The 72,089-nt window shown below is 45.2% G+C and overlaps 2 protein-coding genes, 1 non-coding gene and 1 pseudogene across 3 annotated transcripts; 2 read left to right on the forward strand and 2 right to left on the reverse strand.

Moving 5' to 3' along the window:
- The first annotated feature begins 2,778 nt into the window (after window positions 1-2,778).
- Window positions 2,779-3,965, forward strand: LOC109738184 (NDR1/HIN1-like protein 13; annotated as a pseudogene).
- Window positions 3,966-17,907: 13,942 nt separating this feature from the next.
- On the reverse strand, window positions 17,908-19,286 carry LOC109738180 (uncharacterized). Its single transcript, XM_020297279.4, has one exon. It carries the CDS (start codon window positions 19,175-19,177, stop codon window positions 18,143-18,145), a length of 1,035 nt encoding a protein of 344 aa, XP_020152868.1. The 5' UTR covers window positions 19,178-19,286; the 3' UTR covers window positions 17,908-18,142.
- Window positions 19,287-45,870: 26,584 nt separating this feature from the next.
- On the forward strand, window positions 45,871-48,435 carry LOC109738181 (NAC domain-containing protein 21/22). Its single transcript, XM_020297280.4, has 3 exons — window positions 45,871-46,148; window positions 46,448-46,764; window positions 47,830-48,435. The coding sequence occupies exons 1-3, from the start codon at window positions 45,959-45,961 to the stop codon at window positions 48,199-48,201; spliced, it is 879 nt and encodes a 292-aa protein (XP_020152869.1). The 5' UTR covers window positions 45,871-45,958; the 3' UTR covers window positions 48,202-48,435.
- On the reverse strand, window positions 46,241-46,314 carry TRNAV-AAC (transfer RNA valine (anticodon AAC)). The gene has a single exon. It is a non-coding gene; the product is annotated as a tRNA-Val (tRNA).
- Window positions 48,436-72,089: the final 23,654 nt, after the last annotated feature.

Raw genomic sequence — 72,089 nt, forward strand, 5'->3', positions numbered from 1 at the left:
GATTTCGTGAAAGGCACGGGCGTGCCTCTTTTGAAAAGGGAAAAAGCCCGTGCTCCCAGTTCGGTTTTTCGTCCGGTTTTTTCATCCGGTTTTTTTCGTGAAAAAAAGTTCGTCATAACCTATCAACATAGGATCTAGTTTTGAAGATCTCGACGCGAGGAATCCAACGATGAAAGCGGTTCGAGATTTGGACGCACGGTTTGAGAGATAAAACATTTTGAATAAACGGATCTACGAAAAAAGACAAAACTCCCAGGTTGCGACAAGTGACGCGTTGCATGTGCGCCACTTGTCGCAACCAGGGGAATTGAAGTGATCTTTGCAACAAGTACTCTTCAATTAGTGATTTCGGCTGAAGAGGAGGACTCCAGATAAGTGATCCACTTTAGTAAGCGATAGGTTGCTTGGGGACAGTTGGGCCAGCCCAAAAAAGGGATGTTCTTTTCGCTTTCATTGTTGTTGTTTTCAATTTTAATTCCTTTGTTTTCTGAATTTAAAATATATTTTATATTCCATGTGTACTTTACTTTAGAAAATTATTTTCATTTCTATATTTTCTCAGAATTTCTTTCTTTCTTTTCTATCACCTTGGTTCTTTTATTTACTTATTGGCATGTTTAGTTTTTTAATTAAGTTTTCATTATTCTTTTCATTGCAATAGACATGAAGATTTTTCAGGCAGGTGAGATTTTTTTAGGCCATCAATACTACTCCCTTCGTCTCCTAATGTACTTTTTTGACACTACACTAGTGTCAAAAACGTCTTTCATTATGGGACGGAGGGAGTATTATATTTCATATATGTGAACATTTTGTTCTGAAAATACTCTTTTGTAGTATATGTAAACATTTTTTAAAACCTACGATCATTGTGCTTTGAAATGCATGAAAGAACTCAAACTAGAACGAAAAGGGTTTTACGTATAATATGGAAACAAATTACCTGTTTTTTGTGATCCTACGAAATGTTTTTCACTAGCCACATGAACAATTTGTTAATTTGGTTACGTACTCAAATCTCACAAATTGTACAAACTAAATGAAAATTCAGATGAATTTCATTATAGTGGCCTATTAAATTTGCTATTAATATATAAGATTTATGAAAGAGACAACTGTACTCTTTTTTTGTGAAGATGCATCGAATGTTTTGTAGAAAATAGGAAAAAAAAACTCATGTGCTGCTGGGCCTCACGAACGCTGGCCAGTTTTGTCATTTGTTTCCAGCCAAGCATGCATACACCCGCCGCCCCGTGCGTCCCAGTCCCAAATAGGCTAACAACCCAGTAAGAACATGTACAACGATTGATAAGACACTTCTTATTTTAAGTTGCCTAAAAAACTTCTTATCTTAAGTCCCCCATGTAATTTACAGAAGGCAATGAAAATTATGTGCAATGGTTCATTTCTTGGTCTTATATCTAATAACTAGATACCCTAAATATATGATGAGATAATTACTGCTAAGAAACATTATTTTAATGAAGAGAAAACAAGCATTTCCTTATGTTTCTCTCTTCTCCTTATCAATATTTATTTACATGGCACTTTTAAGATAGCACGAGTGTCAGAGTGGGCACCTTACAAACATACCTGGACTACTAATAAAATGTGAAGCGAAAGACCGCACTTGCATCATCCGCAAAAACTGGCGAGTGGGCGCAGAGGGGTACACGACACGAGCACCCGTTGTTTTGTGCTTGACACGGACGGGACGGTTCTCTTCTGAGGTAATAGCACCCCAGGTACCCTAACTTGCACAGAATGTGATGATTTAGTCTCAAACTCGTAAAACTTTACTTCATCATACCCCAGCTTGCATCTCATGTGATGATTTAGTCCCAGGCCAATCACAGCTCGACAATTGGCAGCCAGGTGGCTGGACCGGTCAGCGCATGCACTTTTGCAAAAAACCCCTACCGTTTTCTTTAATCAACCCGCACTCACCTCCCATGATTTTGTTCCCAGGTGTTCCCTATCATGATCTGAGCTCAGCAAACAACTCAACCGGTCCCATGTTCGATCGTTATAGTAGCGGCCCGGGTGGTTTGTTCACACAGAACAAGATGAGGAGGTGTAACCCTGTGGCTTTCGGCATGACACCGGTTGTCAAGGTCTAGAATGTTTGTCTGAATGCCTGCGCTCCACAGGTGCGTGCCTATCAGGCTATGAGAAAAAAAATTGTAACTGGGATGTGCAGATCCTTGAATAGTAATTTGGTTCGGAAACTAACGACAATTTAAATGAACAAAATTTCAGCCAACCCACTGCACCAGATGCTGATGGTCGTTGAGTTTGGATCTTCACCGTTCGATGTTGGCATGGGACATGAGGAGAGCGACGACGAGTTGTCATTAGTCTTCTATGAAGCTGTGCAGCAGTGCGGAGACAAGAAGGAACTCGGCGGGTACGTGCTGAGTGACGTGCTCCGTTTTAGTACATTTGTACATTCGTTTACTTTGCTTAATGATTGCTGATTTGCTTGCTTTGCTGTTGACTGTTTCAGACAATGGTTCCGCCACACTATTCCTTTCCTCGTGGAGGTGACAGGGCACACCGGTTTAGAGTTTGGTTCGACTACACGGTTGACTTCAGCTTCATGTGCATGGAAGGCGCCGTTCGATGCTTCAACGAGAAGGACCGTGTCATGAGTTGGAACCAGCCAGTGTGGAGGCTGCTGGTCACTCTTCAAGTTTGGGTACGTGCACTGGTGAACAGGAGCCGTAGTGCGTGCTGTCCCATGGTACAAAAACAAGAGATCATCTATTGACTGCAAAGCAATAGGACGTCCACGATAAGCATACTAGCACTGAACGCCGTGCTAAAAAAGTACTATTCGGTTGGGAAGTACCAATGCGCGCAAAACATTCTGGCACGGACGGTTTTGATATCGCAGATTGATTCGCACGCGCGACGTGAGGAGCAGGAGCGGCCTATGATGAACGACGGCCGCGTCCACCAGCTCCGACTTCTCCGGCGAGTACGCTTACTCCTCCTCCGACCCCTCCCCCAGCCCGCTCTGCAGTCCACTTCGAGAAGCCCGTCCCGCCGCCGCCCCAACACCAGCAGAAGCCGCCGGCGCCGCAGCCCGGCACGTACGTGGTGCAGGTGCCCAAAGACAAGGTCTTCCGCGTGCCGCCGCCGGAGAACGCGCGCCTCTTCCAGCACTACACCCGCCGCGCCGACTGCTCCTGCCTCCGCGCCTGCCTCTACCTCGCTGTCGCGGTCCTCTCCCTCGCCGTCCTCCTCGCCGCCGCCGTCGGGGTCGTCTACCTCGCCTTCAAGCCCAGGCAGCCGGCGTACTCGGTCGTGTCCCTCGCAGTGTCGGGCCTCGCCGGCGTCAGCAACGCCTCGGCCCCCGGCCCGCTCTCGCCGGGGTTCGCCGCGACCGTCCGCGCCGACAACAGCGCCAACGGCAAGGTCGGCGTGCACTACGACGGCGCCGGGAGCCGCGTCGCCGTGTCGTACGAGGGCGTGAGCCTGGCGGACGGCGCGTGGCCGGCCTTCTACCAGGCGCCGTGCAACATCACGGTGTTCGTGGCGAAGGCGAAGGGCACCGGGATACGGTTCTCGGAGCGCGAGCGCGGGCAGATGGCCGCGGCAGAGCGGCTCCGATCGGTGCCGTTCGACGTGGACATCACGGTGCCCGTGCGGCTGCAGCTCGGCGGCGTGAGGACGTGGGCCGTGCAGGTGACGGTTCGGTGCGCCATGACGGTGGACAGGCTCGCCGCCAGCGCCAAGGTGGTGTCCAGGCCGTGCGACGTCAATGTGCCGTTCTTGTTCCGTTCTGAGGAACTGACGCCGCCGATGCAAGAAAAAATGGCTAATGGCTGATTAGGAGAGCACTTTTTGCAGGTAGCGGCCAAGGATTCATGCTGCTTCCGTGATTCTTTTTTCTCCCCATTAATTTGTATGTTGGTTTGATCGAGCAATGTTAATTCTCTTTCTCCGTTGAGAACTTGAAATCATGTTCTGCCGCGAAACTATGCTGCAGTAAAGATGTTCATGAGGTGCAACCTCTCTTCTCTTGAAAGACCGAAAGAAAATGATGTTGTGCACTGATACCTGTTCTGTTACAGTCTGAACGGTTTTATCATGTGGTTTTCAGTAGAAACTACACATTTTATTTTGGAACAGTAGCAACTACATGTCGTTCTGAATATGAAATACATGAACATTCATAGTTTCAAGCAAACTTGAAATCTTGGATGTACTCCACTTTACACTAGGTTATTTATGCTTTTGCAGTCTGGGAGGTGAGTGCGGGTTGATTAAAAAAACGGTAGGGGGTTTTCTGTAAAAGTGCGTGTGCTGCCCGGTCAGCCACCTGGCTGCCAATTGTCAAGCTGTGATTGGCCTGTGACTAAATCATCACATGAGGTGCAAGTTGGGGTATGGTGAAGTAAAGTTTTGCAAGTTTGGGACTAAATCATCACATTCTGTGCAAGTTAGGGTACCTGGGTGCTATTACCTCTTCTCTTCTCTCCGGCGGCTGCTCTAGCTCGCGCATAGAGCCGGGACCTGACGTGGAGGATTCCGCGACGGGAGGAAAGGTGCGGACCGGGGTCCATGCCGATGCCGGTGCCCACAGCCGCGTCGCTACGGCTGGCCGGACTTGACAACGCCAACGTCACGCCACGCAGCCGCCGTGTCTGGACGCGGCCACGGCCGGCCATGCTGCCGCCGCATCCTGCAGGGCAGGGCAGGCAGCAAGAAGGACGAAGTACGTGACGGATCGATGTGCCTTCTCGATGAACCGAAGGCAGAAGGCAGGACAAGACCGTGCCGTACGAAGATTGGATATAATAAGAGATGAGGTGGTACACGCATGGATTGGCTCACGTCGCTGTGAATGCGGTAGCAGTTGACTGACGAGTTGTTGTTGATGTCGTGGTGTTGCATCTCCTTTGCCTCGGTTGCCTGTTGCTGTTGCGGTGGTGACGACGTCCATTGCCTCGGTCTCGTGTTCTCGTGACCACATCACCTCTCGCGTCATGGCGTAAGCTCAACTACTTTGCTCTATCTAGACCGCTCCGTCCCAACAGCCGCCAATTCCAACGCCGTCGACGTGAAAGTGCCGGTGGCAGCGGCCAGACAGAGACGCCGGCCAGCGTGAACTTTGTCGAAAATGAAGAGCAGCCCTACCGCCGTGCGTTAAAATGAACACATCAAATGACCGTGGAAATGTGTCCACGAACAGAGAATACAGGAGTCATCCAATGCATTGCACCAAATTAAAAAAACGGGCATGTGGTTTTTTCATTAATACGGAGTAGTTGCTTCTTTCTTACATAGCAAAATGATTCAACCCTAGTATACCCTTCATCGGAGTTTGCCTAGCCTTACACGTCGCCAATGGAGATGAGGTCGATCATGGAGCCGGTGGAGGTGAGATTGATGACCGAGCCGGACAGTCCGGCCCCATGTCGTTACGGCCCGGCGCGAACGACGCGGTGGTGCCAACGCTGACATTAGTCGCGTTCGCCAACGAGTGTCTCTTTCACCTCCGTCTCCCTCACGATCTCGTCGAAGAGGTGGTTGCACTCCGCCTCAAGTTTTCGACCAAAGGAATTTTTTTGATTGCTTTTGGCGGATTGCTTACTTTTAGGTTGGATCGGATGTTAACCTACCACCGCTCATTGCGAATGATGTGGGCGCTGTGCACGGACTCGAGCATCGTCCCTTGCTCATCCACGAAGCCTGCCCAGATCCTCCGCGGCTATGGTCGAGACAGCCCGACAGACACCTGCTCGTCCTCGATCTGGCCCTCCGCCAACCAGTTCTCCAACAGGAGTTGCAGGTTGTATTGTTGCTCCTCCATCAGCATCTGAAACACGGACACATGCAGCGCCTGGTCCGCCATGATGCGGTGTAGTGCGTCTCCGCCTGTTGCATGGTGAAAACAACCATCACCGTGGGCGCCTCCTCCTCCTCCATTGTCACGTTCGCCTTCTTCTCCGCCACCTCCATTGTCGCATCCTCCTCCTAGCCCTCATAGGAGGCGAACCCACAATGGGTCCCGGCCATTACTCGGGGCGGTCGAATAGGAAGGGAGGGAATGGGTGGTGCGTCGACGGCTCGGACAGAACAAGATGGGGCTCAAAAGTGGTAGGTTTTGTGTTGTGGTCGACATTCTTTAAATAGTAGCGTGTGCCCGAACAGGTGGAGCGGAGACTTTAATGCGTTCGGACGAAGATGGCTTCTCGCTCGTCGCGATGGCGTGAATGTCGGGCAGGCGGATGGAGGGTCATCCCACTTGATTGTGTTAGGAAGTCATCCCATCATCCCGTTCCGGTCACGCCAGCTCTGAACCGACATTAACATGGCACAAAGCAGGTTGCTCGGTTGTCGCACCGATGTGAATGCGGTAGAAAGCCGTCCCGTCCAGTCACGCCCACTCTAAATCAACATTAACATGGTGCAGAGCAGGTTGCTCGACCGCCGCGACGATGTGAATGCAGTGCCGTTCGGCTGGACTGCCCTGTCACGTCCACTCTGGACCGGCATCAATATGGCGCTGAGAGCGGAGTGTCGGTTGGAGCAGAGCGAGAGATAAGGTTTCGTGTGGAAAATATTTGTGGAGGCCTACGTGGCGCAAATCCAAAGGCCGACAAATCTCCCTCATCTTAGCTTCTGGCTTGTGGGATTTCAAACGCATTAGGCCAACTCCAACGCACGGGAGCAAATAGACACCTGTTTGCCCAGATTGTATCTGTCAGCAAAACAGACATGTGGTTGTCCAGTCGCCGGTGCACCCAACTTGCCGCTGGATCTCAAAAAAATTGTCTGCTTTTGACTTTTAAATTTCGACCCAAATAGACATTGCAAATATTTAAAAACGATATATATTACATAAACGTCCACAATGTTGGGGAACGTAGCAGAAATTCAAAATTTTCTACGCATCACCAAGATCAATCTATGGAGTTTACTAGCAACGAGAGGGAAGGAGTGCATCTACATACCCTTGTAGATCGCGAGCGGAAGCGTTCAAGAGAACGGGGTTGATGGAGTCGTACTCGTCGTGATCCAAATCACCGATGATCCTAGCGCCGAACGGACGGCACCTCCGCGTTCAACACACGTACGGTTGGGAGAGACGTCTCCTCCTTCTTGATCCAGCAAGGGGGAAGGAGCGGTTGATGGAGATCCAGCAGCACGACGGCGTGGTGGTGGAAGCAGCGGGATCTCGGCAGGGCTTCGCCAAGCTCAGCGAGAGGGAGAGGTGTCACGGGAGGGAGAGGGAGGCGCTAGGGGCTTGGGTGCGCAGCCCTCTCTCCCCCCTTCTTTATATAGGGGCCCTGTGGGGGGGGGGGGCGCCGGCCCTAGAGATCCAATCTCAAGGGGGGCGGTGGCCAAGGGGGGAAACTTGCCCCCCAAGTCAGGTGGGGCGCCCCCCACCCCCAGGGTTTCCAACCCTAGGCACAGGGGGAGGCCCATGGGGGGCGCACCAGCCCACCATGGGCTGGTTCCCTTCCCACTTCAGCCCATGGGGCCCTCCGGGATAGGTGGCCCCATCCGGTGGACCCCCGGGACCCTTCCGGTGGTCCCGGTACAATACCGGTGACCCCCGAAACTTTTCCGGTGGCCGAAACTGGACTTCCTATATACAAATCTTTACCTCCGGACCATTCCGGAACTCCTCGTAATGTCCGGAATCTCATCCGGGACTCCGAACAACTTTCGGGTTACCGCATACTAATATCTCTACAACCCTAGCGTCACCGAACCTTAAGTGTGTAGACCCTACGGGTTCGGGAGACACGCAGACATGACCGAGACGACTCTCCGGTCAATAACCAACAGCGGGATCTGGATACCCATGTTGGCTCCCACATGCTCCTCAATGATCTCATCGGATGAACCACGATGTCGAGGATTCAATCAATCCCGTATACAATTCCCTTTGTCTATCGGTATGTTACTTGCCCGAGATTCGATCGTCGGTATCCCAATACCTCGTTCAATCTCGTTACCGACAAGTCACTTTACTCGTACTGTAATGCATGATCCCGTGACCAACCACTTGGTCACATTGAGCTCATTATGATGATGCATTACCGAGTGGGCCCAGAGATACCTCTCCGTCATACGGAGTGACAAATCCCAATCTCGATTCGTGCCAACCCAACAGACACTTTCGGAGATACCTGTAGTGTACCTTTATAGCCACCCAGTTATGTTGTGACGTTTGGTACACCCAAAGCATTCCTACGGTATCCGGGAGTTGCACAATCTCATGGTCTAAGGAAATGATACTTGACATTAGAAAAGCTCTTAGCAAACGAACTACACGATCTTGTGCTATGCTTAGGATTGGGTCTTGTCCATCACATCATTCTCCTAATGATGTGATCCCGTTATCAATGACATCCAATGTCCATGGTCAGGAAACCATAACCATCTATTGATCAACGAGCTAGTAAATTAGAGGCTTACTAGGGACATGTTGTGGTCTATGTATTCACACATGTATTACAGTTTCCAGTTAATACAATTATAGCATGAACAATAGACAATTATCATGAACAAGGAAATATAATAATAACCATTTTATTATTGCCTCTAGGGCATATTTCCAACAGTCTCCCACTTGCACTAGAGTCAATAATCTAGTTCACATCACTATGTGATTGTAATGAATCCAACACCCATGGGGTTGGTTCATATCTCGCTTGTGAGAGAGGTTATTAGTCGACGGGTCTGCAACATTCAGATCCGTGTGTGCTTTACAAATCTCTATGTCATCTTGTAGATGTAGCTACCACGCGCTACTTGGAGCTATTCCAAATAACTGCTCTACTATACGAATCCGGTTTACTACTCAGAGTCATCCGGATTAGTGCAAAGTTTGCATCGACGTAACCTTTACGACGAACTCCTTTTCCACCTCCATGATCAAGAAAATTCCTTAGTCCACTAGTTACTAAGGATAAGTTCGACCGCTGTCATGTGATCTATTCCTGGATCACTCTTGTACCCCTTGACTAATTCATGGCAAGGCACACTTCAGGTGCGGTACACAGCATAGCATACTGTAGAGCCTACGTCTAAAGCATAGGGGACGACCTTTGTCCTTTCTCTCTCTTCTGCCGTGGTCAGGTCTTGAGTCTCCTTCTTTGCTGATCTATTTTGAATTCCTTCAAAATCTTGTCACGGTATGTATTCATTTGAAAGTATTATTAACCGTTTTTGATCTATCCTTATAGATCTTGATGCTCAATGTTCAAGTAGCTTAATCCAGGTTTTCCATTGAAAAACACTTTTCAAATAACCCTGTATGCTTTCCAGAAATTCTACATCATTTCTGATCAACAATATGTTAACAACATATACTCATCAAAAATTCTATAGTGCTCCCACTCACTTCTTTGGAAATACAAGTTTCTCATAAACTTTGTATAAACCCAAAATCTTTGATCATCTCATCAAAGCGTACATTCCAACTCCGAGATGCTTACTCCAATCCTTAGAAGGATTGCTAGAGCTTTGCATACTTGTTAGCATCTTTCAGGATTGACAAAACCTTCTGGTTGTATCACATACAACCTTTCCTCAAGAAAATCGTCGAGGAAACAATGTTTTGACATCCTATCTGCATTCATAAATAATGCAGTAACTGCTAATATAATTCCAACAGACTCTTAGCATCGCTACGAGTGAGAAAGTCTCATCGCAGTCAACTCCTTGAACTTGCCGGAAAACTTCTTAACGACAAGTCGAGCTTTCTTAATGGTGACACTTACCAGTATTGTATGTCTTCCTTTTAAAATCCATCTGCACCCAACAGCCTTACGACCATCAAGTAGTTCTTCCAAAGTCTATACTTTGTTTTATACATGGATCTTCTCTCGGATTTTATGGCCTCGAGCCATTCGTCGGAATCTGGGCCCACCATCGCTTCTCAATAGCTCGTAGGTTCATTAATGTCTAGCAACATGAATTCCAAGACATGATTATGTACCACTCTGAAGTAGTACGCATCCTTGTCGTCCTACGAGGTTTGGTAGTGACTTGATCCGAAGTTTCATGATCACTATCATAAGCTTCCACTTCAATTGGTGTAGGTGCCACAAGAACAACTTCCTGTGCCCTGCTACACACTAGTTGAAGTCATGGTTCAATAACCTCATCAAGTCTCCACCATCCTCCCACTCAATTCTTTCGAGAGAAACTTTTCCTCGAGAAAGGACCCGTTTCTAGAAACAATCACTTTTGCTTCTGGATCTGAAATAGGAGGTGTACCCAACTGTTTTGGGTATTCTATGAAGATGCATTTATCCGCTTTGGGTTCGAGCTTATCAGCCTGAAACTTTTTCACATAAGCGTCGCAGCTCCAAACTCTTAAGAAACGACAACTTAGGTTTCTCTAAACCATAGTTCATACGGTGTCGTCTCAACGGAATTGCGTGGTGCCCTATTTAAAGTGAATGCGGTTGTCTCTAATGCCTAGCCCATAAACGATAGTGGTAATTCGATAAGAGACATCATGGTATGCACCATATCCAATAGGGTGCAGTTATGATGTTCGGACACACCATCACACTATGGTGTTCCAGGCGGTATTAGTTGTGAAACAATTTCCACAATGTCTTAATTGTGTGCCAAACTCGTAACTCAGATATTCATCTCTATGATCATATCATAGACATTTTATCCTCTTGTCATGACGATCTTCAACTTCACTCTGGAATTACTTGAACCTTTCAATAATTCAGACTTGTGTTTCATCAAGTAAATATTCTCAGCATCTACTCAAATCATCTGTGAAGTAAGAACATAACGATATCCACTGCATGCCTCAGCACTCATTGGACTGCACACATCAAAATGTATTACCTCCAACAAGTTGCTTTCTTGTTCCATCTTACTGAAAACGAGGCCTTTCAGTCATCTTGTCCATGTGGTATGACTTGCATGTCTCAAGTGATTCAAAATCAAGTGAGTCCAAACGATCCATCTATATGGAGTTTCTTCATGCATATATACTAATAGACATGGTTCTCATGTCTCAATCTTTTCAAAAACGAGTGAGTCCAAAGATCCATCAACATGGAGCTTCTTCATGCGTTTTATACCAATATGACTCAAGTGACAGTGCCACAAGTATGCGGTACTATCATTACTATCTTATGAACATGTGTATCACTACGATCGAGATTCAATGAACCATTCATTTTAGGTGCAAGACCATTGAAGGTATTATTCAAATAGACAGAGTAACCATTATTCTCCTTAAATGAATAACCGTATTGCGATAAACATAATCCAATCATGTCTATGCTCAACGCAAACACCAAATAACAATTATTTAGGTTTAACACCAATCTCGATGGTAGAGGGAGCATGCGATGCTTGATCACATCAACCTTGGAAACACTTCCAACACATATCGTCATCTCACCTTTAGCTAGTCTCCGTTTATTCCGTAGCTTTTTATTTCGAGTTACCAACACTTAGCAACCGAACCGGTATCTAATACCCTGGTGCTACTAGGAGTACTAGTAAAGTACACATTAATATAATGTATATCCAATATACTTTTGACAACCTTACCAGCCTTCTCATGTACCAAGTATCTAGGGTAGTTCTGCTTCAGTGACCGTTCCCCTCATTATAGAAGCACTTAGTCTTGGGTTTGGGTTCAACCTTGTGTTTCTTCACTAGATCAGCAACTGATTTGCCGTTTCATGAAGTATCCCTTCTTTCCCTTGCCCTTCTTGAGACCAGTGGTTTTACTAACCATCAACAATTGATGCTCCTACTTGATTTCTACTTTCGCGGTGTCAAACATCGCGAATAGCTCAAGGATCATCATATCTATCCCTGATTTGTTATAGTTCATCACGAAGCTCTAGTAGCTTGGTGGCAGTGACTTTGGAGAACCATCACTATCTCATCTGGAAGATTAACTCCCACTCGATTCAAGCGATTGTAGTACTCAGACAATCTGAGCACATGCTCAACGGTTGAGCTTTTCTCCCTTAGTTTGTAGGCTTAAGAAACTTGTCAGAGGTCTCATACCTCTTGACGTGGGCACGAGCCTAAAATCCCAATTTCAGCTCTTGGAACATCTCATATGTTCCGCGACGTTTCAAAATGTCTTCGGTGCCTCAATTCTAAACCGTTCAACATTACGCATTGAACTATCACGTAGTCATCAAAACGTGTATGTCAGATGTTCGCAACATCCACAGACGACGCTCGAGGTTCAGCACACCGAGCGATGCATTAAGGACATAAGCCTTCTGCGCAGCAATGAGGATAATCCTCAGTTTACGGACCCAGTCCACATAATTGCTACTATCAACTTTCAACTAAATTTTCTCTAGGAAAATATCTTAAACAGTAGAACTAAAGCGTAAGCTATGATATAATTTGCAAAGACCTTTTGACTATGTTCATGATAATTAAGTTCATCTAATTATTTAATGAACTCCCACTCAGATATACATCCCTCTAGTCATCTAAGTGATACATGATCCGAATCGACTAGACCGTGTCCGATCATCACGTGAGACGGACTAGTCATCAACGGTGAACATCTCCATGTTGATCGTATCTGCTATACGACTCATGTTCGACCTTTCGGTCTTCTGTGTTCCGAGGCCATGTCTGTACATGCTAGGCTCGTCAAGTCAACCTAAGTGTTTCGCATGTGTAAATCTGGCTTACACCCGTTGTATGCGAACGTTAGAATCTATCACACTCGATCATCACGTGGTGCTTCGAAACAACGAACCTTCGCAACGGTGCACAGTTAGGGGGAACACATCTCTTGAAATTTTAGTGAGGGATCTATTTATGCTACCGTCGTTCTAAGCAAATAAGATGTAAACATGACAAACATCACATGCAAATCATAAAGTGACATGATATGGCCAATATCATCTTGCGCCTTTTGATCTCCATCTTCGAGGCACGGCATGATCACCTTCGTCACCGGCATGACACCATGATCTCCATCATCGTGTCTTCATGAAGTTGTCTCGCCAACTATTACTTCTACTACTATGGCTAACGGTTAGAAATAAAGTAAAGTAATTACATGGCGATTTTCATTGACACGCAGGTCATACAATAAATTAAGACAACTCCTATGGCTCCTGCCGGTTTTCATACTCATCGACATGCAAGTCGTGATTCCTATTACAAGAACATGATCAATCTCATACATCACATATATAATTCATCACATCCTTTTGGCCATATCACATCACATAGCATACCCTGCAAAAACAAGTTAGACGTCCTCTAATTGTTGTTGCATGTTTTATGTGGCTGCTATGGGTTTCTAGCATGAACGTTTCTTACCTACGCAAAAGCCACAACGGTGATATGCCAATTGCTATTTACCCTTCATAAGGACCCTCTTCATCGAATCCGATCCGACTAAAGTGGGAGAGACAGACACCCGCTAGCCACCTTATGCATCAAGTGCATGTCAGTCGGTGGAACCTGTCTCACGTAAGAGTACGTGTAAGGTCGGTCCGGGCCGCTTCATCCCACAATGCCGCCGAATCAAGATAAGACTAGTAACGGCAAGCAAATTGAACAAATCATCGCCCACAACTACTTTGTGTTCTACTCGTGCATAGAATCTACGCATAGACCTAGCTCATGATGCCACGGTTGGGGAACGTAGCAGAAATTCAAAATTTTCTACGCATCACCAAGATCAATCTATGGAGTTTACTAGCAACGAGAGGGAAGGAGTGCATCTACATACCCTTGTAGATCGCGAGCGGAAGCGTTCAAGAGAACGGGGTTGATGGAGTCGTACTCGTCGTGATCCAAATCACCGATGATCCTAGCGCCGAACGGACGGCACCTCCGCGTTCAACACACGTACGGTTGGGAGAGACGTCTCCTCCTTCTTGATCCAGCAAGGGGGAAGGAGAGGTTGATGGAGATCCTGCAGCACGACGGCGTGGTGGTGGAAGCAGCGGGGATCTCGGCAGGGCTTCGCCAAGCTCAGCGAGAGGGAGAGGTGTCACGGGAGGGAGAGGGAGGCGCCAGGGGCTTGGGTGCGCAGCCGTCCCTCCCCCTTCTTTATATAGGGGCCCTGTGGGGGGGCGCCGGCCCTAGAGATCCAATCTCAAGGGGGGCGGCGGCCAAGGGGGGAAACTTACCCCCCAAGTCAGGTGGGGCGCCCCCCACCCCCAGGGTTTCCAACCCTAGGCGCAGGGGGAGGCCCATGGGGGTGCACCAGCCCACCAGGGGCTGGTTCCCTTCCCACTTCAGCCCATGGGGCCCTCCAGGATAGGTGGCCCCACCCGGTGGACCCCCGGGACCCTTCCGGTGGTCCCGGTACAATACCGGTGACCCCCGAAACTTTCTCGGTGGCCGAAACTGGACTTCCTATATACAAATCTTTACCTCCGGACCATTCTGGAACTCCTCGTGATGTCCGGGATCTCATCCGGGACTCCGAACAACTTTCGGGTTACCGCATACTAATATCTCTACAACCCTAGCGTCACCGAACCTTAAGTGTGTAGACCCTACGGGTTCGGGAGACACGCAGACATGACCGAGACGACTCTCCGGTCAATAACCAACAGCGGGATCTGGATACCCATGTTGGCTCCCACATGCTCCTCGATCATCTCATCGGATGAACCACGATGTCGAGGATTCAATCAATCCCGTATACAATTCCCTTTGTCTATCGTATGTTACTTGCCCGAGATTCGATCGTCGGTATCCCAATACCTCGTTCAATCTCGTTACCGACAAGTCACTTTACTCGTACCGTAATGCATGATCCCGTGACCAACCACTTGGTCACATTGAGCTCATTATGATGATGCATTACCGAGTGGGCCCAGAGATACCTCTCCGTCATACGGAGTGACAAATCCCAATCTCGATTCGTGCCAACCCAACAGACACTTTCGGAGATACCTGTAGTGTACCTTTATAGCCACCCAGTTACGTTGTGACGTTTGGTACACCCAAAGCATTCCTACGGTATCCGGGAGTTGCACAATCTCATGGTCTAAGGAAATGATACTTGACATTAGAAAAGCTCTTAGCAAACGAACTACACGATCTTGAGCTATGCTTAGGATTGGGTCTTGTCCATCACATCATTCTCCTAATGATGTGATCCCGTTATCAATGACATCCAATGTCCATGGTCAGGAAACCATAACCATCTATTGATCAACGAGCTAGTCAATTAGAGGCTTACTAGGGACATGTTGTGGTCTATGTATTCACACATGTATTACAGTTTCCAGTTAATACAATTATAGCATGAACAATAGACAATTATCATGAACAAGGAAATATAATAATAACCATTTTATTATTGCCTCTAGGGCATATTTCCAACACACAAAGTCTTTAGGCTGCATGTTCAAACTAAATATAAAATTAAAAAACATAAAACCTAGATTTAGGATCGTCGCTGTCTTTAGTCCTCGTCGTCCTTCATGAGGTTGATGTAGGGCGATGGTTGCCATAGGTGGGCTGGCGGCCCCTGCGGTGGCTACCAGGCGGGAGGCGCCTGCATCACTACTGTCCATGGCGGGGATGGTGACCATGTGTCGGCGCCAACCCGGGAGGACACATAGACACATACTCCGGCATGCAGGGCACCATCTCCGTCCACGTTCCCGGATTGCCCACCAAGGCTGCGGTGGGTGGCTCCTCGAACACGTCGTCGTGCACCTCCTTCATGGGCTCCTCCTTGACCTGCAGCTCCGGGATGGCGACGTCCCCAGCGGCCGACAGAGCCATCATCTCGCCGAGGCCCTCCCATTGGGCGCGGTCATGCTCCCGAACGGAGTCCTTGAGCATCCTCCTCACCAGCTCTTCTTCCTCCTCAGCGGACATGGTGGGAGGTGGTGGTGGCGGGGACGACAAGGGGGAGGGCATCGGTGTTAGCCCGCGCCCTCGTGCACGACCGGGCGACCTGTGCGAGCTGGGAGCGCGCGAGGCTGGTAGAGCGCGCCCGTGGCGAGGATTGCCGCTGCAGGCCGCGATCTTCCCGAAACCACGTGTCCTAGAGCGGGGAATCGATGGCGTACTTGGCATTGTTGACGAGGTCCAGCGGCAGGTAAGCGCGGCCGCTCACCGGGACCGGCGGCACGGGCATCCCATCTGCCGACAGGTGCCAATAGTTGGGGAGATGGATGTCATTCCACAGATTCGGCGTGCCCGTCTCCCGATAGCTCTGGCAAGTCTCGACCTTCATGTACGACCACATGCAAGGCGGGGCCGCTGACAGGAAGATGCTGAATGTGGGCGGCGAGGAGGTGCTGGAGCTGCGACGACCGCCGAACGACGAACCAGCCTCGTGGTCGTGCTTCCCCTACCGGGGACCTACTTCCACACCATGGTAGGAGGCGGTGGGCTGGCACGGCTAATAATTGTGCCATGGCGGGCCGTGCCGTGCCAGGCCCGATTAGGGTGGGCCGTGCCGGACCGGCCCGTTTAGCCAGCTCTGCCTATATCCATTTTGATCCAAACGGACGCGGTCAGACGAAATGGGATTGTGCCTTGGGTTGGCCTTAGACTGTGCCATGGACGATTTGAAGGACGGTATTGGACACAACCTGAACTCCTGTGCAAGGAAATTCGGTTTAAGCGAAGCGTAGACTTGTAGGAACTGCGCGTGCTCAGCCATTGGGGATAGGAAGATGAGAAGCATTGGAGGCCTAAGAGCATCTCCAGCCGCGTCCCCAACTGGCCCCCTAGGCCATTTTTCAGCGCAAGCGCCAAAAAATCGGCCCAGTCGCGCCCCCAGGACCTTGTTTATCGCCGGTTTGGGCCGAAATAACAGCCGGCGAACCCGAGCCCCCCGGGGGCCGTCTGGGGGCGGCGGCTGAAGCAAAAAGGCGTGTGGGTCCGCTCTGTCGGTGAGAGACGACACTTTTTCCTGCGGATCCCCTGATTTTCCCCTCCATTTTCCCTCCACCACTCCCCCCGTCTGCTCGCTTGAACCAGATGTCGTCGACGGCCGCGCCAACTCCCACGATGACCCCAATGCACGCCGCCAACAAGCCCGAGTGATGATGCCTCCACGACGCCCAACACAGAAGCTGCGTCGACGACGACCAGCCCGGGCATGCCGTCGTTTGATACATTGCCTACGCGTCCTTCCTTTTGAACGCCGAACTTTCGAGTATGATTGATCGTCGAATTGTGGTATGGTGATCGCCGAACTTGTGGCGTCTTTTTTTGTAGCGGAAATATCATGTTTGAATTTATACGCGTCTTGGGGCCGAACCTGGAGGCGTGACTGAAAACTAGATCGCCCTCGGGGCCAAAAACGCGCCGGCCGAAGGGCCAAACCACAATTGCCGGGTGCGCCTGAGGGCCGAACGAGTGGAGATGGACGCAGCTTCGGTGCCTTAAAGGCACCTGCCTTTGTGTCACTGACATGTGGGCCAGCCACCTGTTGAGCCAACATGTCATAGACACAATGGTAGGTGCCTCTAAACCATCACGTCCCCGGAGATCCCCATGTGTGATATGAGTAAAATAAGTCAAAATGGTTTCAAATCAAATCAGCACTATGCCATATTGCCATCCATATATTTCTTTAAAACTCCAAAATGCAGGCTTGTCAGTTCCACACATGTGTACTCTACGAGTAGTGTACACATACAACAAATTTAAGAGGCTTTTGAATTGTAGCACCACAGGCGGGAGGGTGGGGGCAGCAGAGCACAGATCACGGACCCAGTTCTCCTTTCCTGCCACCAGCGGCAGGGCAGTCACTGCACCCTATTCTATTGTACTGTCGGGGACAGCCAGATAAATTTCAAAACTTTGATGTCCCGTTGCTCCAACTGTTGCTATTTGACGCCACATCCTTATTTCCAAATTTAAAAAGTACGCTGCATCCTCATCCGGTTTCACAGTGATCTTCAGCTTGAAGCAAAGCTAGCTGGGTTTTGGAACCAAAGTGTTCTTCTGTTCATGAGAAATTTTATACATCGACACTCTGAAGACAAGTTCAGAGTAGGTTCAGATTCGCATGAGGTCTCTGAAATTTGAGAGATCTAGTTCTAAACAACAGGAGCAGCAGCAGTATATATTACAAAAAACTGAAAAAACAAGATGAGAAATACAGAGAAGAATCCGCGACAGGAAGAATCTCATGCGTTATTTCCAGCATGGCCACCACCTAATCCTGCGGATCTCTCAGCATCATCGCCAGCTTCTCCGGCCTGTTCCTCCGGCCGCCGCCCGCGGCGTCGGCCTTCTTCTCCTTGGACGGCGAAGCTGGGAAGAACAGGTGCCCGAAGCCGAACACGTTGATCACCGGATCCACGCGCACATTGGTCGAGTACGAGCGCTCCATGCCCCTCGGCCGCGGCCGCCGCAGGCCGCCGACGCCCCCCGCGGCGGGCGTGCTCGAGCACCGCTCCAGGCCCCGGAACACCACGCGCCCGGACGCGCTGACGCGCGGGCTCTCGGCGGCTATCGCGGGGCGCCATGGCCGCGCGGGGCCGCGCGGATGCCACGGCGGACGGGAGTTCCTGCCGGAGTCCGAGGAGGAGGCCGAGGACGACGAGGAGGCCCGGGTCAGGAGCGGGTGCGCGCACGCCTGCTGCTGCTGGCGCTGTTTCGGGGCCGCGGCCGCGGCGGCGCCGTTCCTGCAGCCGCCGGCGTTCTTCTTGGACATGAGGTGGAGGAGGCTCGCCACCGGCGCGGAGCGCGTCCGCAGGGGTGGGCGCGACGGCGGCGGCGGGCGGCGCGCGTTCCTGCCGGAGTCGGACGAGGAGGCCGACGAGGACGAGGAGGAGTCGCGCGAGAGGAGCGGCCGCGAATGCGCCTCCCGACGCCCCACGGACGCTTCCGTGCGACCCTTGGTCTCGCCGGCTTTGGGCTTCTTTGTAACGAGGAGGAGGAGATCACGCCACCGCCGCCCAGCACACCGCGGCGCGCGGGGAGAGGCGGGCTCCGAGGGAGGCTCCTCCTCCGGGCACGGCGGAGCCGAGCAGGTCGAGGCGGGATTCAGCAGCGGGAGGAGAGGCACGAGCTTTCCGTCCGAGAAGAGCTCGTCAGCGGCGGAGAGCGCGGCCACCGCCGCCGGGATGCGGAACTCGAAGTCGCCGTCGTCGTCTTCAGCGCCCACCGGAGGTGCCGGCAAGGGCGCGATGGACGCGTGGAACGAGAAGAGATCCGGCGAGGTCACTGCGGCGACGGCGGCGGCCATTAGCGGCGTCGGTGGAGCATTAACGCTGGAGGTGGTTGCCGTCGGTGGTCTGTGTGCGGGGGCGAGGGAGGAGGGAGTTGTTTAACTTCGTCGTCGCCGTGTCAACGAACGCTGGAGTATATAAGCGGGTCGTTTCTGGGTTACCGGGTCTGAAGCGAAGGCGGCTCTGGGCCCGGGAAGAGGGTATACGAGGCAACCGATGGATAGTGCGTGTGCCGACGTCGGGGGTGGTTGACCAAATCCTTTTCTTTTTTTGCGGGTCACCAAACCTGTTTGTACTCACTGTTAGTAGTATATTTTATTTTATTTTTATTTTGAAAACAACTATATTTGTATCTTGCACTATACAGTTGTGCAACCGTGCAGGCCTCACCCTTTTTTAATCTAAGGAAAAAAAGAAGAAGATGGAGATTATGCGCGTCACAGAGACATCTAAAGGTGGTATTTTTAATGATAAATATTCAATGATTATATATTTTGTACTTAATATTCATATGTGATATCACTATAGTAGTATGACATATGAATAGCCAATATATTTATATGTATATTAATTTTTTATAAATAGCCAATATATTTATATGTACTTAAAGCGTGCATTTGTAAGTATTATATGCGCATTAATGTCATGTTTTTGGTCTACATTACTAAGTGTTTCTATGAAAAAGATTCATAAGTATTGTGTGACAATAATCTTTATTTGGAAATCATTTGCCACATGAATCTTTGTTATACTAGCATATATTGTACCATGTGCCAATACTGAAAATTATAGTATACACAACCAAAATGGAAGATATAGAGAGCATTAATTGACAATATTATATCGCCTTTTATTTGGTGTTGTTTTGTTGTACTAGTGATATGATTTGTTTTCCTATTTTAAAAAGTAAAAATGCCCATATTAGTCCTACAAGATCATAGACATCATCTTACCTCCCAATATGTAATGGCAATATTTCCATTGGATTTAAAAAAATAATGAACTACTCATATGTTATATTTTATGGGCCGTGGACCAATAAATCTGAATCTCGACCGAGTTAAAATTTTGAGATCTAGTTCCATGGCTAGCCGAGTAGAAGAATCACCAGTAAAATCTAACCATCTAAGCTATGCTTAGTTCGTCTCACTCGTACTCTCAATGTAAACGAAATACATATGAGAGAGCCTATGTAGAACAGAGGCAGAACACGGCCGATACATATGAAATGCCCCTAGTCTCTAGTTTGCCGTAGCCGATTTGCAATGTCTATGATCGATGCTCATCTTGATTAAGCTTAAATAAAGCTGCCTAATTTCCTAACACCATATATGTTTAGTAGCCTGTAAAGAACCTGAAAAAAATGGAGCGTGTTAAAAAAAAAGGGGTTCTTCTCTATATTTGCAAAAGGCAAACTCTTATTTAATGTGGCTTGGGACGTTTTACGGGAGTGAGCATGTGATGTGATCGAGTGGCAGAGCATGCAAAGGCAAACATTCTCGCTCGCCTGATTACACACGTATCATGCACGAGATTTGGTCGGCCGGGTGAGATCGACCTAAAAAAAAAAGACCAAACCTAAAGGCTAATCCTTGTTGGCTTTTCTTTATAGAAAAAACTCCGTGAACACCGGGCGTCCGTGCCGGGACTCGAACTCAAGTGAGATCGACCTCGTTCCTTCAAAAGATGCGTGGCATCCAATGGCGAATTCACTGTAATGAGCTCCTGCACATATTAATTGTTAGTGACCCTTTTCAGTATACGTACATGCACGAATTGTAAGATCGGCTACGGAGTTGAACAAATCTAGTACGTACGTATCACGGCCGGGAGAAGATGGCAGCATTGATACACACTGACACACACACTCACCGAAGAAGCTCTTTCAGCGAATCTTTCGTGTACGCACGATGCAGTCGTGTCGCCGTAGAGCGTTAAAGACGCGCAGGTTTGCCTCTGCAGGTACTACGGGTGTGTGTCGTTCGTTGAGGGTTTATGCTTTTTTTTAACGTTTTTCTTCCCTTTTCTGTTTTTTTTTAATTTTTGTTCCTTTTGCATTTTAATTCATGAACATTTGAAATAAGTGACTTAATTTTTAAAATTTTATAATATTTGTTAAGTTCATGCATATAAGTAAAGTTCACCAATAATTTTAAAGTTTGTGAACATTTTTAAAATTCCTGAAGTTTACTTCAAATTTGTAAATGTTTTTTAAATTTGCAAGCAACTTTTTGAAAAAAAATATGATTTTTTTTATTTGCAACAGAGTCAAACGGAGGATTATTTGCTTCTTTTTCTCACGGAAAATCGTGCAGGAGACTTTCATTTGGCACGGCTCCTAAGAGATAAAGGAAAGAATAACTCGTCTAAGAGCCCATATGTCCGGCTAAATAAGATGTGTTCTGAGAGCAAGATGAATGAGCTCCTCGATCAGAAGAGTAGTCATCAGGAGGGGACTTAGTTTAGTAATCCAAGTTTTGTTTAAAAAAGTCAATGAACATCTTTTGATTTAACGGACTTTTCAAACAGAATGATGGTTGTCTTTTTGTAAGATAGGAGCATATCGAACGGGAAAAAAATGCTAGCCGGGCGAGTGGAGCAGGGCAGCCAAGCTGAGCAAGCGGGAGCTTCGTGGGCCGATCCATGTGAACGTTATAGCAGCAATTCCATGGTTTCAGCGTGTAATAGGAGCTCCCGACAGGCTCACACTACGACCACCGGCTGACACCAAGGTTGAAATGAGTAAGGACACCACAACCACGCATCAAACAACTTCACTCTCATCTCAGAACAAATATCGTCTCTAGTGGCACACCAACATGATATATGAACGAAGAACACACACCATCAAAACATAATTAAAATCCAAGCCAACGGGGATAAAACCAAATGAAACAACGACCACAATAACCTTCAATAGTGACCACAATAACATGCTAGAGAAAAAGACAATCTCATGAATGAAGAACGACGCGGCGAAGCGCCCATTGGCCTCTAGTAAGTTCACAAAGCTCCCTAAATTTGGAGCCCCCTCATTTCATTGAGATCTTCAATTTGAGACTGGATACAAGAATCTAACTAGATCGTTTGGTAGGTCCCCTTGGCAAGTGTATGGGTGGTGTGAGCCTTGGTTGGCAATAAGGAAGCACCGCTTAGGACACATTTAATACCAGCAAAACCCACACGGTCAACAACACATGTGGCTACCTCAAGTGTGTGTACTCATTCGGCCCCGCAAGTCACCGACTCTTGATCTAGGGGTGCCAAGTTTCATTTGGCCATCAGTGTCTCATGCTTCATTCTTTTATGACGGGAAACTTCATCCTTGAGGTTACAACAGTAAATCAGTGGTTTGGCAATCTTCCTTGCAAGGGGTATGTCCCTGGTCACAACATGTTCACAAACAAAAGTTCTGACCTACTGGGGTGCGACACTTAGGAGGCTCTTCAAAACATTTGAGGTTATCCAACTTGTGCATGTTTGGTCTTTTGCGATTTTATTCACAGAGTTTTGGTGGAACGTCAAGATGCAAAAAGTGGAGTTAGAGACGACAAGCTCAACGATCTTCAACTTCACTTGTATGAACATGGAGTTTGTGTTTTTTTATCTGATACTTTCGTTATTTGTCGAATGAAGTCAGATCGTTTATTAAAGATGAAATTGTCATGAATTCCAAGGTAGTTTAGATTCTCATTGTTTGTGCAGGTGTAGAATGTGCCATTTATATAGGATATTTTAGATGTCATGAGATTCTTTATCCCACCAATAGCTTCACCACACGGTTGTGAACAAAAATGTGAAAAATGAAATACACATAACCGCTCATTTCAAAGGATTGTAGTATTGCCAACCAGCGCATAATATGTACTTGCCTACACACACTCGTGTGCCTGAAGCTAATCTTGTGGATGCTAGACATCAGAGTTCCTCCAGAGTTTTTTGGGCTAATTTTTAATACCTTTGATTCCGCCCACCACTCCTAATGTTGCCTAGACCTCACCATTGTCTCCATTGTAGTGTTAGCATGTCATATCGATGTCACTACATGCAGTACACTCCTTGAGATATGGATCTTACAAGCAAAAGATCCACACAACAAGAAGTGCGCTGGGAATCACAACCACCACTGCATGATCTGCACGAAATCCATAATTACGTCTATGTGTTGTTTGTATCACTCATATTGAAATTTCCCGCCTGGTCGCCATGAAGACCCATCATCACTTGTATTTTCTAGTACATATGGTTCAATTTCTTTCATTGATGATGTTCCTCCACCAAAACCTCCAGGAAGTTTCTCTTGTTTTGTTCTTGACGATGCACTCTACGGGACATAGATTCTATAGGTTGCATTAGGTTAGTTGTGGAAAGACATCACCTCCACTCTTATTTTCCATCACTTAGTAGTTAGTACTACCACAACAACACAACAACACGAGGCTAAATATGTAAAATTTTGAACGAAAGAATTTTTGATGTGCAGAATCTCCACAAGGAACTCAACAATAATATTGTAGGTTTCAAATGGGTATGGATGTGTTTCTCATGGCTTTCTTTCTTATGCTTCTCCCCGAGCGCAAGGTAGAGCCATCTTACAGAAGATGTCGTTTGTGCTTGGCTATCACATCAAGACAAGTATGCTTGGTTTTGTGCCCAAAGGTTGGATTTCCAATGTTTAGGCAAAACAAAAGATAGACTACCAGTTTGTTGTATCAATATATTTTGCCAATTTGTAAAAACTTGAGAATATTTGGCAAGTTTGGGAGTTGTCGAATGTTGGCAAGGATTTTTGGCTCCCAATCCAGCAATGCTTTGCATGGAGAATGTGCCAAGGTTCCCCCCACCATCGCATGTGGCACATGCCATCATGTCTAGCAAGCCTACTCTATTTCTCATGCGCGTCTGACATAGGCCCTAAAAATTGAAAAATCATAAGATATCTTGTATTGGCGGAAAGTAATATGGGATGAAACGGATATGAAATACATAATTTGAGCCCAATACGATAGGATTGAGCTAAAGACTACACCACAGATTCCACATGTTAACATCGCAAAGTTTCAATCCATGTGATCCTTATAATTTTGTCTTGCTGGATGGATGGCTAGATGTTTTTTTATCTGATTAACATGATGTCTCCTGGGGAGTTGCTTGACGTAGAATTTCTAAGGAATATATAATTGGTATTAGTATAGACTTGCCAAAAAAGTAATGTCACTAACCTGTTTGCTCCAAGTGGCTTTTGTGCTCCTCGAACTATGTTTCCCTGAGGTATGTATGTGTGATATGTGAGCTAATTGGGCACGACTATAGCCACACATTTTGGGCCAATAACAAATTTGCAAGAAGGCATGTCTAACATGAAAGCTAGGGTGATGGCCAATGCCGCAATCACCATAAAAGACTCAAGTCGGCCATATGCGAGTGCTACCCTAAAAAATGTCCAATCTAGATGATGGATCATCTTGTAATCCCTGAGGACTGCAACCTACGAAATTTCTGGAAGACACTATTGTCCATAAATGATTAACATTATGGAGGGAGACGGAATGCTCTAGAGCCAACCCATGTACTTGGCATATGACTTCCATCAATTTCGTAGGTTGCAATTCCTCTGGTCATTTGAGACGATTGTCTATTTGGGCAGTTTTTTGGATAGCACACTCATATGGCAACCCTAAGTCAACATTATATCGAATACAAGTGACGAATGCACTATTTATCCATTAGCTATATGGCAATATGCTAAATTTAGACTATGCAAGCATAGGACCAACCAAAGAAAGACTAATACCTAAAATTTCCATGACTGAGCGTTCGATTCTCTTCACCTCACATTATTATAGGATGATATATTTTTTGTTTAGAACTCGTAACTATGGATTTTTTTACGGGTCGTGAACCATGAAGAGGGCTAGACTTTGTGTTGTTGTTGTGTGTGTGTGTGTGTGTGGTTAACAAAAACATGCACTATCATTCGTTGGCTCATATGCTTGACGATCAAAGAATTTGAGGGCAATCATCTGCGTTGTAGGGTCCATGTGTGTGCTCTGCTCACCGATCAAACTGTACGTACCGAACCTATGAAACCTGTCACGTGGAACTAGCAGCAGTAGACAAATACATTGCATCCCCCCTAGTTTGTTTATGATTAGTTTACATAATGCAATAATCTCTCCTATCATAGAGTTGGTTTAGCATCCCAAGATTAATTTTACATAGTATAGTACCACAAGGCGGTGCGTTATCTTTTTATTTTAACACAGTACAGACGCAAGCGCTTATATACACGCGCATACACTCATCCCTATGAGCACACACGCACACCATACCTCCATGAGCACCTCCGAAAGACTGAGCTGGCATATCATCTTGAAAATTTACGAAGTCACCGTAGCCGCAGTTTGCTAATTCGATAGTCACATTGGTTATGTGCCAGTTCTCGTTTATTTCTTGGTCGTATACGTACGTGGCAGGCACGTTCTGTGGCAGCAGCTTACGTGGCAGGGTTCATACAGTACGTACAGACAGCACAAAACGTGCTCTGTTGTTCGAGTTGAGCGGTCACTGACGGGCGGAGGTGCGCTCAGAAAAAGAAAACTTGACACACACACACACAATAACAAAGCACCAAAAAGTTCTTTCAGTGAAGCTTTCATGTAAACGATGCAGTCCGTAGAACGGTAAAGAAGCAGATTTAGTTCTGTACGTACTATTGGCGCCGAGCACAGGTGCAAGCCAAGAAAATTACTGTATAAATTATTATCTGAGACGGGTTCTGATGAGATAGACACGAAATGAAACTGTCCAAAAATGTGTCGAGGCATGGATCAAAATCAATTATGGACAATTGATCAGGAAGGTGCTCCCAAAGTTGGGTTAGTCATGCATTAATCTAACTCAGGATCAACTACTAAATTCAGCGGTTTCAAGGTTTGGAACCACCTTTGGCTTGCTCTTGGTGCAAACGCCTTTAAAATATGGCCAAAGGCAAGGAGAAACTGAAGAATCTAGCTGTATGTGTGGACATGCCCCAAGATGCTGCTGCAGCATTATTTGTACTTTGAGAGCAAAAGTTCGTTAACCGGTGAACGGCTCGGCCGGCTTCGATCGTGTATAGCACCAGTACTTGTCTGATCGAACGTAAATTCGTCTGGTTGCTAAGAAGATGCCACAGTACAGTACAGACGGCACCAAAACGTGTTCTTTTACAGGTGCAGCTTGAGCGGGGTCACGGACAGACGACGGTGCGCTCCAACGAAAACCCACTCCTCCACGTACCAACAGCAACCCAAACTTTCCTCACCGGCCGCGCATGTGATGCGAAGATGCGCCGACGGTTCGGCCTGGCCCTCACCCCGGCCGTCCCCGGCGGGAGGGAACAAACGGTGCTTTTCTAGGCCGCCTCCAGCACGGCCTAGCTCGCTAGCTAACCCAGCTTTTAACAACAACTAAAGCCGGCTCTCATCTTGCTCCACGTCTGTGATAATCACATAAAGAGAAAGCACTATGATGCTGCTCTCATGGAGAATGTTGGCTTGGCGGGCAGGGGCAGCACGAAAGGCGGCCGGTGCGGCGCCAATCATGCCCACCAGAGCGTTTGTGTCCCTCAAAAGCAGGGAGCTGGCTGGCTGGCTATCATCGGCTGTGTGCGTAGTGAGTGAACAACCACTGATCAGATCAGCCATCATCCCCTTCTGCTCATCATTTTTCCTTGGACGGAACGACAGATCATGGTATGGTCATCATAGGTTGATGCCTTTGAGAGGAACGCATGACATGCTGCGGTGGAGTGCTCATACGTACCTGCAATGCTGCAAGCGAGGCATTATGTTTGTACGCGATGTATGGGCGGGTGCCCTGTGGGCTCTGGCTGGTCGGTTGCAAGTAGTGCTCCATCAGTCAACAACTGAAGAAGTCTGTAAATGTCTTGTAGTGTTTCACAGAAAAATGAAAGATACGCTGACATAGAGTATGTGAGCTCGAGCTCCCTTTCGGTGGTGAGGGCCCGGATCTGAGGCGGCGGCCTCGCTGGTGCAGACGGCGCTCCTCCGGCGGCGAGGAGTGCTCGTCGGTGAGGTTGGCCGGGTCCCCTCGGCTGCCCGGGCAGCGAGGTCCCGGTGGGCGCTGGTCGTGGCGCGGGGAGGCCCCGGGCTCCTCTCGTCAGATCTGAAGCGTTCTGGTCCGCTCTTGACGCCTAACCTCCGGCCGGCCTGGATCTCCGGCGTGCACGCGCCTGCTGATGCTGTGGCTGGTTCGAAGGTGGCGGCAGGGTGCTTGGCCGGGGGAAACCCTTGGCCGCCGGTGGTGGTCACGGCGTCGATGGCGTCCTGGACGCCATTCCCTCCTTGGTGGCGGCGCGAGGCTCAATTTCCCCTGCCTCCCCCCTTCCCCTGCGCCCGGGTGAAAACCCTAGCCCCGGTGGCTGAGCGGCGGCGGCGCCACAGCGTCGTCACCTTCTTGAAGGCGCCGACTTGGGCATGGGGATGCTGGGCATGCATGGCGAGCCGGTCTGGTTCCTGGTGGCGGCCCGCTTGATCTACTGCGTCGCAGCTCCGGGCAGGTCCGATGTTTCGTCCAGGCGGTGTGCTCCTTCCCCAAGTGCTCCAGTGTGTCCGGCGGTGCGGCGCCCTCGAGCCTGGGCGAGAGGGGATAGTGGTCCCCTCTCCCGCCACTGTGATGTGTTGGTGGCGAGGGCAGCTGGCCTTGGAGAGCTCTGATTCTGTCTCGTGGCTGCGGTGCTCCTCTTCCGGCCGTGACTCCGATGGGGACCTCGCCCTTCTGCAGCCTTACCTTGTACCTGCCGTGGTGGAGCGGTACTTCATCTCACACATTGATGGCAGCGGATATCGGCGGCATGGCACTGTGGAGGCTCGGCGTCCGATGCGCGGAGATGGACTCGCGCAGGAGGAGGTAGCTGTCTGGCGTCATGGTGACGTCGATGGCAGAGTGGCCAGACAAGGTAGAAGCCTCAATATAATCTGAAGACGGACCTGTGGAAGATGGCTGCGACGACACACGTGTGCGTCTGACCGGATTGTGTCCCAGACCCGGTATGTGGCTCGGCTGGGGCTTCCGGCTTTTGATGTTAGGTTTAGGTGAGTGGTTTGGGTAGTGGCCCAGCTAGCATCCCTTCATCATATGGATAGGAGTAGCGGCATATGTTGCCAAGATGGTGGATTCAGGTATATTATTTGTAATACTTTGTAAGGTCCTCGAGAATAATCAATAAAGTGGCCGTATGCATCTCCCAGATGCAGAGGCCGGGGGTCATCCTCCATTTCTAAAAAAAATGTGAGCTCAAGCTCACAAAGGCTTGGATAAACAGTAAAATCTGAAAAAAAAGTAAACTAATTCAAAAAATTCTGACTTTTCTTTTGCAAGAAACACTGATATTTTTCTGTGAAACTTTCACAAGTTTTGCCCACACCTCCACAAATGTGATTTAATCTTGAAAATTTACATGCATGTAGAAAAAACTTCAATGTTCGTTGCCAAAAAAAGCAGATTTTTAATTTTTTTTTTCAAAATTTACTGTTCATTCGAGCTTCAGCTCGAGCTCAGAATAATACTTTTGAAGATATGCCCATTTTAAAAATAAAATATAAGTAGATATGCCCGGATTCTATTTGGCGCCTTAAATGCCAGATAGTGTAATAAGCAGCCCCCCCCCCCCCCCCACACACACACACACATATCTGGCTAGACCAAAGCCCTATTTGTTTGGCCTTTTGCTTCTGCTTTTGCAGCTTTTCCACTTTAGCCAAAAAGCCACAAAAACTCCTAAGTAGGTGCTTTTGAAGCTTTTTTGGCTTTTGATGAATCAATATAACCTATTTGAGCTTCAAAAGCCATAAAAGCTCCAAAAGCCCTTATTTAGGAATTTTTATGATTTTTTTGGTAAAATTGAAAAAGCTGCAAAAGTAGAAGCAAAAGCCAAACAAACAGAGCCTAACCGGGCTGCCGACACACTATTCCCGCCAGAAGGTTCCCGCCAGTTTAGTAGGCTGGATTTTTGGGTGTTTTTCTCACACGGTTTTGTTGTTTTTCTTTCTTTATTCCTTTTTTTTATCAAAAACCTTATGAAATTTTTTAAATCATGAACAGTTTTGAAATTCATGATTTTTTCCAAATTCGCAAACATTTTGGAATTTTTGATTTTTTTAATCATGATTGTTTTTTGAATTCGCCATTTTTTTTATTTTTGTGAACTTTTCTCAGATTCCGGAAATTATAATATTGAATTGTGAACTTTTCTTATATTTACTTGTTTTTAAAAATTGTGAACTTTTATCAAATTCATGATTTTTTAAAATATTGTTAACCTATCCTAATTAGTGAACATTGTTTATTTTTATTTTTATTTTTTGAGATTTTTTACAAATGTATGAACATTTTGCTTGAAATCATAAACTATTTTTTGAATTTTTTTTCTTGAACCCACGATATTTTTAGAAAATTCAACAGTCAACCGGTCAGCAGTCAACAGTCGAGCGGTCAAACGTGAAATATAGCACCACTGGGCCGGTCCACGGGGAGCTGGCGCACGAAGACTGCGGTAGTGGGTGCTTCACAGAGCAGCTATCCGAAACGGCCGAATGACACATTTTTGTACAAAACTGAGAAATGTAATATTTCATTTTGTAGAAGTTTGAAGACATTATTGAATAATATACTCCCTCCGTCTCAAAATAAGTGACTCAACTTTGTAGTACTAGCTTTAGTACAAAGTTAGTACAAAGTCGAGTCATTTTGGGACGGAGGGAGTACTTAGTAAAAATTCAGTTGTTCATAATTCTTAAATAGACACTTATGACTTTAAAATCAAAATTTATACATTATATTTTGTGTATTGCAAGGGTAAGTGTTCATGTATTTCTAAATAGACATTCATGACTTCAAATCAAAACATTCATATATTGAAAAATAATGTTCACGGGTCTTAGAAAATATGTTTAAGAATTACGAAACAAGATAGTCGTATGTATGAAAATAAATATTCATGACCTAAAAATAGATATTCATGTACTCTAAATAAGTATTAATGTATTTATTTTAAAAGGAAATAAAAACATAGGAAAAAGGCCAAAACTAAACAAAAATATGAGGAAAAAGAAAAGAACATTAGAAGAAACAAAAAAAGAAGCCGGACCCATGGCCCCCTTTAGTGGCCAGCACATTACCCGTGCTTAAGTGAAATGCCCCCCCATATCCTTCAACAAAACGAACAACAAGCTTCATGGCTACTTTTCCCCTAAAAAAATGCTAATAGGCTCGGTTGCTAGTATATTTCATGTTATGTTACACCTAAAATCCCCAATTAGAATCAAGGAAATATGTAGTGATGTACCTTGAGATGGTATGATGCTAATATAACTCAGCCACCAAAAAGTAACCGAAAATTTCAATTATTGCGAACATCATCATTAATACAATTCGTATTTACCACACCCAAAGTTCAAAGTCAAAATATGATCTAAACTTGAAAATGCAAAATAGAAACACCATTGTAAATAGACCAAACTATGAGGCTTAGGCTCTAATTGGAGGGTGTAATTATTATGCGTTCTCCGGTAGCTCAACAAGTACACATGATCAAGACATGCCCATTCTAACAACAACAACAACAACAACAACAACAACAACAACAACAAGAACAACAACAACAACAACAACAACGTTTCCATGGGGAAAGATACACCCCAATTTTCATCCTACAGAAATGTGGGGGAGATGCGAACCGACGCGTTTCTTAAAATTGAAGAATTGATTATCTTTCACATCGGCATCCAGATGATCCACCCAACCATAATTCATTGCATTAGAAGTGCAAGATGCGTACACTATCCAAATAGCAGTGATTTTGTTAACACACAACGGTGATTTTTCATGACTTAATTGGTACTCCGTATGTCGGAAGCACGGTAGCATTCAGATATGGTAGCGACTGGTATTCTTTTGTTCTGAATTTTTTTGAGCTGAACCTTTTTTTTTTTGAATTGGTTGAGCTGAGTCAGCAACTCTGACAAGTACCCGTACCGAAGAGCCACACGAGTACACGACAAGATTACAAGAAACAGCTTACAAAGCTTCTGAATTTATCTTATCTGACGGAGTGACGGGGTGCACAAATGGAGGTGCCGTTTGCTAAATCCTCTCCACAAAGAATAAGCCCATTTTTATATGCAGTCAGAAAGGTCAGCCCGGTGAATAATCGTCCTCACGTCTTCGCAGGGTTAGCTCACCAGTTGGATCATCGCCCGATTCGTCGCAAATGCGCACGTGTGACATGCTCTGCTGGGTGAGTTACAGATGGCGCCAAGCCTCAATCTCCGTCAGGTTCAACGAATGCCAGCTCAGATCACTTGGGCGCGTGTGCTACAAATATAATTAAGTTTCCAATCTTATCTGAAACCGAAGAGGAAGTTTCCTTCAGGTCGTTCGTTTACCATAGCACGCAATGTGCTTATGCATCGTGGAGTGTCTTGGCACAGGGGGCAGTAAACAGTGTCATCTTCAGATGAAAACGGTAGTCTTGGCAGTATTTGCAGCACCCTTGCCCGCTGACAAATTGTATCGGGAACTCTTACCAGAATATGTTCGAGTTGTTATTTCCTTGACGAAACAACCACGACTCTCTCTTTTTTCCATAGAAACAACACATACGTTCACACACACACATACGCAAGCGCACTCACCTTATGAATGTACACATGCACATACATTTTACTCCTGTGAGCACATCCAATAGATTGAGTTGACAGATTTTGAGATTGCCAAAGCCGTTGCAGACACCTTATAGTTGATGGGCAATGCCATATACCAATGAAAGAATATCGCCGAGCGGTCTGTATTAAATCTAGAAAAAAGGCAAGCACCTATGTCTAATGACTTCAACCCAGATGGACAGGTCCCCTCACAGGAACCAAACCAGCCGAGTTATGCTTGTTAAACATCATGTCACGTTTATTATGTGATATATGCGCCTTGTTTATCTTAGGTAGTTAGAGATAGAGTTTGTTTTAATTTTCTCTTATCTTTCTATCTCTTCTCCCTATTGTATCTCTCGTTGTTTCCAACGACCGCATCCTGTAACGCTACGAGACGTCTCTCGTCCAATATCAATATATATCATGCGGCTCTCCCTGTATGGAGAGTAGGAACGCTTCCACAACTTTCCACATGGTAATCAGAGCGATCTTCTTCCACCTCGTCTAGCTATCCTCCTCCTCCCAAACTCGACCATGTCGACCTCCAGCTCTGTAGTTTCCTCCGGCCTCAACAACAACGTCTCAGAACCACTCACCAGATCGAACTATGTTCTCTGGCGTGCTCAAGCCCGCTCCCAGATCATGGGGGCTGGTCTCTTTGGATATCTTGACAAAACCATAGCCGAACTAGAGAAAACCCTAGTCAGTAAAACCTCTGAGGGCAAAGATCAGGTCGTCCCCAACCCTGCTTATGCTCCTTGGTTGATCCAGGATCAACAAATCATCGCCTACCTACTCCGCAATCTCTCCAAGGAGGTGCTAGTTCAGGTTGCCTCCCTAGATACATCTCATGCCATCTGGACAGCCCTTGCCAATATGTTTTCTGCCCAGTCCCGTTCCAAAGCAAATCATGTTCGCATCTCTCTCACCACCGCCCAGAAAGGAACCCAATCTGCCGCCACATACTTTGGTCACATGCGAGGTCTTGCCGATGAACTAGCTGCAGCAGGCAAACCTATCACAGAAAATGAGCTCGTCTCTCACATCATCTCCGGTCTGGACATGGATTACCAGCCGATTATCTCTGCCCTTGATGTTCACCCTCATGATGTTTCTGTAGATGAACTCTTCGGCATGGTTGCTATCTTCGATCAGACGATGGAGATGTTCCAGGGCACGGGCGCCGGGGCCTTCAAGTCATCGGCCAACGCCGCATCCCGCGGTCGTGGAGGTGGCCCGGCCAAAGGCTATCGCGGCAACGGCGGAGGCGGCTCCCGTCGTGACTCTGGAAACGACGGCGGTCGCTACTACCCCAACAACGGTGGCGGCGGAGGCCACTACAGCGACAACAGCAACCACTACGGTGGTGGTGGTGGCGGCCACTACTCCAACAACAGCGGCGGTGGCGGCTTCAACTACAACAACAACCATCAAGGAGGAGGTCGACCCTTCTACAACAACAATAGGGGCGGCCAAAATCACTACAACAACAACTTTCGTGTGCATGATGAGTATGAGGGCAAGTGTCAGATTTGTAAGAAAACTAATCACATAACAAAAGAGTGCAAGTGGCGATATGCTGAAGACAACTCACGAAAGATACAACGGGCATGATCAAGTTCATAATGCTGATGGTTCAGGTATGGAGATAAGCAATATTGGTCATTCAATTATTCATTCCCCGCATAAAGATATACATCTTAACAATATTCATCATTGTCCTAGTTCATCGAAAAACCTTCTCTCTGTACATCGTATTGCCCTTGACAATCATGTTTTTCTAGAATTTCATCCATTTTTTTCTTGATCAAGGATCAGGTCACGAAGCAAATCCTCTACCGAGGTAGATGCGTGGACGGACTCTACCCTTTGATTCCCAAAGTTAGCAGATTTAATAAACAAGTGTGTAGTGCCATTAGACTCTCCACAGAGAGATGGCAAGCTCGTTTAGGCCATCCTTCTTTTTCCATTGTCAAGCAAATTCTTAGCAAAAATAATCTCTCAGTTGTTGGAGAGCATAATTCTGAAACAGTGTGTGATTCTTGCCAAAGAGCTAAAAGTCATCAGTTGCCGTATCCTGTCTCAATTAGTGTGTCTACCAAACCTTTACAGCTCATATTCTCTGATGTATGGGGCCCTGCCCCCCTTTCTGTTGGTAGACATGCCTATTATGTTAGCTTCATTGATGATTTTAGCAAATATACTTGGATATACCTTCTCAAGAAACGATGTGATGTGTTCCAAGTTTTCCAAAATTTTCAAGCACTTGTTGAAAGACAATTTAATAAAAAAAATCTTGTTGTTCAATCCGACTGGGGTGGTGAGTATGAAATACTCAACTCCTTTTTTCAGAAGTTGGGAATATCTCATCACATCTCCTGCCCCCACGCTCACCAACAAAATGGTTCCGTAGAGCGCAAACACAGACACATTGTTGAGGTAGGCCTTGCTTTGCTTGCCGCTGCATCCATGCCACTAAAGTTTTGGGATGAAGCCTTTCTCACGGCTGTGCATCTTATCAATATTCTACCCAGCCGTTTCATCAAAAATGAAACCCCCACCAAGCGTCTTTTGCATGTCAAACCAGATTATGCCCCACTCCGTGTGTTTGGGTGTGCATGTTGGCCCAACCTCCGTCCATATAACAACCGTAAACTCATGTTTCGTTCGAAACAGTGTGTTTTTCTTGGCTATAGTACACAACATAAAGGAGTGAAGTGCTTAGATGTCTCTACCGGTCGAGTGTATATCTCCCGGGATGTTGTCTTTGACGAAACCCAATTTCCCTTTGCCACACTCCATCCCAATACCGGTGCCCTTCTTCGCAAAGAAATTCTTCTTTTGCCTTCTAGCCTCTCCAATGGTGCTAATGGGGAAGAAAATAATTGTGATGATCAATATTTGCCTAACCCTCCTAATTTTATACCTGAGCTTTGTGTTTCAGCAATAAACAGTGAAGGAAATAGTGCAAATGGTGTTGAAAATGGTGTTCAAAATGGAGCTACAGTGCATCATTTTATGTGCACAGAATCCCCTGGAGTATCCTCATCGGGATTGCCCCCTTCTGCCATGCAATCCCCCTCGGGATCCACCCAGGTGCACGCTGTCGACGTCCCGCCTGCTGCCCCAAGATTCGCTTCGGGATCGGTGCGATCCGCTGGGCCACCGCCTGGCTTCCCCGCTTCTCCACGCGCGCGCTGGTCCGACCAACCCGAGGGCTCCACGTGCCGCTCACCTGTGCCTGGGCGCCGCGCCTGGGCCCTCCACTCATGCGGTCTCGCCCGACCACGAGGCGGCCACACCTGACCGTGATGTGGGCCTGGTCGCCCCGTCTTGTCCCGAGGCGTCTTCGGGATCGGGCGTTGTCAGCGCGCCGGGATCTCCCTCGGGATCCGCTGCGGCTGCTTCCCCTCAGGTGCCTAGATCCTCTGTGGCTCCCTCTCCTGGAGTCCGCCCTACACATACACGTACTAGGTTGCAACAGGGGGTTATTAACATAATTAATTACAAAAATATTTCCAAGTATGGGCTCACGTGTTTGACAGGAGAATCCAGTGAACCAAAGTCGCTCGCTGCTGCTCTTGGAGACACTCGATGGAAACAAGCAATGGAGGAAGAAATCTCTGCGTTGCAACGTAACAAGACGTGGCATCTAGTTCCTCATCGTCAAGGTATCAATCTTATTGATTGTAAATGGGTCTATAGGGTTAAGCGAAAATCTGATGGTACTATTGACCGCTACAAAGCCAGATTAGTTGCAAAAGGTTTCAAGCAACGGTATGGTATTGACTATGAGGACACGTTTAGTCATGTTGTCAAAGCAGCAACTATTCGTCTTGTGCTCTTTATTGCTGTTTCCAGGGGATGGAGTCTTCGGCAGCTAGACATACAGAACGCGTTTCTGCATGGTGTTCTGGAAGAAGAGGTGTACATGAAACAACCTCCTGGGTTTGCAGATCCAAGTGCACCTTTCCATGTTTGTAAGCTTGACAAGGCTCTGTATGGACTCAAGCAAGCCTCCAGAGCCTGGTATTCTCGGTTGAGTATGAAGTTGCAAGCACTTGGGTTCGTTCCATCAAAGTCTGATACTTCTCTGTTTATTTACAACAAGTTTCAAACTGTCATCTTTGTTCTCATTTATGTTGATGATATAATTGTGACTAGCTCTTCCAATGAAGCAATTACAGCCTTACTCAGTGATCTTCGGTCAGAATTTGCTCTCAAAGATTTGGGAGACTTACATTATTTTCTAGGCATTGAAGTTAAGAAAACTGATCATGGCATTCATCTCTCCCAAGGCAAATATGTCACTGACTTGTTGAGCAGAGTTGGCATGCAGGATTGTAAACCTTCACCGACTCCTTTGTCCAGTTCAGAAACATTGTCTCTCACAGAAGGAACACTCCTGGATCAGGATGACAGTACTAGTTACAGAAGTATAGTTGGTGCACTTCAATACTTAACACTTACTCGTCCTGACATCTCCTTTGCAGTCAACAAGGTTTGCCAGTTCTTGCATGCACCTACCACAGCTCACTGGACAGCAGCAAAACGCATCTTAAGGTATGTAAAGAACATTGTCAGTATGGGCCTTTCCATCAACCGATCATCCTCCATGGGTGTTAGTGCCTTCTCTGATGCGGATTGGGCTGGCTGCTTGGATGATAGAAGGTCCACAGGGGGATTTGGCATTTTCCATGGCCCAAATTTAGTTTCTTGGTGTGCAAAGAAACAAGCTACTGTCTCCAGGTCTAGCACTGAAGCAGAATATAAAGCACTGGCAAACGCTACAGCTGAAATTATTTGGGTTCAAGCTATACTGAAGGAATTGGGAATGTCACAAACTCCAACACCTTGTCTTTGGTGTGATAATCTTGGTGCAACTTATTTGTCTGCTAACCCAGTTTTTCATGCCAGGACCAAACACATTGAGATAGATTTTCACTTTGTCAGGGAACGAGTTGCCAACAAAGAATTAGAGATCAGGTTCATTTCTTCCAAGGATCAAATTGCAGATGGCTTTAGAAAGGCGCTACCCACTAGAAGCTTCGAAGATTTTCGGTGTAATCTCAACCTAGTTCGGTTTTGATTATGGGGGAGTGTTAAACATCATGTCACGTTTATTATGTGATATATGCGCCTTGTTTATCTTAGGTAGTTAGAGATAGAGTTTGTTTTAATTCTCTCTTATCTTTCTATCTCTTCTCCCTATTGTATCTCTCGGTTGTTTCCAACGACCGCATCCTGTAACGCTACGAGACGTCTCTCGTCCAATATCAATATATATCATGCGGCTCTCCCTGTATGGAGAATAGGAACGCTTCCACAACTTTCCACAATGCTCACTTGCTCAGTTTGCAAAATAAGCCCGACTCGACTGCAACCCTAACCGCCTATCTCCCAACAGCAGTTTTTTTTCTTTTTTTAAAAGGAGGCTTGCCCGCGGCCTCTGCATCGGAACGGTGCATGCAACCATCTTATTAAAAAGTCTCGAAGTAGCATAAAGTCATAAAATTATTACAGCTTGCAAGCGGAGAAAAAAGGAAAAAAAATGTGAATGCTCAATATCACAACCGGTATGACAATGTAAAGGACAAGCTCCCTAGACTCTTATCATGTTATGCGACCGCCATCCAAACCGGTTGAATATAGCCCGTGCTACCATCTCCCACTGGTTGCACCCAGTAACCAATGGCTCCCTGGAGTGAGTAAGGAACACGTACGGATCCAAGCAACAGCTCTGAAAATGACCTGCAAGAAAGTTAAAATATGTTGTCTGTTAAAAATCATATCATTCCTGCAATTCCATATAGCCCATATAAGCGCACATATTCCAATCCAAATACGAGCCGCAGTAATATGATCGACCCCAGCTAACCATGTCCCAAATAACGATTCAATGTTAACTGGATGAGTAATGTTAAAGGCTATATGGATCGTTCTCCAAAGCAATTTCGCGAGTGGGCACTCTATGAACAAGTGTTGTATTGTTTCATCATGATCAAAAAAACAACAACGTGAACTGCCTACCCACCTCCTATTTAATAAGTTATCTTTGGTGAGGATCACCTGCTTGTGTACGAACCACATAAAAAATTTAATACACAAGGAAACCTTAAACTTCCAAATATGCAATGACCGCGAGATTGGGCTAGAATTAATTAGATCCATGTAAAAGGATTTTACAGTAAACACCCAATTTCTAGCTAACTTCCATTGCATCGAATCGGGTTGTCGGATAATTGAACATCTATCAATCTCTGTACCAAGTGCATCCAGGCATTCCATTGCTCACCAACTAACGCTCGTCTGAACTTAATATTCAAGGGAATCGATTGAAATAATGTGCCTACGTAATCCTTCTTACATTGCACAATGTCATATAGAGTGGGGTATTGTATGGCTAGTGGCGTCTCCCCTAACCATGTATCCTCCCAAAATCTTGTTGACATCCCATTGCCAACCAAGAATTTGACCCTACGAAAGAACAAATCTCTCGTTCGCATGAGTCCCTGCCAGAATGGCGAGTCAGTTGTTCTCGCGGTGACCTGGGCTAGCGTATTCGATTGTTGATACTTGTTGCGTAGTATATGTGCCCACATACCCTCCGGCTCTGTCTCTAACTTGTAGAGCCATTTACTCATAAGACATTTATTCTTAATTTCCAGGTTTTCAATACCGAGACCCCCCTGGTCCTTGGGTCAGCATAAAATATCCCATCGTGCGAGACGGTATTTCTTCTTGGTCTCATCTGACTGCCAAAAGAAACGGGATCGAAAGAAATCAAGTCTCTTCCGCACCCTTTTCGGTACCTCGAAGAAAGATGGTAGGAACATCGGCATACTAGTAAGTACTGAGTTAATCAGCACTTGCCGACCTCCATACGACATTAGCTTGCCCTTCCAGCAACTAAGCTTTTTTTCAATTCTCCTAACAACAGCTAGAAGTATTCCTCTCCAAAAAAAGAAAAACAGCAGCTAGAAGTCGACCCATTTACCATGTCTAAACCAGACATTGATGCATTTGCTGGGAATGATCGGGCTTCCGTTGGTTAATTCGGTCTATTCTTTGTGAATCTTTGTATTACTGCAAGTGTTGCATCTTGTGGCGCGCTATGTGGTGCCATTTCCTGATGTTGCTATCTGGTGCCATTCCCCGATGTTAGCTATTCATAGCATGATTCTGTCTTTCACAACTCGTTCGGCCAGGACGTCAAAGACATCATTTGAATTACTTTTTGGTTTAGTCTATCTTTCTATAATTGCAAAATGCAGAGAACTGGAGGATGGTCCTTCCACCATCTAAGGGCATTTCTAACCGATCCCCTAAAAGGCCATAAGGGGGTAAATTCAATTTTACTCCCTTACGATGCACCTAGCCGATCCCTTATCCGACTGTGGAGTAAAAAAATTACTCCAACTCCTCAAATCTCCTTATTTTTACACATTCCCGCGGTGCCCGAGTAGAAGTGGCGCTCTCTTCCTCCCTCCCCCACGCCGCCCTGCCTCCCGCCGCCGTTGCCGCCATGTGCCCCACCGCCGCCACCGATGACCGGCCAGCCAGAATGGATAGCCCAGCCCCTTCCCTCACTCCGCCGGCCACCGGCGCCGGCTTTTCACCGCAGGAAATCACCCACGCACCGCCGCCGGCGCCGAAGAAGAGTTTGGGTATGAAAAAACCCATCGCGTCCAAGCCTCCTCCAACCGCTCCAATGGCCTTCGGGGTGGCCACCGCCTCTCCGGCAACAGAACTTCGCCCTCGCGCCGCATCTACCGGAGACAAACCGGCTCGAAAGTCGACGGCGGCGGTGCTCGCCGAGGCGGCCGCAAAGAAGATGATGAAGAAGGCCAAAGCGGCGCCTCGTTTTGGGCCGACGCCTCGTGCTGCAACTCCGGTGGCCCCTACGTCCACTGCTCCAGCGCGTGCGGCGGCCGCAGCCGGCAACAAGCATCACGGCTGCCAAGTGCTCTATTAAATGCCAAGAAGGTAAAAAGAAAAACCCTGCGTCTTATTGGTATCCGATAGTGATTGTTGGTGGAAGGTAGTGATTGTTGGTGGCAGGTAGTGATTGTTGATAGTGTTTGCTTTGATATTGTAGTGCGAAGATGAACACGGCCGAATTCCTCACCTTGTTGGAGTCCTCGGCCGCCGTTGGACTTGATGAGCTCAACTACGACTCATTCTGGGATCATTCGGCCACCTAAGACATGGAGCAAGAGGTGACTGGGGAAGAGGAGGAGGCCGAGGAGGAGGTCTAGGAGGTGGTGGCCAAGGAGGAGGAGGTTGTGGAGGTGACCGAAGCAAGCACGAAGGTGCCAAGGTGCCGCACCCAAAACTACAACCAAAAGGAGGACTTTGCGACACTTGGTGTGCCATCTCCATGGATGCAGCGATTGGAATGGATCAAATAACGACCATGTTTTAGGAGAGAATTACCGACCACTACAACAACTCCGTGGACGTGCGATCAAGCCGTACACAAGGTTCTCTTGGGCATAGTTGGAGCACCATTCATGACCAATGGAACCGATGGTCCAGTTGCATCAACCAAGTGAATCATGCATCAAAGCGGTGTGCAAGTGGCGGAGTATGGCCCCTACATCCAAGAGCTATTCAAGCATTGGAACACCAAGTTTGGCCACAAGCCCTTCAAGCTGCATCATTGCTACAAAGAGCTATGCAAGGACGAGAGACAGGATGAGGGCACGATTGAGGGACATGAGCAACTTAAATCTTATATCACTAATTATTATAAAAATCTGTTTGGAGCCCCAGAGGAAGGTAACTTCTCAATGGATGAGTCCCAAATGGATGACATCCCCCATGTCTCTGATGAGGAAAACGGCCTTCTAACAGCCCCATACTCCGAGGAGGAAGTTAGAAAGGCGGTTTTCCTAATGGAGCACAACAAAGCCCCGGGTCCAGATGGTTTTCCCGTTGAGTTCTATCAGAACTTCTGGGAAGTCATCAAGTCGGATCTCCTAATTTTGTTTAGCGACCTACATGCTGGCCATCTGGAATTGTTTCGCTTAAACTTCGGTGAGATTATTTTACTACCTAAGGTTAATAAGGCTGAAAGCATACAACAATATAGACCTATTTGCCTCCTTAATGTTAGCTTTAAAATATTCACGAAGGTTGCGACTATTAGGCTAAATTCGGTTGCTGAACATGTGATTCGTCCTTCACAGACTAATTTTATGCAAGGAAGAAACATCCTAGATGGAGTTGTTATCTTTCGTGAAACAATCCATGACTTACATCGAAAAAAGTTGAATGGGGTGGTACTCAAAATAGACTTTGAAAAAGCGTATGACAAAGTCAAATGGCCATTTCTTCAACAGACTCTCAGAATGAAAGGATTTTCTGCAGAGTGGTGCGCTATGGTCCATAGCTTCGTTTCTAGAGGTAGTGTTGCCATTAAGGTCAATGATGACGTTGGACACTATTTCCAAACAAAGAAGGGACTGCGACAAGGTGACTCGGTATCGCCCATGCTATTCAATATAGTGGCGGATATGCTAGCGGTCATGATTGAGCGTGCCAAGGTTGATGGCCAAATTGATGGAGTAGTAAGTCATCTAGTTGATGGTGGTCTCTCTATACTTCAATATGCCGACGATACGATTCTCTTCATGGATCATGACCTCGAGAAAGCGAGAAATCTGGAATTAATTTTATCAGCATTCGAGCAACTCTCAGGTCTGAAGATCAACTTTCATAAAAGTGAATTGTTTTGTTTTGACGAGGCTCAAGACGAGGCCCACCTGTATGCTGAGCTGTTTGGATGTGGGTTGGTCCAGTTTCCGATCACATATTTGGGGATACCGATACATTATCGGAGACTCACAAATGCTGAATGGAAACATGTCGAGGAGAGGCTGCAAAAAAGACTTAGCAGTTGGAAAGGTAAACTGTTGTCTCTAGGTGGAAGATTGGTCCTCATAAACTCAGTACTAAGTAATATGGTACTATATATGATTTCCTTCTTCTAGTTGCCAAAAGGAGTTTTACATAGATTGGATTATTTCCGATCAAGATTCTTTTGGCAAGGAGATAGCGAGCGAAAGAAATATCGACTGGCTAAATGGAGTGTGGTTTGTCATCCCAAAGACCAAGGCGGGTTGGGCATTCATGACCTTGAGGTTAAGAATAGGACCCTCCTCGGCAAATGGTTGTTCAAATTACTGACCGAAAATGGTGTATGGCAAACCCTCCCGAGGAGGAAATATGTGGGCTCCAAGGCGGTATCCCAAGGATACTGGAAGCCTAGGGATTCTCACTTTTGGGCGGGTCTAATGGCTACGAATAAATATTTCTTCTCCTATGGATCCTTCTCGATTAAGGACGGCTCGGAAATTAGATTCTGGGAGGACAAGTGGCTAGGAAATGCCACACTCCGGGAACAATATCCGGCTCTATACAACATTGTGCGTCACAAGGGTGATACTATTGCCACTGTAATGGAATCATTTCCGCCAAATGTAACGTTCAAAAGAGATTTAATTGGACCTAGACTCCAATCGTGGTACATCTTGCTTCAACGGTTGTCCACGGTGCAATTGTCACATGGGTCTGATGTATTTCGATGGAACCTACATGAGAATGGAAATTTCTCAGTGGAGTCTATGTATAGAGCGTTAATTCAGTCTGATGTGCCAGTTGATAATAATAAGAAGATCTGGAAGATGAAGATACCTCTTAAGAATAAAATATTTGCATGGTATCTTCGTCGCGGAGTCATTCTTACTAAATATAACCTTATCAAGAGGAATTGGCATGGAAGTCCGCGATGTGTTTTTTGTCATCATGATGAGACAATAAAACATTTATTCTTCCAATGTAAATTGGCTCGGTCTATATGGTCAGTCATCCAGATAGCTTCTGGCTTGTATCCTCCTTGTAGTGTTGCCAATGTATTTGGCAACTGGTTACATGGGATTGATCACAGGTTTAGAACTCTTCTTAGGATGGGAGCGCTAGCCGTTATTTGGTCGCTTTGGCTATGTAGAAATGATAAGGTTTTTAACGATAAAAGTACTTCTCTAATGCAGGTTATCTACAGATGTACCGGGACTCTTCGTTTATGGTCCTCTCTACAACGCGTGGAGAACCGAGACCTATTTACGAAGGTGTGTACACGATTGGAGGATACGGCGAGGGATACTTTTATCCAACATGGGTGGCAACATGATCATAGGATTGACCCACCTCCGCTTTAGGCGTTATACAGACTCTATCTTTGTGTTCCGCCTATCTATTTTTCGTTCTTGCAGAGGACTTTGTTTGGCTGTGTGCATCCTAGTTATGCAGATGCTGGGTGTAATGCTTAAACCTTTTAAGTAATAAAGCGCCCCTTTTCGAAAAAAAATGCAAGGACGAGAAGTGGATCCAAAGAATCACGGAGACCACTCCAAAGAGATCAAGTTTGAGCATATCCATTGAGGAGGACGACGAGGTTGATGAAGATGTCAACAATAGACCGGAAGGAAACAAGATTGCAAAAGAATGAAAGAAAGAAGAGAAATGCATTCGGTCACACTTACAAAGAAGAACTTGTGGCAATGATGGAGACCAAGAAGACGTTGGCGGCCGAATGCAAAGAATAGAAGATGGCAAGGTGGAATGAGCGGAGCGGAACCGGACGAAGCTTTGCTCAAAGATCGTTGCATTGCATGTAATAATATGGATTTGAGGTATTCGAATATGGAATGCATTTTTTGAAGAATGACCGGGCGCATACGCGGGCGTTTGAGGGGTCGGATTTGCCCATTGCCACTGTAGATGCTCAAAACCTATCTGCTAAACTGCAGCTAGAAGTATTCCTCTCAGAAGAAAAAAAAACAGCGGCTAGAAGCCGACTCAGGTACCACGTCGGAACCGGAAATCGATGCATTTGCTAGGAATGATCTGGCTTCCATTGGTTAGTGAATCTTTGTTTTACTGCAAGTCTTGCATTTTGTCGCGCTATATGGTGCCATTCCCCGATGTTAGCTACTCCCTACTTAAATAAATATAAAAACGTTTACATCACTAAGTACTTCATAGCAAGATTTTGTCTTTCGCAAGTCATTCGGCCAGGACGTTTAAGACATCATTTGAATTACTTTTTGGTTTAGTCTATCCTTTTAGAATTCCAAAATGCAGAGAACTGGAGGATGGTCCTTCTACCATCTAAACAAATCCTATGTAAAACTAGCTATGAGATGCTAGATCCTACTAATGTCTTTTTCTTTTCCTTCATTTTCCCCTTTTCTTTTGGGAGCTAGAAATGAGAGCCACCTCATTTCACCACTAAAGCAATGTTCTACTAACTAAAAAAAAGAGTTCGTAGATGCTAGTGTATTTGTTTCTTCAGTTTTTCTTTTGCTTTTGGGAGCTATAGATGTGAGGGGCTGGGGTCTGTGCCTGCCTTGCCTCACTGCTTCCGTTAACCTTACACGCTGATTGGCTACTAGCCACATAACGGCTGCTATGCTCCCCACTTGAAATTGTTTGAGGAATTTAGACCGTTTGCCTACGGGGAGCTGGTAACCACGCCGACAGCCTCTCGCGGAGATCTTGGCCTTACGTGTTTGACATGGCCTTTTGTTCAGGTGCATCCATCACACACGCTCCTGCTTGCCTATGCATCTCCTGAGTTTTGACTTGTGTGGCATGGCAGGATCGATCGACGCCCGGCTAGATCTCCTCATGCAGCCGCAGGTTCATTCTTAATGCTCACTAGATCTCCCTCCCTGAAAAGGACCGACATGACTATCTCCCGAGAAGAGTGGACAACCTGTACTACTACCGCTCCTTATCATGTGATCAGAAGTCCAGACAGCAGCAGCTGATTTTGTTCGGTTCAGAGAGTAGACTTTTTTTTTAAGTCCACTTTTCTTCCAGGAGTTCTTGTTCAGAGTTCAGACTTGACTATGATCGATGACACTGTAGTACTGTACGGTGCCCTGCATCTCCTGAATCGGGCAGAAGGGTGTGTACAGAAACAGAATACTGATTCGTTGGACAAGAACGAACAGTATCGTTTTACCCACTTGTCACTGAACTGAAAAGGACGTGCACATAGCTACAGAGAAAACTACTGCGGACTTGTCAACTGCCCGACTGCCGACTGCCGACGGCGACAACAGTAGGCGCCATTTCTTCACCTTCTCCTCCACCGGGAATTTACCAAAACAAGCATGAAAAGGCGCAGGTTCACTTACTAGAAGTCAGTTCTTTCAGCTGCAAAGTATCAATCGATGTACACCTACTGAAAGTGAAAACCAACTTCAACTTGCGCCACCTCTTTTCCGAGGGAGGTTGTCACCATCTTTTTCTTTGCCACCTTTAACTCGGCCAATCATCTATCCTTTCCGCAGTCGGCGGTTGCCGGACGTAAAAAGGACCTTGACATGGCCTCACCACTCACTGTAACACAGTAACAAAAGGTCTTCTGCTTGAAGCGGCTGTCTGCCACTGCCATGGGATGGGAGCGACGGCCAAGAACACGCAAACCATCGACCGGTTGGTCGTCCGGTGTTTGTCAGAGGTCACAAGACAGTGTTAGTTCGGCAGTTTTGGATTAGCCCTCTGACCGAGGATAGCCCATTTCTGGCTTGGCGTGTCCTTGGATCACGATAGATCGCCGCCGTCGCCGTATTGGCGGTCGCCGTCGGTTTTATCCGAAGTTTCTGAGAGCCGGGGTGGAAGCAGACGGCATGGTAGATCGACGCGACGATCCATGGACCATGAATCTGAGTATCTGGCCGTAGTATCACCTGGTAGGCAGTTACTGTTTGACCGAGACATGAGAGATAGGGAATATCCAGAGTAGCAATGAAAAATCACCGGCGCCATTTTTTATTTTCTGGAACATACGACTGGTTCAAAAGAATTTGCATCATCTACAGTGGGCATCGTCGTTGCGTCAGGATCTACTTTCGTGGCGACATGCCCTACTCACAAGGGGTCCATGGCTAGCGAGATCTCTTCCTCTATTAATACCGGCCCCGGCCCCGGCCCCATCGTGTTCGGTCGTGTACTTCTCTATCTATCCAATCTTTTTCATTTTGTGCCTGTTTCTCAGCCTGTGGGAAGACCAAAATGAGCAGCTCGATGAGCATGGTGGAGGCAAGGTTGCCGCCGGGGTTCCGGTTCCACCCGAGGGACCACGAGCTCGTGCTGGACTACCTCTGCCACAAGCTCTCCGGTGGTGGAGGCCGTGGCGGCGGTGGCGGTGGAGTGGACATGGTCGACGTCGACCTCAACAAGTGCGAGCCATGGGAGCTTCCAGGTACGATCTTTCGTCCCTTCCATGATGCACCCAGCAGAAGGAAAACATTCAGTTTTGGAGGGCAAAAAAAGAAAAATGGAAAAAAAAATATGTGGCTTCGCCCGGGTTCGAACCGGAGACCTTCAGTGTGTTAGACTGACGTGATAACCAACTACACCACGAAACCTTGGTTCTTGCTGTTCGATTAGATCTTATTCGTATCGGCAAGAACAGCAACCTAGAATCATTATGTCCAGTTCAATACTGCTGATATTAGCCATCCTGCTCATCGTCTCTTACCCATTGTTGCATGCACGCAGACGCGGCGTGCGTGGGCGGCAGGGAGTGGTACTTCTTCAGCCGGCACGACCGCAAGTACGCGACGGGGCAGCGCACCAACCGCGCCACGCACACCGGCTACTGGAAGGCCACGGGCAAGGACCGCGTCATCACCGGCGACGGCGCGGCGGCGGTCGTCGGGATGCGCAAGACGCTCGTCTTCTACCTGGGGAGAGCCCCCCGGGGAACCAAGACCGAGTGGGTCATGCACGAGTTCCGCGTCGAGGGCCGCCCGCCGCGCTCGGTCCACCGCCAGCTCGCCGCCCCCCACGACGGCCCGCTGCCGTCTCTCCTCGAGGTATACCACCTCTAGTCCTCTACACTTCACGCATGATCGACGGCTTGGGTGTGGTGCATGTTTGTCCAGCCATTCTATTTCGGATACAATTTGTTTTGCGTGACTAGGAATAGGATGGAGGAATCAGACAGTAATAATAATAATAAAATAAATAAATTAGACAGTAATAGCAATCCTGATTATGTTCCGTTATGACAAGTAATGGAATCCGGCTCCCCTTTGGGAGGGAGGCGTATAGAGAAAATGCACTCACTGATTGGGCCTAGCCTTTTATTATTTCATTTCACTCCCGTTCGTGCAGAGAAAGAAAACTTCTTCGTCTGTTGTCTTGCATATATATAGTTGAACATTGCTAATTTTGACCGCCAGATAAGTATTTCTTTTTGTATTCATGCCGTACGTACGTGCTGCGTCGATCCCGATAAGATAAACTAGGTATACTTACGACGACTATACATGCCACTAGGCAATCATTGTTGGTGACCTAGTCTAGCTTATCGAAATGCAAACATGGTACATAGATAGTATGACATATCATCAACATGTCGTTCCAAGGTTTGGTGAAGGCAACGTCCAAGGTTGTTCGCTTGGCGCCGTCGCCATACATCAGCGCGGCATTAAACAACGTGATACTGCCTTGAAAAGGATCTGACCGTCTCATTATCATTTTTTCCAATTTTGACTTCCTTTTTTCTGTCAGAGGTGAAGCTCAAGTTGACAAAAGATATTTTGACAATGGCATCCCATGTTGCCAATTTCTTTTGTTATGGAAATTCTAGCAGCCTGTTGGCTGGTAAGAACATGTGGCTATCATGACTCCTTAAGGTCAGAAATGAACAGTTTTCTTGCAAAAAAGAAGATTAGTTTATACTCCCTCCATCTCAAAACAAGTGTCGCAGATTTAGTAGTACGTATCATTTAGGAACAGAGGTAGTAGTATCTTATTATTATCTTATTTTTCAAGGTCGCCAGGCAATAGGCACCAGTTTGAATCATCAAGTGTCCATCAAATCCAATTATCTAGGGAGAAGACAAGTGCTAACATGGAAATATTGCAAAATGCAGGAGGACTGGGTGTTGTGCAGGGTGTTCTACAAAAGCACAACCGCCTCACCAACACCGGCCTCCGACGAGTCGTCAGGTTCCCTGAGCAGCGACCTTGGCGTGGCGCCGGTGCTGCTGCCCGTAGCACCTATCAATGTCGTTGGCCGGACGCCGATGGCCGAGATCACGGACGGCTACTACGGGCAGCAAGAGTACCCCACTGGCATCCTTCCGGTTGTGCACCACTGGCCCGCGGCGCCATTGCCGTTCACGAGCTTCAGGGACATGCTAGGTGACATGGTGGAAGGGAGCCGTGGTGACCCGAAGCCAGAGTGGAGCGTTGACGACGGCTACACGCGTCAGAGCGTGCCACAGACTTGGAACCCGTTCTGACTTTTGAGTCGGTGGGTTTTCGCAGGGTAGATGGTAAGGGTAGTATACGTTGTGCCGTCCACCCGGTCGTCATATGTTTGATTAGTGAGCAAATTGTTTTGTCCATTTCTGTAGTAGTGTGATTGTATGGCTTTTATTAGCCCTAGTGCAGTAGTTAAGAATTGTAAATTGGATAAATGGCATGTTGCAATTCAGTAAATATATTGTATTTTAGGTATTATTACAGTTTTAAAATAGGGTGTAAATTACTTACTTATGAAGTTTGCTGTAAAATCACTTCTCCCCAATAACACTCCTTGGTTAGATTGGCTACGCTTGCAACACCCAAATGCTTTTGTAGCCCTGGCCTCCAACACTTCCTACCTTTGCAAAACGATCAACCACCATATGCCTTCCTTGCAAAATATAACCTTCATAGTTACCAACAATGGTACTTCAACCTATTTCTCGGTCGACACTTGCTCACCACAAGACCACCAGCTATCACATTCCCTATCCTTTTTCCCACTCCGAGGTTCCCATGATTAGGGTGCAAATATTGTGCATTTCGGTTCGGAAGCTAACCTACAGAATCGTTTAATCTTTACCACCTCGCGGGATTTGGTTTATCTTTTGGTTGTGTTGAAGGACTTCAGCCGTTGTTGGATCAGGGTCAACGCTTTGTATTAGGGGGCAAGGAGTTCTTCACAAGGAGTGCCTATGATGTACTTCTTCCGCGTGCACGGGGGGAGGGGGGGATCGACAGGAATGTGCCGCTTATTTGGAGCTCAAAGGTTCCTAACAAAGTGAAGATCTTCGCTTGGATACTCTTCCGTGACACGTTAAATACTTGTGTCAACCTCCTCCACAAGCACATCAACATCTACTCCGCCTGCACGTGGTGCCAAGCGCCTGCTAAAGACGTCTCCCACCTCTTCATGGTCCGCCCCTACGCCGTCCGCATCTGGCAGCGCCTGGGCATCATCGAAGTCTTGGAATTCATCGACGACCTATGGGAGTGCTCGCTTCATGCATGGAACCTTCAGGTGTCTGGCTATTCATGTTGTTCACAATCTCTTGTGAAAAATTTGGGAAGCTAGGGGAATGATAAAGCCTTTAGGGCCTTAGATAGGCATTCGACTACCTACTCTCGACTCATCATCTCTGATCCAGATCTGTTGTCACACACGCTCTCTAAGCTATGCACTAGTAGAAAACAGGGCTTCGGTGGGGGCCTGGCCAGCCCATTAGTCCCGGTTCTATCACGAACCGGGACCCATGGGGGGCATACGTCCCAGTTCGTGCACCCAGGGGGCCGGCCGGGCCTCGGGAGGCATTTGTCCCGGTTCGTGTGGACCCATTTGTCCCGGTTCTAGGCACGAACCGGAACCAATGGTCCTCGCTCCTGGCCCACAGCCATTGGTCCCAGTTCGTGCCTAGAACCGGGACAGAAGGGGGGCCTTTAGTCCCAGTTCAAGCCACGAACCGGGACCAATGAGGTGGCTATATATACCCCCTCGCCGGCGAGCAGAGCACTCCACACTGCTCTGTTTTTTCTGGCCGGCGAGGGGAGAGCTTTGTGGTGCTCTAGCTCACCTCCTATGCACATGAGGTGTTCGATGAAATGCCCGAGCCACACTAGTTAAGTTTTGTCCTCTCGAAACTCGACCTCCGAGCTTCATTTTCCCCGAGATTTGTCTAGGTTTAGCGGTCCGTCACGTCCCGTCCCCGTCTTCACCGCCGTCGATCGCCCGCGCCGATCTCGTCGCCGGCACCACCGTGGTGAGCCTCTTGTTCTTGTCTTCTTTCTGAAAGAAAAAAAATTCTTACTTTAGATAGATACTTCTCTAATTTTCTTACTTTTATTATTGCTTGTTATTATATAGTGCGATGGTTTTGGTATCCGCCCCCGTCGGCCCTCGTCCCATCTATGATTCGGATGTGGTATATATTATCTTTTATAACTATTTGGTTCATTTATTGTTTATGACAATTATGCCGACCAACGTGACATAGATTTTATTTATCTAGGAGGTATGTGAACCAGAAATTCCAACCGACCCTATTGTCGAGATGTTAAATTTAGTTGAAGAAGAAAACAATTACTTGAAGGAAAAAATAAAAAAATTGAGGAGGAGAAGATGATATTGGAGTTGCATGTTGCGGATGTGGTCGATGATCACAAGATCAAGATGGATGCAATGCGGTTGAAGATTAGAAAGATTAGAAAATATGCCATTCATACCGAGGCTTGGTATCAGTATGGCGTTGGATCAATTGTTACCTTGGTTGTGGTTATGATCGCATTTGTTGTTGCATTGAAAGGTTTTACATAGTTTGAATGTATGGTTTAGATGCTCTGGAGAGCTATATGTTGTTCAATGAGAATTATGTATGTACTTTGGTTTTAATGTGATGATGAACTTTTATTAATTTGGTCACTTATCTATCCATGTGAATCTGTAATGGTTTTTGACACACATAATCATATATAATGCACGCAGATGAACCGGCAATGGATGTACGGTGACAGACACACCTCCGAGTACATTAAGGGCCTGCATAATTTTCTCGAAGTGGCTGAGGCAAACAAGCAGAATGGTTGTATGTGTTGTCCATGCCCTAATTGTGGGAATACGAAGTCTTACTCTGACCGGAAAATCCTTCACACCCACCTGCTTTACAAGGGTTTCATGCCACACTATAATGTTTGGACGAAGCACGGAGAAATAGGGGTTATGATGGAAGACAACGAAGAAGAAGAGGACGATGACAACTATGTGCCCCCTGAATACGGTGATGCTGCAACGGGGGAAGCTGCTGAAGATCAAGAGGAACTAGACGATGTGCCCGATGATGATGATCTTCGCCGGGTCATTGTTGATGCAAGGACACAGTGCGAAAGTCAAAAGGAGAAGCTGAAGTTCGATCGCATGTTAGAGGATCACAAAAAAGGATTGTACCCCAATTGCGAAGATGGCAACACAAAGCTCGGTACCGTACTGGAATTGCTGCAGTGGAAGACAGCGAATGTTGTGCCTGACAAAGGATTTGAGAAGCTACTGAAAATATTGAAGAAGAAGCTTCCGAACGATAACGAATTGCCCGACAGTACGTACGCAGCAAAGAAGGTCGTATGCCCTCTAGGATTGGAGGTGCAGAAGATACATGCATGCCCTAATGACTGCATCCTCTACCGCGGTGCATACGAGGATTTGAACGCACGCCCGGTATGCGATGCATTGCAGTATAAGATTAGACGAGATGACCCTGGTGATGTTGACGGCGAGCCCCCCAGGAAGAGGGTTCCTGCGAAGGTGATGTGGTATGCTCCTATAATACCATGGTTGAAACGTCTGTTCAGAAACGAAGAGCATGCCAAGTTGATGCGATGGCACAGAGAGGACCGTAAGAAAGACGGGAAGTCGAGAGCACCCGCTGACGGGTCGCAGTGGAGAAAAATCGAGAGAAAGTACTGGGCTGAGTTTGCAGGTGACCCAAGGAACGTATGGTTTGGTTTAAGCACGGATGGCATTAGTCCTTTCTGGGAGCAGAGCAGCAATCACATCACCTGGCCCGTGACTCTATGTCTGTATAACCTCCCTCCTTGGATGTGCATGAAGCGGAAGTTCATTATGATGCCAGTTCTCATCCAAGGCCCTAAGCAACCCGGCAACTACATTGATGTGTACCTAAGGCCATTAATTGAAGAACTTTTACAGCTGTGGAATGGAAACGGTGTACGTGTGTGGGATGAGCACAAACAGGAGGAATTTAACCTGCACGCGTTGCTGTTTGTAACCATCAACGATTGGCCCGCTCTCAGTAACCTTTCAGGACGGACAAACAAGGGATACCACGCATGCACGCACTATTTAGCTGACACCGAAATTATATACCTGGACAAATGCAGGAAGAATGTGTACCTGGGCCATCGTCGATTTCTTCCGACCAACCATCAATGTCGAAAGAAAGGCAAGCATTTCAAAGGCGAGGCAGATCACCGGAAGAAGCCCGCCATACGTACCGGTGATGACGTACTTGCTATGGTCAATGATTGATAACCCACAAGTATAGGGGATCGATTGTAGCCTCTTTCGATAAGTAAGAGTGTCGAACCCAACGAGGAGCTAAAGGTAGAACAAATATTCCCTCAAGTTCTATCGACCACCGATACAACTCTACGCACGCTTAACGTTCGCTTTACCTAGAACAAGTATGAAACTAGAAGTACTTTGTAGGTGTTGTTGGATAGGTTTGCAAGATAATAAAGAGCGCGTAAATAAAAACTAGGGGCTGTTTAGGTAAATAAGCAATAAAGTTAGTATAGCGAGTGTGGAAAAGTGGTGGTAGGAGTTGTGAAATTGTCCCTAAGCAATTGACTACTTTACTAGACCGATAGCAAGTTTTATGTGGGAGAGGCCACTGCTAGCATGTCATCCCTGACTTGGAATTCTATGCACTTATGATTGGAACTATTAGCAAGCATCCGCAACTACTAACGTTCATTAAGGTAAAACCCAACCATAGCATTAAGATATATTGGTCCCCCTTCAATCCCATATGCATCAATTTCTATGCTAGGTTGAAGCGTCTGTCACTCTTGCCCTCCAATACATAGTCCTATCAACATACAACTAACCCTATGGTGTGATCCACGCGCGCGCTCATATGATGGGCACCAAAGGATATCAACATAACCACAAGCAAATTAAACCAATCATAGCAATTCACCAATTACCGATAGGACAACGAAAATCTACTCAGACATCATAGGATGGCAACACGTCGTTGGATAATAATATGAAGCATAAAGCACCATATTCAAGTAGAGGGTATAGTGGGTTGTAGGAGAGTGAACCGTTGTAGATAGATGGGGGACGGTGATGAAGATGTTGGTGAAGATGACGGAGGTGTTGGTGTATATTGCGGTGACGATGGTGGCCCCGACGGCGTTCCGACGCCATTGGGAGAGAGGGGGAGAGATCCCCCCTTCTTCTTCTTCTTCTTCTTCTTCTTCCTTGACCTTCCCCCTAAATGGGAGAAGGCTTTCTCCTCTGGTCCATGGCCTCCATGGCGGCGGGGGGGGGGGGTGAGAGCCCCTGTGAGATTGGATCTCTCTCTCTGTTTCCTTCCGTTTCTGCGCTCCCTGATTCTACCCTTTTACCGTTTCTTAAATTCCCAGAGATCCGTAACTCCGACTGCGCTGAAATTTGGACACGATTTTTATCCGGATATTGGCTTTCTTGCGGCGAAAGAAGGGCACCAACCGCCTTACGGGGTGTCCACGAGGGCCCAGGGTGGGCCCCTCGGGCATCGTCTCGCGTTGATTCCACTTCCAAAAATTCACATATATTCCAAAAAAAAATCTCCGTCAGTTTTTATCCCGTTTGGACTCCGTTTGATATGGATTTTCTGCGAAACAAAAAACATGCAACAATCAGGAACTGGCACTGGGCACTGGATCAATATGTTAGTCCCAAAAATAGTATAAAAAGTTGCCAAAAGTATGTAAAAGTTGTAGAATATTGGCATGGAACAATAAAAAATTATAGATACGACGGAGACGTATCAACATCCCCAAGCTTAATTCCTGCTGGTCCTCGAGTAGGTAAATGATAAAAAGGATAATTTTTGATGTGGAATGCTACCTAGCATAATCTTGATCACATAATCTAATCATGGCATGAATATTAAGACACGAGTGATTCAAAGCAATAGTCTGTCATTTGACATTAAGACAATAATACTTCAAGCATACTAATAAAGCAATCATGTCTTTTCAAAATAACATGGCCAAAGAAAGTTATTCCTACAAAATCATATGGTCTGGCTATGTTCCATCTTCACCACACAAAATATTCAAATCATGCACAACCCCGATGACAAGCCAAGCAATTGTTTCATACTTTTGACATTCTCAAACCTTTTCAACTTTCACACAATACATGAGCGTGAGCCATGGACATAGCACTATAGGTGGAATAGAATATGATGGTGGAGGTTGTGTGGAGAAGACAAAAAGGAGAAAGTCTCACATCAACGCGGCTAATCAACGGGCTATGGAGATGCCCATCAATTGATGTCAATGTGAGGAGTAGGGATTGCCATGCAACGGATGCACTAGAGCTATAAGTGTATGAAAGCTCAAACTGAAACTAAGTGGGTGTGCATCCAACTTGCTTGCTCATGAAGACCTAGGGAATTTGAAGAAGCCCATCGCTGGAATATACAAGCCAAGTTCTATAATGAAAATTCCCACTAGTATATGAAAGTGATAACTCAAGAGACTCTCTATATGAAGAAATGGTGCTACTCTGAAGCACAAGAGTGATAAAAGGATAGTAACATTGTCCCTTCTCTCTTTTCTCTCATTTTTTTCTTTTTTTCTTTTTTAGGCTTCTTTGGCCTCTCTCTTTTTTTGGGGCTTCTTTGGCCACTTTTATTTTGATAACCTCACATGGGACAATGTTCTAATAATGATCATCATCACACTTTCATTTACTTACAACTCAATATTACAACTCGATACTAGAACAAAGATATGACTCTATATGAATGCCTCCGACGGTGTACCGGGATGTGCAATGATCTAGCGTAGCAATGACATAAAAAAACGGACAAGCCATGAAAACATCATGCTAGCTATCTTACGATCATGCAAAGCAATATGACAATAAATGCTCAAGTCATGTATATGATGATGATGGAAGTTGCATGGCAATATATCTCGGAATGGCTATGGAAATACCATGATAGGTAGGTATGGTGGCTGTTTTGAGGAAGATATAAGGAGGCTTATGTGTGATAGAGCGTATCGTATCACGGGGTTTGGATGTACCGGCGAAGTTTGCACCAACTCTCGAGGTGAGAAAGGGCAATGCCCGCTACCGAAGAGGCTAGCAATGATGGAAGGGTGAGAGTGCATATAATCCATGGACTCAACATTAGTCATAAAGAACTCACATACTTATTGCAAAAATCTATTAGTCATTGAAACAAAGTACTATGCGCATGCTCCAAGGGGGGTAGATTGGTAGGAAAAGACCATCGCTCGTCCCCGACCGCCACTCATAAGGAAGACAATCAATAAATACCTCATGCTCCAACTTTGATACATAACGGTTCACCATACATGCATGCTACGGGAATCACAAACTTCAACACAAGTATTTCTACAATCCACAACTACCCACTAGCATGACTCTAATATCACCATCTTTATATCGCAAAACTATTGCAAGGAATCAAACATATCATATTCAGTGATCTACAAGTTTTATGTAGGATTTTATGACTAACCATGTGAATGACCAATTCCTGTCAACTCTCTAAATAGATATAAGTGAAGCAAGAGAGTTTAATTCTTTCTACAAAAGATATTCCCACGCTCTAACAAATATAAGTGAAGCAAAAGAGCATTCTACAAATGGTGGTTTTCTATGTGTAGGGAAACAGGCAATACATACTTCAAATGATATAAGTGAAGCACATGAAGCATTCTATAAAGCCATACTCAAAAGATATAAGTGAAGTGCAATGAGCATTCTATAAATCAACCATGGACTATCTCATACCAGCATGGTGCATCAAAGAAAATTGAAAACTAAATGCAAAAGACGCTCCAAGATTTGCACATATCACATGAACGAAACGAAACCGAAAACACACCGATACTTGTTGAAGAAAGATGGGATGCCTTCCGGGGCATCCCCAAGCTTAGACGCTTGAGTCTCCTTGAATATTTACTTGGGGTGCCTTGGGAATCCCCAAGCTTGAACTCTTGCCTCTCCTCCTTCTCCTCATATCGAGACCCCCTCGATCTTTGATCACTTCATCCACACAAAACTCAACAGAAAGCTCGGTAAGATCCGTTAGTATAATAAAGCAAATCACTACTCTAAGTAATCTTGAAAATCAATTCATATTTTGTTTTTGCATTGTAGCTATTGTAATATAACTTTTCCATGGCTTAATCCACTGATAGAAATCGTCAGTTTCATCAAAACAAGCAAACAATGCATCAAAAACAGAATCTGTCTTAAAAAGGACTGTCTGTAGTAATCTGAACATTCACTATACTTCTGGTACTCCAAAAATTCTGAAAAAATTATGAACAATAAACAATTTGTATAGAAAGACAGTGCAAAAAGTTTCAGAACCGTTTGACGTTCCAGTAAAAAATGTAAAATCGCGAACTACAGCCAAAGTTTCTGTTTTGCACCGCACAAACCAACAAGCAATGTAAACAACCTAAAGGCAAATCTTGGCACATTATTTTTATAATACAATGGAATAGTACAAAAGGATAATTATTTTTGTTGAAAAGTTTCTGTAATCAAGATTCACAAAGTTTTCGTGAGCATGAACAAAGTTCAAGGAGCTCCCCCACTTCAACAATGCTTGTCTCTCTCACTTTCACTTTCCTTTTTGAAAAGTTTTGGGTTCCCCTCTTTATTTTTTTTGTTTTTAAACTTTATAAAAGCACTCAACAGAAATAAATGACTCTCTAAAACTTCCGGGTTGTCTCCCTGGCAGCGCTTTCTTTAAAGCCATTAAGCTAGGCATAAAGTGCTCAAGTATTGGATCCACCCGGATCCCAAGGTATATCAAAGCCAATTTTAATTAACAATGATTTGTAATTTAGTAGTGAGCACAAAGTAACATATATCATGCAATGACGAAGTCTAACTCTCTTCCTATGCATCAGCATGTCATAAAAGAACAATTCATGCACACAAAGTAAAGGCCAATGCATAGCATAAGAAGTTTCTTGCAATTTTATCATATGGGAAACATAGAGAGGTGGAGATATAGTTCCTCTGTCATAATAATTGCAAGTAGGAGCAGAAAGCACATGCATATTATATTCATCAAAATCATCGTGTGGAACGGTAAAAGGCAACCCATCAATATAATCCTTAACAAGAGCAAACTTCTCCGATATAGTGTAGTTGTGAGAATTCAAAAACATAATAGGACTATCATGTGTGGGTGCAATAGCAACAATTTCATTCTTAATATAAGGAATTATAGCAAGTTCATTTCCACAAGCAAAATTCATATTGGCATCATGGCCACAAGCATAACAAGCATCAAGTTCATCAAAAAGGGACATTTCAAAAGAATCAACGGGATCGTAACAATCATCATAGCATTCCTCCTTCGGTAAGCACGAAGGGACATTAAATAATGTATGAGTTGGAGAGTTACTCTCATTAGAAGGTGGGCACAGGTAGCTAATCCGATCTTCCTCCTTTTGTTCTTCGCTCTCCTCATCATCTTTTTCATCCAATGAGCTCACAGTTTCATCAATTTCTTCTTCCATAGACTCCTGCAAAATATTAGTCTCTTCTTGGACAGAGGAGACTCTCTCAATAAAATCATCAATATCGGAATTGAATTCATAATTCTCATAGCAATATTTCAGTATAGAAAAAAATTCAGGTCTGTAAACAGCATCATCAAGATTTTCACACTCTTTAAACAAAGATTCAATTTCATAAGCACCCATAAAAGCAACGCATTCTTCTATTTGTTCCACATCATAGTAATCATATATACCGTTAGCATAAGAAGCCAAGGTTTTATCATCATTAAATTTGCATGAAAAGGGAAGGTGTGGAGCCTTCATCCTAGAGCAACAAGTATAATCATATCTCAAGCATAGTTCCCGAGCATACCAATGCAACATATGAATTTGATCCCATAATAGTTTCCCTTTTTGAGTCAAGCGATAATCCCTAAAGTATTCACGTTGATCCAATGTGTCTCCCATTACATAATTGAATGGGGTTTTATCAGGATTATTAAAGTAGTGCATAATATTTTTCACATAACTAGCATCGAGGGTTTTAGTAGGTTCCCCATCTCCATGAGTAGCAAGTACACCTAATTTTTTTCGTATTTCGTGTTCCATATCCATAACTAAAGATAGAGAACAACTTAGAACAGCAAATAAAAATTACTTAGTGATAAAGCAAACAAGCACACACGAGAATATTCACCCCACACTATAACTCCCCGGCAACGGCTCCAGAAAAAAGGTCTTGATAACCCACAAGTATAGGGGACCAATTGTAGCCTCTTTCGATAAGTAAGAGTGTCGAACCCAACGAGGAGCTAAAGGTAGAACAAATATTCCCTCAAGTTCTATCGACCACCGATACAACTCTACGCACGCTTAACGTTCGCTTTACCTAGAACAAGTATGAAACTAGAAGTACTTTGTAGGTGTTGTTGGATAGGTTTGCAAGATAATAAAGAGCGCGTAAATAAAAACTAGGGGCTGTTTAGGTAAATAAGCAATAAAGTTAGTATATCGAGTGTGGAAAAGTGGTGGTAGGAGTTGTGAAATTGTCCCTAAGCAATTGACTACTTTACTAGACCGATAGCAAGTTTTATGTGGGAGAGGCCACTGCTAGCATGTCATCCCTGACTTGGAATTCTATGCACTTATGATTGGAACTATTAGCAAGCATCCGCAACTACTAACGTTCATTAAGGTAAAACCCAACCATAGCATTAAGATATATTGGTCCCCCTTCAATCCCATATGCATCAATTTCTATGCTAGGTTGAAGCGTCTGTCACTCTTGCCCTCCAATACATAGTCCTATCAACATACAACTAACCCTATGGTGTGATCCACGCGCGCGCTCATATGATGGGCACCAAAGGATATCAACATAACCACAAGCAAATTAAACCAATCATAGCAATTCACCAATTACCGATAGGACAACGAAAATCTACTCAGACATCATAGGATGGCAACACGTCGTTGGATAATAATATGAAGCATAAAGCACCATGTTCAAGTAGAGGATACAACGGGTTGCGGGAGAGTGGACCGCTATAGATAGATGGGGGAAGGTGATGAAGATGTTGGTGAAGATGACGGAGGTGTTGGTGTAGATTGCGGTGACGATGATGGCCCCGGCGGTGTTCCGGCGCCACCGGGAGAGAGGGGGAGAGAGAGCCTCCCATCTTCTTCTTCTTCCTTGACCTTCCCCCAAGATGGGAGAAGGCTTTCTCCTCTAGTCCATGGCCTCCATGGCGGCGGAGGGGCGAGAGGCTCTCCGAGATTAGATCTCTCTCTCTGTTTCCTTCTGTTTCTGCGCTCCCTGATTCCGCCCTTTCACCGTTTCTTAAATTCCTGGAGATCCGTAACTCCGATTGGGCTGAAATTTGGACACGATTTTTATCCGGATATTGGCTTTCTTGCGGCGAAAGAAGGGCACCAACCGCCTTACGGGGTGGCCACGAGGGCCCAGGGCGCGCCTGATCCCCTGGGGCGCGCCCCTCACACTCGTGGGACCCTCGGGCATCGTCTCGCGTTGATTCCACTTCCCCAAATTCACATATATTCCAAAAAAATCTCTGTCCGTTTTTTATCCCGTTTGGACTCCGTTTGATATGGATTTTCTGCGAAACAAAAAACATGCAACAAACAGGAACTGGCACTGGGCACTGGATCAATATGTTAGTCCCAAAAATAGTATAAAAGTTGCCAAAAGTATGTAAAAGTTGTAGAATATTGGCATGGAACAATCAAAAATTATAGATACAACGGAGACGTATCAATGATTTACATGTAATCTTTGGAAAGGGTCCCGGCGGACTATCATTCAACTATATCAGTAACAATGTTTTACAAAAATGGAGAGAGTGGATCCCCTTGCCTAACTCCCTTGGCACTTTGGAAACTGGGACCCATGACACTCTTAAATTTCACACCAACAGTTCCACCACATGTGATGGTTCTAATCCAATCACTCCAAACATGACTAAAACATCCCATAATATAACACTCCTTCAGAATGTCCCCACTTACCTTATCTCAGGCTTCCTCAAAATCAAGTTTCAATATCACTCCCACTTTGTTTGAAACGTGACTATGGTGTAGCAGTTCATCCAGGGCCAAAATACCATCCATGATATCCTTTGTCTCACAAAACCGTTTTGATTAATGTTGATAAGTTTGTTGGCAAAAGGTTCTAATCACATGTTCTGAGTTTTATAATCCACTTGTACACGCGTGAATCTTGTCAACACAACAGATTTTAGGTATTGGATTGATTATCCCATAGTTAAGTCTCTGAACATCAAGATTGTCGTTAGTTTGCACAATGTCCCAGCAGTTTTGAAATAATTTGACAGGTTTTTATCAGGGGCAGGTGCCTTATTAGTTTCCATAGAAAAATAGAGCAATTTTCACTTCCTCATAAAAGGTTTAGTCAAGTTTTTATTGTGATCCTCAATTTTTTCTCTTCCTCATTCCAAATTTAGGGTTTAAGTGGAAAAGGTTCCCAAGAGGAGTGGGGCCAAAAATGTCTTTATAATATGTAGTGGCATGTTCCAGCAAATTAACGGTGCCTTATAAAACCGAATCACTAGCTTTAAGGGCATCTGAATCACGGACTCTCACACCGCCCACATACGTTTGGACCGAGCGGTTCGTGGACCGGTCCGGACGTCCATTTTCTCGGAACCGGAGGAAAACCATAGGGGTCTTTGTGGGTGTCCTGACCGCTGCCACATCCCTGACAGACACCCAGACCCATTGATAATCCCCAAGTGCAAGGAATCATCGTAGCACTTTCCAAAGATGGAACTGGTAAGTATGGAGTGTCGAACCCACAAGGAGCTAAAGGTAAGAGCAATATTCTCTCCGGTCATGTCTACCACCGATAAAACCCTACGTACATGTAGTGTTTGCTTTTATCTAGAAACGAGAAATAAACTACGAAGTGGGTATAAAGGGATAACTTTGAAGAACATAACCATAAAATTAGGTGCTGCCTAAATAAAGATAGAATATATTATAATATAATGAAGGAAATATGCCCTAGAGGCAATAATAAAGTTACTATTTATTTCCTTATATCATGATAAATGTTTATTATTCATGCTAGAATTGTATTAATCGGAAACTTGATACATGTGTGAATACATAGACAAAACAAAGTGTCCCTAGTATGCCTCTACTAGACTAGCTCGTTAATCAAACATGGTTAAGTTTCCTGACCATAAACATGTGTTGTCATTTGATGAACGGGATCACATCATTAATAGAATGATGTGATGGACAAGACCCATCCGTTAGCTTAGCATAATGATCGTTAAGTTTTATTGCTATTGCTTTCTTCATGACTTATACATATTCCTCTGACTATGAGATTATGCAACTCCCGAATATCGAAGGGACACCTTTTGTGCTATCAAACGTCACAATGTAACTGGGTGATTATAAAGATGCTCTACAGGTGTCTCCGAAGGTGTTTGTTGGGTTGGCATAGATCAAGATTAGGATTTGTCACTCCGAGTATCGGAGAGGTATCTCTGGGCCCTCTCGGTAATGCACATCACTATAAGCCTTAAAAGCAATGTAACTAATGAGTTAGTTACGGGATGATGCATTACGGAACGAGTAAAGAGACTTTCCAGTAACGCGATTGAGCTAGGTATGAAGATACCAAGGGTCGAATCTCGGGCAAGTAACATACCGATGACAAAGGGAATGACGTATGTTGTCATGCGGTTTGACCGATAAAGATCTTCGTAGAATATGTAGGAACCGATATGAGCATCCAGGTTCTGCTATTGGTTATTGACTGGAGATGTGTCTCGGTCATGTCTACATAGTTCTCGAACCCGTAGGGTCTGCATGCTTAACGTTCGATGACGATTTTTATTATGAGTTGTGTGTTTTGGTGACTGAAGTTTGTTCAGAGTCCCGTATGAGATCACTGATACGTCTCCAACGTATCTATAATTTTTGATTGTTCCATGATATTATATTATCTATTTTGGATGTTTAATGGGCTTTAATATGCTCTTTTATATTATTTCTGGGACTAACCTATTAACCGGAGGCCCAGTGCCACTTGCTGTTTTTTTGCCTATTTCAGTGTTTTACAGAAAAGGAATATCAAACGGAATGAAACCTTCGCGAGGATCTTTCTTGGAACTAACGCAACCCAGGAGACTTGGAGTGGAAGTCAGAGACGCAACAAGGAAGCCACGAGGCAGGAGGGCGTGCCCAGGGGGGTAGGCGCGCCCCCACCCTCGTGGGCCCCTCGTAGCTCCACCGACCTACTTCTTTCGCCTATATATACTCTTATACCCTGAAAACAACCAGGGGAGCCACGAAACCACTTTTCCACCGCCGCAACCTTCTGTACCCGTGAGATCCCATCTTGGGGCCTTTTCTGACGCTCCGTCGGAGGGGGAATCGATCACGGAGGGCTTCTACATCAACACCATAGCCTCTTCGATGATGTGTGAGTAGTTTACCACAGACCTTCGGGTCCATAGTTATTATCTAGATGGCTTCTTCTCTCTCTTTGGATCTCAATACAAAGTTCTCCTCGATGTTCTTGGAGATCTATTCGATGTAATACTTTTTCCAGCGTGTTTGCTGAGATCCGATGAATTGTGGGTTTATGATCAAGATTATCTATGAACAATATTTGATTCTTCTCTGAATTCTTATATGCATGATTTGATATCTTTGCAAGTCTCTTCAAATTATCGGTTTAGTTTGGCCTACTAGATTAATCTTTCTTGCAATGGGAGAAGTGTTTAGCTTTGGGTTCAATCTTGTGGTGCTCGATCCCAGTGACAGAAAGGGAACCGACACGTATTGTATTGTTGCCATCGAGGATAAAAAGATGGGGTTTATATCATATTGCTTGAGTTTATCCCTCTACATCATGTCATCTTGCCTAATGCGTTACTCTGTTCTTATGAACTTAATACTCTAGATGCATGCTGGATAGCGGTCGATGTGTGGAGTAATAGTAGTAGATGCAGAATCGTTTCGGTCTACTTGACACGGACGTGATGCCTATGTTCATGATCATGCCTAGATATTCTCATAACTATGCGCTTTTCTATCAATTGATCGTCAGTAATTTGTTCACCCACCGTAATATATGCTATCATGAGAGAAGCCACTAGTGAAACCTATGGCCCCCGGGTCTTTTTTACATCATATTAGTTTCCCGTCAACTAGCTATTTCTGTCGCCGTTTATTTTGCAATCTTTATTTTCCAATCTATACAACAAAAATACCAAAAATATTTATCTTATTACCTTTATCAGATCTCACTTTTGCAAGTTGCCGTGAAGGGATTGACAACCCCTTTATCGCGTTGGTTGCAAGGTTCTTGATTGTTTGTGCAGGTACTAGGCGACTTGCGTGTAATCTCCTACTGGATTGATACCTTGGTTCTAAAAAACCGAGAGAAATACTTACGCTACTTTGCTGCATCACCCTTTCCTCTTCAAGGGAAAACCAACGCATGCTCAAGAGGTAGCAAGAAGGATTTCTGGTGCCGTTGCCGGGGAGATCTACGCTCAAGTCAAGACATACCAAGTACCCATCACAAACTCTTCTCCCTCACATTACATTATTTGCCATTTGCCTCTCGTTTTCCTCTCCCCCACTTCACCTTTGCCGTTTTATTCGCTCTCCTTCCATTCGATCTTGTGTTACCATGTGCCTTCTTTTTGCTTGCATCTTCGCTTGCTAAAAGTTTATGGATCCACTTAAAGTGTTCTACTTGGATCATCTTCGATTTATTTGTGCTCGTGCAGAAACCCCAACTAGTTTAGTTGAGAGAAAATCTTTAGAGAGCATGCTCATTTTGTGTGTCATCGTTTGTCTGAAAAGGGGAAGCTCTTATGGTATCAAATAAATAGTTTTCTATGCTATGCTTGGAATCTTTGTGAAATTTATGATTTTACTTTTTGCTCTAAGAACTCTAAAAGACACCTTCCCTACCTATGTGAGTTTAATGATAATGAAATCTTATCTTCTTATGGAAAGGGTGTTTATAGTTACTATGATATCGAACAAATTGAAGAATTTGTCGTTTTTAAGGGTGCTCATGAAGTTGCTTCTTTGATTGAAAAGTATGATATTACTCTCTACAAATCTGAAAATTCCGACATACTTAAATATTGCTATGAAAACTATGCTCATAATGCCTATGTTAAGGAATTTATTGAGAGAATGACCGTTGCTTTGGAAGAAAATAATGATATGCACGAATCTATAGATAATTATGATTTCGATGATTTGATTGAAATATCCCTTGATTAACATGATGCTTGCTATTCTTATGGCCATGATGCCAATATTTATGGAGATGAATTTGCTATAGTTCCTTATGTTAAACATGAGATTATTGCTATTGCACCCATACTTGATAGTTCCTTGAATTAAAAGCATGATTGCAATGATGTTATTATAAATTCTCTTGATGTCAATTGTGCTAATAATATGCAAAACCCTAAGCTTGGGGATGCTAGTTTTGCTATGTATACTACTTGTTGCAATGATCATGATTGGGGTGATTCTTCTTATGATCTTGAAAATTTATTTAAGCCCCATGATGAATATGAGATTTATAATAATGTTTGCAATAATATTGAAAGTGGGTTTGGAAGAGTGCCAACTTTAGATCCCACATATTTGGAGAATGTTCAATCTTATGAAGTTTTTGATAAAAGTGGGTTTGGAGAGGTCATGACTTTAGTTAATGTTAATCCCACTATTTTGGAAGAGTGTCAACTTTGCATACATGTGGATCGTGTTAAGAATATGTCTTGTGATAGATATATTGTTGAATTTTCTTATGATCCTACATGTAATTATTATTAGAGAGGAAAATATGGTTGTAGAAATTTTCATGTTACTAAATTACCTCTCGTTATATTGAGATTGCTATTGTTTCTTTCCGCTTCCTTGCATATGCTGGTTTTTGCTTGCTATGATAATTTGTTTGCCTATAAGATGCCTATGCATAGGAAGTATGTTAGACTTAGATGTGTTTTTCACATGCTATATGATGCTCTCTTTGCGTTTCAATTGTTATCTTTGATGTGAGCATCATTAAAATTATTAATGCCTAGCTAGGGGCGTTAAACGATAGCGCTTGTTGGGAGGCAACCCAATTTTATTTTTGTTCCTTGCTTTTTGTTCCTGTTTAGTAATAAATAATTAATCTATCCTCTGTTTAGATGTGGTTTTATGTTTTAATTAGTGTTTGTGCCAAGTAGAACCTTTGGAAAGACATGGGTGAAGTCTTTGCAATCTTGCTGTAAAAAACAGAAACTTTTGCACTCACGAGATTAGATGCCATTTTTTACTGGAGAGGGATTTTAGGTTGATTCTTTTTGCAGATGATTAATAGACAAATTTCTCACGTCCACCAATTTATTTAAGAATTTTTTGAGTTCCAGAAGTATGCGTCTGAATCAGATTGCTACAGACTGTTCTGTTTTGACAGATTCTGTTTTTCGTGTGTTGTTTGCTTATTCTAATGAATCTATGGCTAGTATCGGGGCGTATGAACCATAGAGAAGTTGGAATACAGTAGGTATAACACCAATATAAATAAAGAATGAGTTCATTACAATACCTTAAGGTGGTGGTTTGTTTTCTTACACTAACGGAGCTCATAAGATTTTCTGTTGAAGTTTTGTGTTGTGAAGTTTTCAAGTTTTTGGGTAAAGATTTGATGGATTTCGGAATAAGGAGTGGCAAGAGCCTAAGCTTGGGGATGCCCAAGGTACCCCAAGGTAAAATTCAAGGAAAACCAAAAGCCTAAGCTTGGGGACGCCCCGGAAGGCATCCCCTGTTTCGTCTTCGTCTATCGGTAACATTACTTGAGGCTATATTTTTATTCACTACATGATATGTGTTTTGCTTGGAGCGTCTTGTATGATTTGAGTTTTGCTTTTTAGTTTACCACAATCATCCTTGCTGTACACACCTTTTGGGAGAGACACACATGAATTGGAATTTATTAGAATACTCTATGTGCTTCACTTATATCTTTTGAGCTAGATAATTTGTGCTCTACTGCTTCACTTATATCTTTTTAGAGCACGGTGGTGGTTCTATTTTATAGAAACTATTGATCTCTCATGCTTCAGTTATATTATTTTGAGAGTCTTTTAGAACAGCATGGTAATTTGCTTTGGCTATAAAATTAGTCCTAATATGATGGGCATCCAAGATGGGTATAATAAAAACTTCCATATAGAGTGCATTGAATACTATGAGAAGTTTGATACTTGATGATCGTTTTGAGATATGAAGATGGTAATATTAGAGTCGTGCTAGTTGAGTAATTGTGAATTTGAGAAATACTTGTGTTGAAGTTTGCAAGTCCCGTAGCACGCACGTATGGTAACCGTTGTGTAACAAATTTGAAGCATGAGGTGTTTCTTTGATTGTCCTCCTTATGAGTGGCGGTCGGGGATGAGCGATGGTCTTTTCCTACCAATCTATCCCCCTAGGAGCATGCGCATAGTACTTGGTTTTGATGACTTGTTGATTTTTGCAATAAGTATGTGAGTTCTTTATGACTAATGTTGAGTCCATGGATTATACGCACTCTCACCCTTCCATCATAGCTACCCTCTTCGGTACCGCGCATTGCCCTTTGTCACCTTGAGAGTTGGTGCAAACTTCGCCGGTGCATCCAAATCCCGTGATATGATACGCTCTATCACACGTAAACCCCCTTATATCTTCCTCAAAATAGCCACCATACCTACCTATTATGGCATTTCCATAGCCATTCCGAGATATATTGCCATGCAACTTTCCACCGTTCCGTTATGACACGCTTTATCATTGTCATATTTCCTTGCATGATCATGTAGTTGACATCGTATTTGTGGCAAGGCCACCATGCATAATTTTTCATACATGTCACTCTTGATTCATTGCCTATCCCGGTACACCGCCGGAGGCAGTCATATAGAGTCATATTTTGTTCTAGTATCGAGTTGTAATCCTTGAGATCTAAATAAATAGAAGTGTGACGATCATCGTTATTAGAGCATTGTCCCACTTGAGGAAAAAAAAGAAAGGCCAAATAAAAAAAGAGATGGCCCAAAAAAAAGGAGAAAGGCCAAAAAAAAGAGATGGCCCAAAAAATGAGAGAAAAAGAGAGAAGGGACAATGCTACTATCCTTTTTCCACACTTGTGCTTCAAAGTAGCACCATGATCTTCATGATAGAGAGTCTCTTATTTTGTCACTTTCATATACTAGTGGGAATTTTTCACTATAGAACTTGGCTTGTATATTCCAACAATGGGCTTCCTCAAATGCCCTAGGTCTTCGTGAGCAAGCAAGTTGGATGCACACCCACTTAGTTTCTTTTGTTGAGCTTTCATACATTTATAGCTCTAGTGCATCCGTTGCATGGCAATCCCTACTCCTCGCATTGACATCAATTGATGGACATCTCCATAGCCCGTTGATTAGCCACGTCGATGTGAGACTTTCTCCTTTTTTGCCTTCTCCACACAACCTCCATCATCATATTCTATTCCACCCATAGTGCTATGTCCATGGCTCACGCTCATGTATTGCGTGAAAGTTGAAAAAGTTTGAGAATACTAAAGTATGAAACAATTGCTTGGCTTGTCATCGGGGTTGTGCATGATGAGAGCATTTTGTGTGACGAAGATGGAGCATAACCAAACTATATGATTTTGTAGGGATGAACTTTCTTTGGCCATGTTATTTTGAGAAGACATAATTGCTTAGTTAGTATGCTTGAAGTATTATTATTTTTATGTCAATATTAAACTTTTGTCTTGAATCTTTCGGATCTGAACATTCATGCCACAATAAAGAAAATTACATTGAAAATTATGCTAGGTAGCATTCCACATCAAAAATTCTGTTTTTATCATTTACCTACTCGAGGACGAGCAGGAATTAAGCTTGGGGATGCTGATACATCTCCAACGTATCTATAATTTTAGATTGTTCCATGCTATTATATTATCTATTTTGGATGTTTAATGGGCTTTAATATGCTCTTTTATATTATTTTTCGGACTAACTATTAACCGGAGGCCCAGTGCCAATTACTGTTTTTTTGCCTATTTCAGTGATTTACAGAAAAGGAATATCAAACGGAATCCAAACGGAATGAAACCTTCGCGAGGATCTTTCTTGGAACAAATGCAACCCAGGAGACTTGGAGTGGAAGTCAGAGACACAACGAGGAAGCCACGAGGCAGGAGGGCGCGCCCAGGGGGTAGGCGCGCCCCCACCCTCGTGGGCCCCTTGTAGCTCCACCGACCTACTTCTTTTGCCTATATATACTCTTATACCCTGAAAACAACCAGGGGAGCCACGAAATCACTTTTCCACCGCCGCAACCTTTTGTACCCATGAGATCCCATCTTGGGTCCTTTTTCGGTGCTCCGTCGGAGGGGGAATCGATCACGGAGGGCTTCTACATCAACACCATAGCCTCTCCGATGATGTGTGAGTAGTTTACCACAGACCTTCGGGTCCATAGTTATTAGCTAGATGGCTTCTTCTCTCTCCTTGGATCTCAATACAAAGTTCTCCTCGATGTTCTTGGAGATCTATTCGATGTAATACTTTTTGCGGTGTGTTTACCGAGATCCGATGAATTGTGGGTTTATTATCAAGATTATCTATGAACAATATTTGATTCTTCTCTGAATTCTTATACGCATGATTTGATATCTTTGCAAGTCTCTTCGAATTATCGGTTTAGTTTGGCCTACTAGATTGATCTTTCTTGCAATGGGAGAAGTGTTTAGCTTTGCGTTCAATATTGCGGTGCTCGATCCCAGTGATAGAAAGGGAACTGACACTTATTGTATTGTTGCCATCGAGGATAAAAAGATGGGGTTTATATCATATTGCTTGAGTTTATCCCTCTACATCATGCCATCTTGCCTAATGCGTTACTCTGTTCTTATGAACTTAATACTCTAGATGCATGCTGGATAGCGGTCAATGTGTGGAGTAATAGTAGTAGATGCAGAATCGTTTCGGTCTACTTGACACAGACGTGATGCCTGTGTTCATGATCATGCCTAGATATTCTCATAACTATGCGCTTTTCTATCAATTGCTCGGCAGTAATTTGTTCACCCACCGTAATATATGCTATCATGAGAGAAGCCACTAGTGAAACTTATGGCCCCTGGGTCTATTTTACATCATATTAGTTTCCCGTCAACTAGCTATTTCTGTTGCCGTTTATTTTGCAATCTTTATTTTCCAATCTATACAACAAAAATACCAAAAATATTTATCTTATTACCTTTATCATGTCTCACTTTTGCAAGTGGCCGTGAAGGGATTGGCAACCCCTTTATCGCGTTTGTTGCATGGTTCTTGATTGTTTGTGAAGGTACTAGGCGACTTGTGTGTAATCTCCTACTGGATTGATACCTTGGTTCTCAAAAACTGAGGGAAATACTTACGCTACTTTGCTGCATCACCCTTTCCTCTTCAAGGGAAAACCAACGCATGCTCAAGAGGTAGCAATCACGGACATGACGAGGAGTCTCAAAATGGTCGAGAGGTAAAGATTGATATATTGGAAGGTTATATACGAACACCAGAATGGTTCCGAAGAAGTTCGGGGATTTTTCGGAGTACCGGGAGGTTACCGGAACCCCCCCCCCCCCCGGGGAAAGTTAATGGGCCTCATGGGCCATAGTGGAGAGAGGGAGGCAGGCCACAAGAGGTGGTGTGTGCCCCCCATGGCCAATCCCAATTGGACAAGGGGTGGGGGCGCGGTCCCCCTTTCCTTCTCCCACTCCCCCTCTTTCCCCTTTCCCCCTCTCCGTTGGAAGGAAAGAGGGGGGCGAATCCTACTAGGAGTGGAGTCCTAGTAGGACTCCCCCCATGGCGCGCCACCCCTAGGGCCGGCCACCTCCTCCTCCCCTCCTTTATATATGGGGGCGGGGGGCACCCCAAAGGCACATCAATTGTTCTCTTAGCCGTGTGGGGTGCCCCCTCCACATTTTACTCCTCCAGTCATAGTGTCATAGTGCTTAGGCGAAGCCCTGCGCAGATCACATCACCATCACCGTCACCACGCCGCCATGCTGATGGAACTCTCCCTCGACCCTCTGCTGGGTCAAGAGTTCGAGGGACGTCATCGAGCTGAATGTGTGCTGAACTCGGAGGTGCCGTACGTTCGGTACTAGAGAGGTTGGATCGTCAAGACGTTTGACTACATCAACCGCGTTAACCTAACGCTTCCGCTTTCGGTCTACGAGGGTACGTGGACACACTCTCCCCCTCTCGTTGCTATGCATCTCCTAGATAGATCTTGCGTGAGCGTAGGATTTTTTTTGAAATTGCATGCTACGTCCCCAACAGTGGCATCCAAGCCAGGTCTATGTATAGATGATATGCATGAGTAAAACACAAAGAGTTGTGGGCGATAATAGTCATAATGCTTACCACCAACATCTTACTTTGATTCGGCGGTATTGTTGGATGAAGCGGCCCGGACCAACATTACATGACCACGTTCATGAGACCGGTTCTACCGACGTGCTTTGCACACAGGTGGCTGGCGGGTGTCTGTTTCTCCAACTTTAGTTGAATCGAGTTTGACTACGGCCGGTCCTTGTTGAAGGTTAAAACAGCACACTTGACAAAAAATTGTTGTGGTTTTGATGCGTAGGTAAGAACGGTTCTTGCTAGAAGCCCATAGCAGCCATGTAAAACTTGCAACAACAAAGTAGAGGACGTCTAAATTGTTTTTGCAGGGCATGTTGTGATGTGATATGGTCAAGACATGATGTGATATAATTTGTTGTATGAGACGATCATGTTTTGTAGAAGTTATCGGCAACTGGCAAGAGCCTTATGGTTGTCGCTTTATTGTATGAAATGCAATCGCCATGTAATTGCTTTACTTTATCACTATGCGGTAGCGATAGTCGTAGAAGCAATAGTTGGCGAGACGACAACGACGCTACGATGGAGATCAAGGTGTCAAGCCGGCGACGATGGAGATCATGACGGTGCTTTGGAGATGGAGATCAAAGGCACAACATGATTATGGCCATATCATGTCACATATTTTGATTGCATGTGATGTTTATCTTTTATGCATATTATTATGCTTAGTACGGCGGTAGCATTATAAGATGACCCCTCACTAAATTTCAAGGTATAAGTGTTCTCCCTGAGTATGCACCATTGCTACAGTTCGTCATGCCGAGACACCACGTGATGATCGGCTATGATAAGCTCTACATTCACATACAACGGGTGCAAGCCAGTTTTGCACGTGTAGAATACTCGAGTTAAACTTGACGAGCCTAGCATATGCAGATATGGCCTCGGAACACTAAGACCGAAAGGTCGAACGTGAATCATATAGTAGATATGATCAACATAGAGATGTTCACCATTGAAAACTACTCCATCTCACGTGATGATCGGACATGGTTTAGTTGATAGGGATCACGTGATCATTTAGATGACTAGAGGGATGTCTATCTAAGTGGGAGTTCTTAAGTAATATGATTAATTGGACTTTAATTTATCATGAACTTAGTCCTGAGAGTTTTTGCATATCTATGTTGTTGTAGATCAATGGCTCGTGCTACCGTTCCCTTGAATTTTAATGCGTTCCTAGAGAAACCTAAGTTGAAAGATGATGGTAGCAACTACATGGATTGGGTCTGTAACTTGAGGATTATCCTCATTGCTGCACAGAAGAATTACGTCCTAGAAGCACCGCTAGGTGCAAGGCCTGCTGTAGGAGCAACTCCTGATGTTATGAACGTCTGGCAAGCTAAATCTGATGACTACTCGATAGTTCAGTGTGCCATGCTTTACATCTTAGAATCGGGACTTCAAAGACGTTTTGAACGTCATGGAGCATATGAGATGTTCCAGGAGTTGAAGTTAATATTTCAAGCAAATTCCCGAGTTGAGAGATATGAAGTCTCCAACAAGTTCTATAGCTGCAAGAGGGAGGAGAACAGTTCTGTCAGTGAACACATACTGAGGATGTCTGGGTACCATAACCACTTGACTCAGCTGGGAGTTAATCTTCCTGATGATAGTGTCATTGA

The sequence above is a fragment of the Aegilops tauschii genome, chromosome 2 (assembly GCF_002575655.3).
Source record: "Aegilops tauschii subsp. strangulata cultivar AL8/78 chromosome 2, Aet v6.0, whole genome shotgun sequence".
Taxonomy (NCBI): domain Eukaryota; kingdom Viridiplantae; phylum Streptophyta; class Magnoliopsida; order Poales; family Poaceae; genus Aegilops; species Aegilops tauschii.

Bases quoted from the DNA above. Each gene is read 5' to 3' on its own strand.
- LOC109738180 (XM_020297279.4), bottom strand. From the start codon at position 19,177: ATGGCCGCCGCCGTCGCCGCAGTGACCTCGCCGGATCTCTTCTCGTTC.
- LOC109738181 (XM_020297280.4), top strand. From the start codon at position 45,959: ATGAGCAGCTCGATGAGCATGGTGGAGGCAAGGTTGCCGCCGGGGTTC. The intron at 46,149-46,447 runs GTACGATCTTTC...GCATGCACGCAG, and splicing joins CGAGCCATGGGAGCTTCCAG to ACGCGGCGTGCGTGGGCGGC. The intron at 46,765-47,829 runs GTATACCACCTC...TGCAAAATGCAG, and splicing joins CGCTGCCGTCTCTCCTCGAG to GAGGACTGGGTGTTGTGCAG.